Here is a 72089-nt window from a genome sequence, read left to right as displayed (position 1 = left end):
TCTCTCTCAGTGATCGATCTATAACTCATTGCAATCCAATGTCTCACTTCCAGTCATCTTGCAACAGTTAGGTATGGTATGACATCTCTTCCACAAGCTTCTTGTAATGCTGTAAAGCACTGGGTTGCATTCTTTCTTCTTGCAACTTGTATTTTTATGAAGGATATTTGTTCACACCTACTGAATATTTTTAGGGAGGTATTATTTATTACAAACCAGAAAGAGTCCCTGTATTCACAAAATATGGTTACTGAAAGACTTTTAATATTCCATACTAATTTATGCAATAATCGCTCCTCTATTACGTACTAAAAGATTTCGAAGCTCACCGCTAGGAGCACTGATTTACAGCACTGTTGCCATTACTTTCGAATGCCATATTAGGCCTATGTGTGATTTACAACAGCTCTTATAGGATGCCGTACTGATATTTTATAGAGAGATAGTCGCTTCAACTTTGTTATATAGATATGAAAACCTAGAAGGTAACAAAAATGATTGTAAACCGCTGTGGTCTCGTGTTAGTGTGTTCGCTCCCGTACCCAACGGGCCGGGGTTCGATGACCCGCTTGGTACGAGTTGCCTGGATGAGGTTTTTCGGAGTTTTTTTTTCCACACTCCTATGGACGAATATCAGGTAACTTTATCAGGCGTATGGAACCCCGCTCATTCTCGCCACTTCCTTCCCCCCCCCCCGATTATCCTTTTCTTATAATTCCGGTTGTCTTTCTTGGTTTTCAGATCGCGCCTGCGGCGGCCCTCCCAAGTTCCTGACGCTCTCGGCCGGCCTCCATAGATATGCCAAAGCATGGTAGTTGGTGACCCAGCAGCGGAACCCACTCCCCTCCCGACGGAAAGGGTGGCCTACACCTCAGACAGTTGGCCAAATGAGAGGGTTGGCGTACACCTCAGACCGTTTGAGGGAGGAATGTGGGGGGGGGCTGTTGGGGTGGAATTGTACACGGACTTAGAGGAATGGTGGAACTGGTCGTTAGGGTGTTGGAGGTTAGGTCGGTTCAGTGTGGGTGTGGTCGTTGGGCTACAACTCATCCCAGGGGCGCACAATAGACCTCAGGTCGCGGTGAATAGGGATGTTCCCCTCCCGGTCTCATAGAGAGAAAAAAAATCCAGACAGTGAAAATGATGATTTTCGATCATTGGGTGTGTATAGAAATATATATAGAGTTGCAAGTGAAGTTATCAGGAAGGAATTAATTAATATTTTCTCATTAAATAAAAATAACAATACAGAAGTAAATTAAAGGAAGATTTTAAATAAACAATTCGACAGTAATACCGCCGGAAAGATGTTATAAATTATAGCGAAGGAAATGAGACAAACTTAGAATATTAACTGGGAAACACACAAAGACATTGGTTTATTAAGGAAAAAAGACTACCAGATGAGATGGCAGGGTTACCAGATATTCCTCATTTTGGATACACCCATATTTCTCGACAGAGTATCATAGACGACCAACGAGTTTTTATTTTTATTTCAATCTTTTTTTTTTTTAATAGTTTTCGAGTTGTAGAAATATAGTAGCAAAACAATCATTTTATTATTAATGAAATGTGACAAGAAAGTAAATAAATTTAACAGGCGAAAGAAGATGGTTACAACAATCCTTTGAAGACGAAACAGGCGCAAGTGCTCTAAATCTTGTATGAAGATAATTAGATGATGATGATGATGAATGATGATATTTATAATGATGACAACGGTGGATTAAAACAGGATAAGAATTCAGTAATCTGAAAATTCTTATTTCACCTATTCCTTTGTATGCCAATGTACAATATGATCCATGCAGAACAGATATGTTAGAATGTACCTACATGAAAGCAATAAAGAAGTGGCGGTTTCATTTCTGTTGAAAAATCTCAATCTTTATACCTATCCGAACCGAAATAAAAGAAGATAATTAAAAAAATACACCTGGACACAGTTTAACTACATAAATGAAAAGCCAGTGACATTAAGATGTTTTGAGATTGAATAGGTCAAGGACTGGATTGGTTTATTGTTGGGTGAGATCAGGCAAACACTATGATATGATATGATATGATATGATATGATATGATATGATATGATATATGATATGATATGATATGATATGATATGATATGATATGATATGATATGATATGATATGATATGATATGATATGATATGAGATATGATATGATTGATATGATATATGATATATGATATGATATGATATGATATGATATGATATGATATGATATGATATGATATGATATGATATATGATATGATATGATATGATATGATATGATATGATATGATATGATATGATATGATATGATATGATATGATATATATTTCGTCACAATATTTCTTACATGTAATGGTGACCTCACATTTTCACGTATACGGTGCCACCATTAACGATCATCACAAATAACACTTCTTTCCAGAACACTTCATTAAAACTATCCTATTCCCACTAGATATCTCCCCTCGTGCTGTCTGTCCATCGTCTATTAAAGTTAATGCTTATCCTACCTTGTTTTTGCTATTCATTCACTAATTCACATATACCTTACTATTTATATCAGTTCACTTCTGTAGCCGATTCGTTATTCAGTTCACTATTTGTTATAACATATTTCCACCATCGAATAGTTCCTCTATTCACATCTTTGTTACTCTGATATCTTGATATAAATTTAATTCAGTCCCACTAGACGTTTCTACTACTAATTCCTTGATCTTTTACTAGTTCACTAATATTGGTCACGCGTTACTCTAAAAATACTATTCACTAGTCATTTCCTTTACCTTAGTAAACAGGTCGTTATGAGCACTATCTCTACATCCTTCACTGACCACTCTCCCCCCTTTAAACCGCTGTATAAGTCATCAGACTTAAGTCATTGTAATAAATAATACAATTAGTCAGAAATGAAGCAAAACAACTGTTGTACAGTAATGAAGCAGCAATTATTTTCACACTATACTAGTAACATGAACATTAGTTATCATTTTACCACCAGAACATATTACAATAGGCCTACTACTAAAAATATTTACATTGTGTGTGGAATTACTTCATTGCCACAGTAAGTTTGAGATTATATTCTAAGAGAAACCGAAATTAAAACCAACTTGAAATATGATAGTTGCGTAAACATCTTGCTTACTCAGATTTAAACTTCGTTATCTGGTTTATTTTATGCGACACGTTTCGATTTATTTCCTCTCCCTTCTTGGAAGGGAGTTTTGTGAGATAAGAAAGAAGAAATACGGCTCCCCATCAAAATTAGCTTCAGAGGAGAGGAATGTCGAGTTGCGCAGAACAAAAGCAAAGCATCGGATAAAATCATGAGAGATCGGAATATGAAAATAACGTGATTAAAATTCCATTTAGAGATGAGTATAAGGATGCTGCCGTTTTCACAATGGAGCCCGCATTCTGACTTGCATACCACAAAGCAATCTGCTTGGGATCGGTAAGGAGGGTCCCTTGCACAGCAATAATAAAATTCTAACGAAAGCGATAAAGATTGTCTAAAGTTTGTGAGTTCTAGCACTACAAAGAGACGGTACACAACTGTTACGCACTGCTTACAGCAATGCTTCAATTCAAGAAGTTAAGGTAGTGATCTTATTAACTTACAGTAACAATGGTGGTTGTGATACTGATAAATTTGGTGGTAATCATGACGTTGGTTATGATCGTGGTACAGTAGTGAGCAGACATAATGTCCATCGTAGAATGTCCAATGCACAAAAATGTCCACACCATATCGTCCAACCCATAAGGTCCATTGTTTAAAGATCCACAAGGCAACTAGTCCAGGTCTACATAGTAATGCAATTCCAGTAAGCTATTGTGACCAAGGAAACTGCTGAAACAGTAGACATAATAATGAGACTGAAAAGTAATTAACACAACATAATTACAGTAACTAGAATTCAGAAAAATTTTCAGTCATGGCTGAATTTGTAACATCACAAAAAGGGAAGCAAATTCTAGTGGTAGACGGTTATATGTATCATTTCCACTTAAAGAGTAAAAATGAAGAGACTTTTTATTGGAGATGTTGTGAAAGACGAACATGTAATCTCCGCAGACAGCAAATGCAGGATCTACAGGGTGTTTCCGGGCTAGTGTTACAAACTTTCAGGGATGATGGGGAAGGGCATATATATCAATTCGAGATAAGGAACCCTGGTCCGGAAATTACTGAGTCGAAAGTTATAAGCAAAAATAGTTGTGTAAAATGAAATAATTTTATTCCTCTGTACACCCTATTTATGTGTATTTATCTGTACATCTTACACATATTGTATTAATCTGACGTTGTTTACATTGTCTACTTACAGTATTCCATTCAGTGCACTGTCTGAGGGGTGAGCAAAGGAAACTACACTAAAGCAATGAAAAGAGCGTAATGTGTAACGGACATGATCGATCCTGATATGCACGTCTGTAGACAGCAGTGTATGTGTACAAGTTGCAGTGTCCAGTCGATCAGTCGTAGTGAAATGGAGGAGTACACGAGAGCGGAATACGCTGACCTGATTTTCGAATACGGATGAGCCAATGAGAACAGTAGGCAAGCTCACAGATTATATCGGGCCAAATACCCACTTAGGAGACATCCGGCCCATACCACCTTTCCACGACTGTTCCAAAGGTTAAGGGAAGGAGGGCACGAGGTGCCAAATTACATTTCCATTTCCACACAACTATTTTTGCTTATAACTTTCGACTCAGTCATTTCCGGACCAGGGTTCCTTATCTCAAATTGATACATGTTCCCTTCCCCACCATCTCTGAAAGTTAGTAACACCAACCCCGAAACACCCTGTATAAGCCTTCCTCTTCAAGACATACAAGCCACATTTGACATCCTCTATAAGGACATGCATGAGGATCTTTTCGAACTTGCGGATTACATGAAATATGTTTATGTAAGGATTAGACGAAGAGGTGTTGCTCCTAGATTACCACCAGAGGAATGGAATGTTTATGAATTAACTCTCCATGGCCAACATCGGACGAACAACAGTGTTGAAAGGTTTCATTCGAGGTTTCAGAGGATAGTATCAGAGTGCTACAAATAGTGCGATCTTATCAGCAATATAAAGACCACAGAAATGTGAAGTTTTACCTCAGAGCAATATCATACCGCCTAAAATTAAACATTACGGTTTCTCTTGAGCAGGTATTATGTAATTTTATTAACTTGACGAAATCTTGTAAATTCTGTTACTCCCCACTTACTTGTACACCTTTAATAACCATTTTCATTAATAAATTTGTGCCGCACCTGCTATTCAAATAATTTAATTTTCTAGTAAATTAATGTTAATATCTAATTGTTTCAACAGATGGACATTATTGCGTGAAAATTTTGATATAAGAAAACTGGACATATTTTTTGTGTGGACATTTTTGTTTTGGACCTACATCTAGTGTGGAATTTTTTATCATTGGATCTAATATCGACTGGACATTCATGTAATGGATATTCTACGACGGACATTATGACCTGTAAGCGGTAGGAATGATCATCAGTAATAGTGAGTGGTATTGATTATGATGGTATTAATGGTAATTATTTTACTTAAATGAAGTAACAGAGATTATCACGATTTTGACGAGTAATATAATTAAAGTTATTCTAAAGTAAGTTATAAGTTCCAAATGGCTGTATCATTGTACATATTAACAGTTTGGTTCCATATAGGTAGACCCACCATTACGCTTTGTAGTTTTTTTTTTTCGATATGCATTTCGTTGCTATGGTAACTGTGTCACACTTATACAAACTATTAATTGTTGTTAAGAATACAGAGAGCAATAATACAGTATTTACAGAACCAGCCTCATGATCTAGTGGTCAGAGCTTTTCGCCACAGTTCATGATGCCCCGTGTTCGATTTCCGGTGAAAGCACAGGTGTTTTAGATTTTTCCGTAAAGGGAACTCCTCTTGTATTCGTCAATGATCTGGAATATATGTTAAGTCTATATATATAAGACCTCTCCTGTCTTTACGTAACCATAATCATCCCTAGCACATCACCGCATCGGGACAACGTAAAGTGCCCGAACCACAGAAGTGCTACACTTATACGCCATTGGCAGGAGAGAAGACCAGAAATGTCTAAAGACAATCTGGTTGCACTGAAAAAAATAAATTGCAATGGTTTTGCTCCCTTGAGTGCTAACATTTGCAAAGCGAAGTGATACGAATATGTTTATTCTGTTTTTAGAGCCGAAACTGTCCTCTCAGGATTCGCCACAATGTTGATTAAATTATATCCAATTTCTTTGCAACTTAATTAGCACTACAAAATATTATATGAAGGGTTGAGAGCTATAGTGGGCCAAGCTTAATTTATTAAAAACGGAGATTGCAAGGGTTAAAGTCGAATGAATACCATAGTTTAATGCAGATTGACATATCATTTATTTTTAATGTGTATACTTTATATTACTTGCTATATGTTTCCATTTAATTATGGTAATAACTTCATTTTAATCCTTGTTTTCTACGGTTTTAGCAAATGGCGCTTGGCCCACTATGGTTCTGAACCCTTCATATGCAGGGTTTTCACGAACTTCCTGGACTTCTTGTAAACTAGAGCTTCACTCACCTACTTTTGTACTAATTTCGGTCTATCCGATCGCTTTGTATCGGTAATTGCATCTGTTTTCTCAAATTTCTTCACCACTTTACGAAATGATTTTATAAAGCAATGTCCATTTATCAATCCGCGTAACATTCGAAATCTTTTCAATGATTTGGGATAATGTCTACTGCAAACGTAAAAGCATTGAACGAGGTCAATACGAACTCGTAAATGGAAAACCATTGTAAAAATTATTGATGTCGGTATTCTTAGCCATGCGTGTTCACATAAGCGTGACACAGTTACCATAGCAATGAAATGCATATAGAAAAGAAAGAATATTTCTCTGGTGTCCCGTTTAGAGGGATCGAGAAATAAGTGCTAATTTAAAGTATAAATAATGGTTTTATAACATAACGTTTTGTACAACTTGATGTAAACTCTCTCTGAGTTTCGGTGAATGGTCAGTGCAACTCGATGTGTGCGTCTCGAGCTATCCTGAAGACATCTAAAATGTACTCAACCTTCTGCCAAGTGTTCCATAACATTTGTGGGGTGATGAGCTGCATTTAAAAAGCGTTGTCTCAGTTTTTCCAAAGACTCAACTATATCACGTTGGTACACAACACTTGTCATAAAGCCCCAGAGGAAGGTCAATGGGCGTCAAGTCAGTTGACCTAGGTGACCAGGCAAGGGTTCTCCTCTTCCGATCAACCTATTGGGAAAGTTTGCATTCAAGAAGCCACGCACTGCTCCCCATGCTGCTGAAAAATCGATTCTGGGAGGAGTTGATCAACAAAAAAAGTTCTGCAACATGTCCAGATACAAATTCCCTGTGACTAATTGCCTCGATGAAGAAGAATGGTCTAATGACGGAATGTTCTACTGAATGGCGCCAGGCTTGTTTTCAGGATAAATGCTAGTGCGTATGCGCATGAACATGCAACTGTTTTTAAACCAATGTTGTATAGACTTGGACAGTTTCTGCATCTTGTCAGATGTAAATCAAAACAATATTTCCTTCTGATTTTGAATGGTTAGCATTTGTTTCTCGATCCCTCTAAGCAGGACACGGTGTATTGTATCTCTATGGAACCAAACATTAATACAGGGTCCGGCATTTAATGTCTCCCATTTTAAGTTGGTAATTATGCATGCATCATTTAAGGGGGGAGGCTTTGATCATTGTGATTGGGTCTAAATGGCCTTGGATTTAGTTAGCCATGAAAATTCGGCCTTTGCAGCAGCGCATTTTCTGCGTAGAACATTATTTATCAAGAAAGTCAATTATGGCTGTACAGCGCAAGTTTCGATTGATATTTGGCGATAATCGACAACATAGAATTGCAACATTGAGAAAAATAATCAGTCGGTGGGTGAGTCAGTGGCGTGAAATCGGATCTGTTCGTACGAAAACAGCGCGGACAACTCAAAATATTGAACGTGTGAGAATGGATTTCCAGAGGAGTCCGTATCGTTCAGTGACAAGGCATTCCCGAATTCTGAATGTGTCGGATAGAAACATGCGAAGAATTCTGCACGTTGATTTGCATTTTCATCCATATAAACTGCAGATTACACAGAAATTAACAGCCGCAAACAAAACTGCGTGCTGCTTTCCCCGGGCGACTTCTCTCCAGGTTCGGTGACAGTCAATGGCCCTCCGTATCCCCAGATCTGACTGCACCAGACTTCTTTTTGTGGGCGTACCTGAAGGCTAAGATCTACGCTCGTAGATTACATGGTATCAACAGCTTCAAAAATTCAATTTCTGAGGAAATTGCTGGCGTCACGTCATACACTTTGCAGAGAGTAATGATTAGTGTACAAAGAAGATTACAGCAATGTATTGACGCTAATGGTGGGCATCTTAAGGATGTAGGTTTAATTAAATAAAAGACAATAATCTGTAAATCCAAGCCTAACAGTGTCCATTGTTTGTAATTTATTTAAACAAAAAATATGTTATGGTATTTTGAAAATGGGATACGTTAATTGCCGGACCCTGTATGTACAATAAAATGTACAGTCATTTTAAACTGAGAACTTACTTTAAAATAACTTTATAATACATTAATACGGATTGATATGGAACTGATGATGATGATGATTATTATTATTATTATTATTATTAAATTTTATTTCTCAAAGTCTTCTCGGGTGTAAAGAAAAACTACTATTAACATGTCAGAGACTGTCTGACATTACCTAGTTCCAAAAATAAACTAAAATCGCACTTTTTTCAATTCAGATTCCTTTCAATTGAATCGGTCATTGCAGAAAGGGGATAAGTCATGAAAAATGCGAAAATGAGTTAAGAGTGTCATTGCTTTCTCCAGACCTAGACACACATTTCTATACAGAAATGGGACAAATTTACACATTCTCAACGCAGAGCAGAGTACCATACGCAGCGCAGTCATTGCAGAAAGGGGACAAGTCAGCGACTTATCTTCTTTCTGCACTGACTGACTGGACGTGACGCAACTGAGTGCCGCGCGCCTAGTAAGTTACGCGCCCATCAGCTGATAAGGAAAATGACAGAAAAGCTGGAAGTAGTGAGTGACCCAGGGGAAGAAAACTGTGTTATTAGTGGTAAACGTAAACGCAATGAAATGAACTACCGCAGAAATGTAATTAAGAAAAATAAACTGAAGGGAGTGGAACATGTCAATTGGATTGGGAAGACTGTAGCAGCTCGTACGACAGGAGAACAGTGTGGGTAAGAAGCAACTCATTGTTTATTAGACACTATGTATTAGCTAACTCTGAACACATTTGATTGAGTAGATGGTATTACCGTTTCTATCGTATTGTTAGTCAGATGTTCAGATAAAATGTGGAAAGAAGGCTACGATTTCGATTATTTCACTTTCAGTCAAAGATTTTTTTAGCTATTAGATATGATGTAATACTTCTCCTGTGTTATGCGATTTTTATTGTCCAAGAAGGATAAATTAAAATATTTATTTAGCCTATACATGGATTGAAATTACTTTATGACTCTGATGTGAAACGGCATACTGAAATAATCACATTAATCACAGTAATACATTACGTAGTTACGTACTATCATGTTTCTTTTTATGTAAATTACAGATGCAAGAAAAAATGTTTTGAGAATCTTAGCAAGGAAGATTTTAATCATGCGATTACAACAATGAACTCCTTCGATACCAAAGATGAACAAGATCTTCATTTACAAAGATTGATAGAACTTCAAAAAATAAAATCAAGGCGTCTTAGGTCTGAGAATGGAATTCTAAGGAAAGGTTCATACAAATACTATTTTATTAAGAGTGATAGTAGTAAGACGGAAGTGTGTAAGAAAGCCTTTGTTAGTTTGTAAGGCATTGGAAAGAAGCAGGTGGAGCGACTATGTAATTTGCTTTATGAAGGGAAGTCTCCAAAAGACAGAAGGGGTTCAAACGAAAAAGCAAACACCATACCAGGAGAAATATTACATCTAATTCAGGAACACATTGAGTCATTTCCAACTAAAGAAACACATTATTGTGGCAAAGGGGAGAAATATTTGGATGCTCGTCTCAATGTCAAACTAATGTATGACCTGTTTATTACCAAACACCCTGACAGTGGGGTAAAATATAAATTTTACCTTCAATATTTTCATGAAAACTTTTCATTGCGCTTTGGGCGACCACAAGTAGACGTATGCAGTAAGTGTGAGGAGCTTGGAGTTAAGATAAAATCCTCAAACTTATGTGATTCTCTCAAGAGAGTAGCTGTTGTGGAAATGATGGTCCATAAACGACGTAGTAAGAAATTCTACAATAAAATCAAAGAAGTGGAGGAAATATGTAAAGAAAGAAATGATGTTCTTGGAATCTGCTTTGACTATATGCAGAACCTTCCTTTGCCCAACGTTCCGGTACAAGAAATGTTCTATTACAGACAACTTTGGGTCATCAATTTCAATATTCACAACTTGAAAGACCATACGGCGCACTTCTATTCCTATCATGAAGGTATAGGCCACAAATCTCCAAATGAAGTGTGTTCTCTTTTTCTGAACTACATTGAAAATTATGTCCCTTCTTCAGTCAAGGAATTTTATCTTTTCTCTGATAACTGTGGAGGGCAAAATAAAAACCATACCGTAATTCGATTGCTGCTTGCACTGACTCAAATGGGGAGATTCAACAAAATCATTCATTATTTTCCACAACGAGGCCATTCATTTCTTCCCTGTGACCGCGACTTTGGTGTAGTGAAGCGCAAACTAAGGAAGACAGACAGGGTATATGTGCCAGAACAGTACAATACCTTGATCCACCAGGAAAACACAAACAACAGATTTTCTGTAGAATCAGTTACTACTGATGATATTTTGAATTTTAAATGCTGGTGGCCAGAGCATTACAAGAAAACCACCTGCTCATTAGACACACTGGGGAAGAAAGGGAAAAATAAGAAAATGTTTTCTCCAACACAATTTAGTGAATTTGTTTACTCTAAAGATGATCCTGGATGTGTAACTGCCAGTGTGGTCATTGGTAGTGAAATGAGCAAACACAGATTCTGTATGACAAAAACAGGTACTGGACGCATGGTAATGCCTACACAAAAGGCATACAATGGGAAAATTCCCATTAATACGAAAAAACTTGGAGACATATCGAAAGTGAGGCAATACATTCCATTGGAACACTCTTTCTTTTACGAAGAGATCCTGAACTGGCCATCTTGTGACAAAGAATCTACAGAAGACGTGGCTTCCAACATCCAACAATACACTCTGTAAAAATTTAAACAAATGATTTTGTGTAGTAATTTGTTGTATTTTTAATTTGTGTATATATTATTGTGCTCTCCTATATGCAGTTTTTGAGTATTAGTTTAAAAGTACAGTTTTAATTTAAAAGTGTAATATAAAATCACGTATTGGTACATTTCTATAGTAGGATTAATGATTAAAATGCAAAAATAATTATTTAAATGGTGACAGTAATGTAGTAATTACACAAAAAAGCATTGTTATCATTGTAATTATTACCATTTAGTTTGTTTTCAAATATTACATTAGCCCAAATTTGCAAATTATTATTTTTTCCTTTATGTTGAACAATTCCTTGCAGAAAGGGGATAAGTCATGGTTCGATAAAACAATTTTAAACAAAAGTGTTTGAGATGTCAGATGTCTAACATGATGTATTATACTTCACTACTCATAAACAAGGTAAGAAAAAATATTTATGAGGATTGCTCCGGTATTGGAAGAGGAAAACAGTTTTTATTGATTATCTCAAAAGTAAGATTTTATGACTTATCCCCTTTCTGCAATGACCGATTCAATTGTAAGTCCTTTTCTCTGCCATAGTTTTATAATATATATTTCTGTCCACACCTGTGGAGTAGCGGTCAGCGCGTCTGGCCGCGAAACCAGGTGATCCGGATTCGAATCCCGGTTGAGGTTTACCTGGTTGAGGTTTTTCCGGGGTTTTCCCTCAACTCAATACGAGCAAATGTTGGGTAACTTTCGGTGCTGGACCCCGGACTCATTTCACCGGCATTATCACTTTCATTCATTCCGACGTTAAATAACCTAGATGTTGATACAGCGTTGTAAAATAACCCAATAAAATAAACAAAAATATATATTTCTTTTTCTCCCTTTTCCTTTTTTTATCACCAGATGAATTTATTATCATACCCCCTTTTATTGTGGATTTTATTTATATGTATTTTTAAATATTTTATTACATTCCATTTGTTGTATTATTCCTTACGTTTTCCCTGTTGACTATTAGTAGTAACTGAGTTGCTTTTATTATATACCTATCTTTAGATCTGTATTTTACTTTCTTTTTATATTATCGTATTATTTTCATATTGATTAGTATCGATTTTATTATGCTGTTATTTTTGTAATATATTAGTACTCTGTTCTTTAACCTTTTGTTAAATTTCGCTGTTTGTATAGTTTGTGACCTAGTAGAGTCTAAAAGAAGGCCTTATGGCCTTAACTCTGCCAGTAAACATAAATAAATTATTATTATTATTATTATTATTATTATTATTATTATTATTATTATTATTATTATTATTACTAATCTATAGTCATATTAGCTGTTATAGGCTAACTGGAGTTTGGACATTGCCATTTTTGCCTATTTTATTCCTGTGTAGGAAATTAAGGTACCGGTACTTAATTCAAAGGCTATGTTAGATCGCTGAAAAGCTTCTGTGCAAGTGTTATAATGTTTATAAATGTCTATTTTAATGAATAATAGACTATTTTATGAATAATAGACTATTTTATGAATAGGGGGCTAGTTTCACGTATTTTGAAACATTTTGTATGTTACTAATTTTGACATTTAGAATTTTCCTACATTACAGTGTTCGAAGTGAAATGTTTTATAACCAGCTATTATTTTTACCTCTAGTATTAATTCTCTATTATTGAGGCAGCACTCTTACAATATGCGCGCATGTGACGAAACAGCCTCTCTAATAATGTATCGAGATAAACATGACGTTACTTTGGCGTGATGGCTTTCTTCTCATTCTACAGTACGATTATTTAGTCCTGACACTCGCAGAAGATGTGCGTCTGGGTCAGGCGAGTTTTAGTTACGCCAAGGGATGTTTGGGTTAGTCACTCGCTTGCCTTCGGAGAGATCGGATGCCATGCGTGCAGTAGAGCAGTATGTTTCTAGTACAATTAAGCTGTACTGCATTCCTTTACCGACCACTCGCCCTTATCTCTACTCCAGAACTCTCCCTACCACTCCTATTACTTCCCCTCTTTCGCGTCGCTGAGCTGTCAGGACTAAACAATCGGTCTGTACATTTGTATATTGTAACTCGAAATAAATTGTCACGTGCAATGTGATTAGTCGCTCGGTATGCTAACAACTCCATAAAGCCAAAAGAAAAGTGTTCAATGTGCTAATGAAGAAATGGATTCGTAGAGACGAAAGTTTCACGACAGACGGAAGAATGATTTTCTGTTAGTACTGCGAAAAAGAGCAAAGTTTTACTACATATATTTCTGACATTTTTTAAAGTATGAAATAGCGAAATTACAGGTTCAAGCATGCATCAATCATTTGGAGGCAGCAGATTTTATTAATGCAATAATATTATTTAAATAAAATCAAGTTTCAAGTCTTCTTCATTTTTCATGTACCGGCAATATTAAGCATTTTATTCAGCTGAAATTCCTGAGCTGTAAATTGTATGATTTTATTTTGAAAATTGGAATTTCAGATTTTATATTTCTTTTTAAACGTGTAAGTAAAATTTGAGAAAGGAATTGAACTATTTTATTTTTAGGCTATTCTTTTGGCGTCAATCCATTTATTAACTCATTTATTTTATAAAGAATTAGATTAGTCGTTGGACTGAAGAGTGGCCTCATTTTTTCACAGATGAAATTTGGAAAGAAGTGGCATTTCAAGCGCCATAAAGAAGATGCTCATGTTAAAACTGCAGTGCAAAAAATAAGTGTATATTTTTATAATTTATATATCCATTATTCACATTTTAAGTAATAATTCGCATTTCTGTGCCTATTTGGCAAGTGTTTAGTGTATATTTTTTACTATTTTACCCTTTGAAGTGTCTATATGTCCGAGCTCAAGCTGTAACATTTTTAATTAGTTATTTTACGATACTTATCAAAAGCTGTGGTTATATAGCGTTTGAATGAGGTAGTGATAATGCCAGTGAAATGAGTCCAGGGTCCAGCGCCGAAAGTTACCCAGCATATGCTCTTAATGGGTTGATGGAAAACCCTGAAAAAACGTCAACTTGGTAATTTGTCCCGATCAGGATTTGAACTAGGGCCCGCTCATTTCATGGCCAGGATGGCTAACCGTTACTTCACAGCGATGGACAATTTCCTTTACTAGCATGGAGCATAACATGAACCATCTCCGAAGTTGTGCTCCGGTTTTGGTTTCAATCACGCTTGGACTCTTTATTCGAGTTCATTTTAAACTTAAATTTTTCCCAACTCTATAGGAAAATCCTAGACAATCCCAGACTTCCTCACACTTATATTGGCACACTATCATCTGCCGGCTGAAGCGCGAAGGATTTCTTGTATGTTTGTTTGTTTTGATCAATTTATTTTATGTATTGTAATAGTTGTCTAATTGTATGCTGTTCTGCATTCTGTTTCTTACTCGTATGTGTTACTTGGTTAAGTGGAAGAGAAGTTCTTTTGTTCTTAACTCTACTAGGCAAAATGAAGCTGTTACTTATCTTGCTTCTATTGTTATCACTTCTATTCTTTAGTCGGTCTTGTGGTATTTTACCATTTGGTTTATACCTTATAATTTATTTGGGTTGTCTTTCTTTTTCATTCGGTTAATATACTTGTTACAAGTTTTCATTCGTTCATCGACTTTTTGTTAAATTCGTATCTTTCTATTCTCTCTTTACAGTTTCATTTTTAATTTCGTTTAATAAAATGCATGCTTTTACACATCTGAGAAACATCATATCCAATGCTTTGATTCTTTGTTTTTCCTCTTTCTATATGTTCATATTTTTGCTCCATACATTAATTATGGAGTTACGATTACTTTGTAGGACTGCCTCCCCGTGTTTTTCCTTTCAGAGAGCTTTTAGTTTTGACACACATGGATTTATATCGATACAATTCATTATCTGAATTTTTATCTGCTATACAAGGTACGGCAGATGAATCGGACGATTTTCAAATGGAAATAACTCAGTAGTTACTGTATGTCTATTACAACAAATCTATTACTGCCAAAATAGCTGGGTATATCGATTGTCTAGTTTAAAAGTGCGACAACTCAAAAAAACAAGTTTTGAGATATCTTCAGTTGAAAGTTTCAAATAAATCACCTAGAAAGGAACAGATTTCCGGTTCATAACCACGACAATTAGAAATGAGTCAGTATTCAGGACGAGTATATCACAATCTTCCAGTTCATTATTAATAGATTTCAAAATGTACTAATAATGAATTAGTAAAGTCCATAGTTATAATTACTTCTAAAGCAGTTTATTTCGTTCTTTTTGGTTGTAAATATGACATCTCCATATTGAATCGGAAAGAGCTCCGAAAGGGGCTTTCAGTAGTATAAATAAATAAAAAATGGCAATTATTTAGCTGTCACACTTCTGAACTGGACGATCGATATATGCAAATTTGTTGACATACATTAAGATTGTCTTGAAAATTATGTCCTTCAAATGGTGTCCGTCTCTCTCTATGCACTCTTCAAGTCTTTTCCTGAAGTTGCGAGTCGCTCTTTCCAACATTTCGTCATCAATGTTGGCGATTTCCTGGCAATGGCAATCTTCAAGTCATCAGTTGTTTGGGGCCTGCTTAGGTACACTTCGGACTTCAAGTATCCCCACAGAATGTAGACGCAGACGGTAAAGTCAGGCGAGCTGGGAGGCCAGGGAATATTGCCACGCCGAGAAGTGATGTGCCCTGGAAACAGGCGCAGAACTGTCATTGAATTTTCTGCCGTATGAGCCGTGGCACCATCTTGCTGAAGACATACAATTTGTCCTTAGACAAATAGACGTCTATGCAGTTCTGGTTGAAGGAATGTCGTCAGCATTTCGACGTAGCGTTCACTATTCACTGTCACAGTGTTCCAATTCTCCTAAAAAATGTGGGCCTATGACTCAGTATATAGACACAGCACACCAAACTGTAACCTTTGCACAGTGAAGCGGACGCTCGTGTAGTTGGTTAGGATTTTCGGGGGCCCAATATCTAAAGTTCTGCTTATTAACATAACCATTTAAATGGAAATGTACCTCGTCACTCATGAACATAACTTCGTCAGTCAAAATTTCCACCATTCTCTCGGCAAATGTCCTTCGTTGGACATAGTCTCCCTCATTCAATTGCTGAACAATAATAAGTTTATATGGATGAAACTTAAGATCTGAATGCAATATTCAGCGCACAGAACGTTCCTAAAGTCGCAGTGCTATAGCCTGTCGTCTAGCTGATCGATGTGGACTCCTCGTAACAACCACTGTTACTCGCTCAGTGTTATCTGGCGTTCGTACACTTCGAACGTGTCCTGGTGGTTTCTTCGTGCAAGCTGATGCTGATAATCGAAAGTTTTATACCCATCAAATATGGTATTTCGAGCAGGAACGACTGCGTGGCGGCCAACATTAAATTGAAGATGAAAGGGTACGCTGGATTTTCACAACTGAATTCTTGAAAAATGTCTCGATAACGAAAGCACGATGCTCCGAGCTTCTTACTTCCATGATTACACAAAATGGCATCAAAAATTGTAACAAACGACTGTCGACCGATATCCATAACCTCTCATGTTGCTGAGTAAACGGCCTTCTAAAACCGTCCGATTCATGTGCTGAACCTTATATTTCATTATAATTACTCAAAATGGAACACTGTTCCAAATTGAAATCATCTATAATTATATTTGTTATAATGGAATGCTTGTCACAGAATGTCATAATCAGGGAACGGATTTATATGGACTAAAAATATATGAAATATGTAAATATATATGTAGTTATTTTTACCAAAATATGGAATTAAATATGGATTTTTACCAAAATATGGAATTAAATATGGACTTAAAATTATAAAAAAATGACTATGTACGTTAAATATTGGTACATTTTAATCAAACTAAACAAAAAATATAATGGACGTACCTTATCTTCCAATGTAGTTTCAACAAAACACAATTTTTATTGTCTGTTACCATAACAATAGGTTACAAACATTTCTTTCAAGTGCTGAAAAGTGAATCTTCTTCTATTGTCTCTGAGGATAGATTTATACTGACTAAAAGAGCGTTCGACGACACAAGAAGTAACTGGTACATAATTCAATTTCACAATGTCTGCTGGGGATAAGTCCAAGTTAATCTTCACTGTTGATTCACCACTCATCACAGCAACAACCTTTTGTAGTTCTTCATATCCAGGGTTTTTTGAAAGTACAGTGTCCACCTTAGCTCTTACTGCATCTGCAACTTTACCTCTACCACGATTCAGTTGTTCCACAGTACTATTTATAATTTCAAAACTTTCAGATAGTGAAAGGTGCCTATTTTGGAGACTTTTGAGCGTTTTTATGATGCATGAAAATGTATGCTGAATGTGAGTTAAGTCATTCTTCACACTTATGTCACAGGTAACTGTTTTCGCAGTATCAATTGAGACTGCATCTTCAGAGTCCAATGCAAGGAGAACATTGTTAATAGAGTCTATATGTTCGGCATAATATTCAACTGCTTCTAGCCATGTACCCCATCTAGTTAAAATTGGCTTTGGTGGCAATGGAATTTCAGGGTACATTTCTTTCAACACGTTAACTCTACTGGGAGCTTTGAGAAATACTTTTTTCACTGATGAAATCAACAAATCTACTTTAGGGAAATTGTCTCTGACCACTTCTGCCACACGATGAAATGCATGCGCCACACAAGTAAAATGAGTCAATTTAGGATATACAACAGATAATGCTTGTCCAGCTTTGACCATATAAGGGGCAGCATCGCTAATAAAGAATAACACATTATCGTACATAATACCCTTTGGCCACAGGATACCCATAGCTTCGTTGAACAGTTTAACTATAGTTTTGTTATTGCACTTTTCTAGAACATCACAATGTAAAAGAATTCGTTCAGAATATTGTTCACTTAACAAACCGATAACTACATTACCAACAAGTCTACCTTCTTTGTCGGGAGTCTCATCAATGGAAACCCAAATTGAACTATCTTTAATTTCATCTCTTATCTTCTGTATTGTCTCATCGTAGATGGATGGAGCATACGTCTTCCTAAGTGTTGACTCATCCGGGATTGTATGTTGAGTATATTTTTCAAGGAATTCCCTGAAGACCTTATTCTTTAGTTTGTAGAGAGGAATATCAGCAGAGATGAGAGAACGGCACAGGTCGATGTTAAACTCAGATCTTACATTCGATGTTGTTGGTTGTGTTAAAAACAATTGTCTCTGCTTGGAATTTAGTTGTTTGTTGGCCTGATGTTTACTAGTTGTAATGTGTTGTTGCACCAGGAACTTTTGTGTAGATGATACTGCACACTGACACAAATTACAAAATAATATTTTATTGTCAGTTGATAAACCATCTTCTTTAAATTCTGAAATGTAACTTGTTAGTTTTGATTTTAAATCGACTGAATGACGTACTTTTGGCATATTTACCGTCTTTATAGTATGATTTACAAAACTGAACCTATGTGTACTCTGACTGGCATTTAACTGTTGAGCTGCACAACTGAAGTCTGTTAAAAATTTTAAATTAAATTAATACAGTTTTGTAACTTACTTTCCCATTGTTGATAGGACTGCTAATTTTCAAATAACTCTGATGTTAAAGGGATTACTGAACATGTGTTTAAATCTCTATTGTTGAAATGTATTTTTAAAAGTTAATGGAATTTTGTTTTGTTTTATTGTTAAACCTAATATAATATGGACTGTTTTATATGAAATATGGAAAATATATGGAAATTAACGAAAATATGTACTAAACTCTAAAATATGGAAAAATATGGAAAATAAAAGTAGGATTTTTCAACCCTACACATTGTGAAACATAAAGATAATGCAAAATATAAATTATATTAGCTTTATAAGTAAATATGTATTTACATATAAATCCTTTCCCTGGTCATAATTCTAGTTATATTTAAAGATATTCTTACATTTAAATTTATACTAAATTCATGCTGTGAGTAAACAGCTCATTCGAGATATCTTCATTTTCTTGTATTATCATTATCACTTAATGGTCTACGAAGAATAAGAAGTTTAATCTTAGTTTTATCTGTATTTCCGTTTTAATTCTAATTTTAATACCTCTAATTAAGTCATCCAAATATAGGCTACATTGAAAATGATTGGGTATAAGCTACAGTCTTCTTTTACGGCTTCCTCAGTAAGTATTTAATTTTGTAGTCTGCTTCCTTGAGAATAGATTGTTATCAGTATGCACAACTCCATTTGATTAAATTTATTTCATTGTTATAACCAGTGAAGTATACAGAACTTAAGAAAAGCAGAAAACTTGGTATAAAAACTTGAATTATAGGATTCGTCTAAGCTTGAAAATATCCTGGATACATCATCTTTTCCTGCGTGAATAAGATGAGAGAATACGCTTTCATCTAGGACTGCAGTTTGGAACTGTAATAAAGGAACAAATATTCCAAGTCGTAACAAAGATAGCAACAAACAAGTACAGGAACAAAAAACTGCTTCACGAAAGAAGAATGAAATAAAGAAGAGAAGGAAAGAAAATAAGAATGGGGTCAAGGCATAACGCTCCTGGTTGTGTCAGAGAAGAAGAGAATGGGAAAGGAAAATGTACATCCAAAGCGAACATTAGTTCCATCCTAAGGGCATCACCATAACAATTATAATATTTTAAAAGTAGCACTCAACGGCTAACTTCCAAGCACAGTTCTTAGAAAACAAGGATGTTCCGACCTCCTATATATTTCGTCTTCGGAAATGATGATGATAATGATGATGATGATGATGATAAGATTTTTTTTTGCTAATGGCTGTTACTTGACTTTTCGTCAGTCACTCATATGAAGTCAGTTATGTAGACCAATTTACCAACACAGTCGTTGCCCAGGGTGCGCTACACCAGTGATAAGATGAGTGATGGAGATTTGTGAGAACGTCACAGGGGAACCAGAGCTCCCTGAGAAAACCCTGTGCTCAACACAAGTTACAAATCAGAGGTAGACTGGGGATCGAACCCGATCCACAGCATTATCAGTCCAGCGATCTAGCGACTAGACCACTTTAGCTGAATAATAATAATAATAATAATAATAATAATAATAATAATAATAATAATAATTTACTTATGGCTTTTAAAGAACCGGGAGGTTCAGTGCCGCCCTCACATAAGCCCGCCATCGTCCCTATCCTAAGCAAGTTCAATCCAGTTCTTTATAATCATATCCCACCTCCCTCAAATCCATTTTACAATTATCCTCCCATCTACGTCTCGGCCTCCCCAAATGTCTTTTTCCCTCCGGCCTCTCAACTAACATTCTACATGCATTTCTTGATTCGCACGTACTTGCTACATGTCCTGCTCATCTCAAACGTCTGGATTTAACGTTCCTAATTATGTCAGGTGAAGAATACAATGCGTGCAGTTCTGCGTTGTGTAAATAATAATTACCAACAATAATAACAAATATAATAACAATAAGTAATCCTGATAATAATAATAATAATAATAATAATAATAATAATAATAATAATAATAATAACTTATGGTTTTTAAGTAACCCGGAGGTTCATTGCCGCCCTCACATAAGCCCGCCATCGGTGCCTATCCTGAGCAAGATTAATCCAGTCTCTACAATCATATCCCACCTCCCTCAAATCCATTTTAATATTACCTTCCTATCTACGTCTCTACCTCCCCAAAGGTCTTTTTTCCCTCTAGTCTCCCAACTAACATTCTGCATGCATTTCTTGATTCGCCCATACTGCTACAAGTCCTGCCCATCTCAAACGTCTGGATTTAATGTTCTTAATTATGTCAGGTGAGGAATACAATCCGTGCAGTTCTGCGTTGTGTAAATAATAACCAACAACAACAACAATAATAATAATAATAATAATAATAATAATAATAATAATAATAATAATAATAATAATAACCAACAACAACAATAATAATAATAATAATAATAATAATAATAATAATAATAATAATAATAATATGCCTATAAAGTCAATTTTCGACTAGTTGCCAAACTTCAAATATTTAAAATTATACAGTTACCACCAACGCGACAAACACCACTATCCTACCGAAATGGTGTAAGATTTTTATATATCTTCACCCTAACTTACATATAAACTCAAATAGAGCCATCCAGCATTTCGGAGCACCAGGAGAGGTAAGGAAATTGGGAACCTGTCTGTCTACTGGATCTGTCATAAAGAGCTACCATTCAAGAAAGTACGTAAGAAAATTTTCACCTCGTTTTACATTTCAATGGTAGTTTCCTCCCTAATTATTTTCTTTCTTATTCCCTTTCCGTATTTGTTTCTTCTGTTCTTTATTCGTTCAGTTCCTGAAATGGACTGTGCGCTACATTTCTGAAAGACAGTAAGGGTGAATTTACTTCCGATATTCCTGTCCTTTCTCACCGCTAAATACACTCAGGGACAAAAAAACCGGACACTTCTATATTTGCTTGTATTTTGTTGCCAATTATTTCAAAATGAAACAAAACCCATTTAAACAAAATAATGTTTCATTTAGCACCTTATACGACAACATTTGAAAAAAAAATCTCTGATGAGAAAATTTACAAAAAATTACAAAGGGCGTATAACTATGACATCGTTTGGTCTGTTTTTTTTTTCATTTTATGGTGCCTTAAACATTAAAAACTCTTTTTAGGAACGGGTATTACCCCCTCTGGCTTGAATAACTGCATCCATACGTCTTGGCATGCTCTCAATTTGGTTAGTAATGTCTTCTTGAGGAATAAGTTCCCATTCTTCGCCAAGTGCTCGCCTTAACTCTTGTAACGATTCTGGTCTCGGTCGTCTATTCTTAACACACCGTCCCAGCACGTCCCACACGTGTTCAATTGGGTTCATGTCTGGACTCCTTGCTGGCCATGGAAGAACATGGGTTCCCACTTCTTGGAGATAATCTCCGACCACATGAGCAATATGCGGCCGTGCATTATCATGCATTAAAACAAAATTATCGCCTACAAATTGGCCAAATGGCACAACATGATCAGCCAAACATTCATTTATATACCTATCAGCTATTAGTCTTCCATTTTCAACAACAACCAACTCTGTACGAGCATCCGTACACACTCCTGCCCAAACCATCACTCCACCACCTCCATACGGCACATTTTCGGAAATGCAACACTGTGAAAATCGTTCTCCCCTCATTCTCCAAACTCTTTCACGTCCATGAGGTGAGGACAGATTGAAACGGGATTCATCGGTGAACAGAACACAGCTCCACTGTCCATTTCTCCAATCCCTGTGATCATTTGCAAAACGCAATCGTTCAACTCGATGCATCCTGAGAAGTCTGGGACCAGTTGCAGGTCTATTTGATATCAGTCCACTTGCTTTCAACCTCCTTCTAACTGTTTTGGCCGAAATTGGGCGTCCATGCATGTTAACAAATTGCTGGGCTACACTAGTAGCTGGCAGGTTGTGCTGCCTAAGAACTCTCAACACCATATACCTGTCTTCATTTGGATTTGTAGCTCTTGGACGATCCGAACCTGGTCTTCTGGTATATTCTAGGGTCTCTCTATACCGTTTTATGGTATCATGGGTTGTGCTTCTAGCCATATTCATAACATTTGCAATGTAACGTACACTGCGTCCATCATCGTAAAGGGCTACAGTTCGAGGCCACATCTTCAGGTCGCATCTTGTTTTAAGACAAATGTTACAACCCCACTTAAACTCAGAAAATGTAAAAATAAAGAAATAACGAAGATAACGATAATGAAGCACAAAATGGTTGAGACAAAATTGTTATAGCTGAGACTCCGAAAGCAAAATTGGAATATTTTATTGTAATGGCTTGTTTATAAAACAAAAAACAATCAACAATGTATATACGTCTCCATAACAACAGATGGCTACAATAATATTGTATGAGAAGATAATGTTTTGCAAAATACCAGCAAATATTAAAGTGTCCGGTTTTTTTTGTCCCTGAGTGTATAATAATAATAATAATAATAATAATAATAATAATAATAATAATAATAATAATAAGACCGAAACTTTGGCAGAATGCGTTTTTAATTGTGTTAAATCTATCTTCATTTTGAAAGTAAATCTGTACGAATTATACCTTTGTGACTGAAACGCCTGAGTTTTATATTGCCCTTTTCTGCCTTTTTTAATATAAATGCCTAATTTACAAAATAAATGTTTTTTGCCTTTATTTTATTATTTATCTATTATTTGTTAATGTATTATTAAAAACTGCCTACAGGTATATTTTAATTTATTTCTATAACCGCTACAATGAAAGTGATTTCACCGATTGTATATTATTATCTTTTAGTCAGTTCATATTCTCTTTGCAAAGAGTGCTGCCGTGCAAAAATATATAACAGTAAGCGTTTTAATTATCGCTTGTGTTTATTTGACAAGACAACAATGAGTGCGAATCTAACTGTTATTTTTAACGGTTATTTTTCTTTCTGTTTCCATTGCGACGTTGATGTAGCTATCATATTTCATATCGCAACATATCAATACAACTATAAACAAAAATGCACTTTCCAAGACTACTGGGAAGAAGATTTCTTTGTTTCCAACAGTAATTGCAAACATCGAGTCGAAAATCAAAATTTGCATTTGACTTAGCCTATGTAAAGCTTTTCTTGCTGCCGAAATCTCTTTGTGGAAAGTGCAAGTTTGTGAGACTAGTGCAAGGTTTTTGTAATTGCCTTTTATTGCGTATTTTAGCTATTTATAATGCTTTTTTGCTTTCCTATTTTAGCTATTTATGATGCCTTTCTGCCTACCCATTTTAATGATTCATAATGCTTAAACTTTCGGTTTCTGTTAATAATAATAATAATAATAATAATAATAATAATAATAATAATAATAATAATAAAATAATAATGGTTTATTTAACATGGCAGAATTAAAGCCATACGGCCTTCTTTAACATTCTGGAGTAAAACTGCGATACAAAAAACACTATTAATACTAATTTCACAATGTAGTTAGAATTCAATACTTGGAAAGTAGCATTCGGTAATTAATGTTTCCCCATTTCCGTGGCTTTCCTATTGATCTACCCGATTTGTAATTCCTAAACGCAGGTCTACATTAATTTATGACACGAATCAAATATCTGAAACTTCACTTCTGAACAAAATGGAAGTCTAAAATAATGTTTATGAGATGATCATCATCCTAATTCTTCTCTTCCTTCTCTTTTTTTTATTATCCAATTTAATAAATCCTATTTCACCCTGAGGTATATTAGGGTTATAGTTGGCATCAAAATACATATTTTATAACCAGTAAACAAAAGTAAAATTATAATATGAAATTGTGGTCACAGTTACAATTCACATGAATTATGTAGAAGAATGCACCTTAATGAAAAATGGATCCTGTTAAAGATTAATGAGATGTTTGAGGAATAATCAATGCAAAAGATATACAAGAATGTCTACCCGTTTCAGAGTAAATACGCGACCTTAAAAATATAATCAATAGTATACATTAATATAACAAAGTTTGACTTTCACTTTCAAATTAATACTTAATTCATGAACAATGGAACAGTTAAGAGTAATAAAAGGATATTACAAGCAATGATTTACGGTTACAAGTTACATATATGATTCAGGAACAAGTACAATAATTAAAATAATAACATAAGTAATGGACTTATAACTAACGAATAACTAGATTCTTGAAGGGCAATATATAATAGTAGGGGCAATACAAAAGATTTACGTTATCCTTCTCTTCCCTTCCTGCCATCAACACTGACCTCTCTATTCCCAAGGAGGGAATCATATACCAGTTACAAATTTAGATAATCTTCTTATAGGCCTATTTGTCTAGAACTTTCAACATCTCTCTTACCTATGCCGATATGTTTACATTCTTCAGCTTTTCGTGTAGTTCTAGAATGGCCCATTCATAAACTATGCTCTTACAGTTGAATATAAATAAAATAACTCAAATCCTTTATATTTTATTGCGCATTGCCAGATAACACACCGGTACCGTATTTATTCTCATTTTGCAACGCGTCTCATGGACTTCATTCTTTCGCTCTTATTTTTGTAATTTTAAGATTTAAGACAGCCAAAATTATTAAATGTTAAATGTTATGTTTTATTTAACGACGCTCGCAACTGCAGCGGTTATATCAGCGTCGCCGGATGTGCCGGAATTTTGTCCCGCAGGAGTTCTTTTACATGCCAGTAAATCTACTGACATGAGTCTGTCGCATTTAAGCACACTTAAAGCCAAAGTTATAAAATTATAGGGTAAACTAGGGTCTGTTGGACAGTTGGGCATGTTGGACACTCTGTACTTTAACGTGTTACCACGCCACTTGTGGGCACCACATTCTGCTAGAAGTCAATGACGAAAGTAGCCACGAGTGGGGCTACTTCCGTCATTGACTTCTAGCAGAATGTGGTGCCCACAAGTGGCCTGGTAACACGTTAAAGTACAGAGTGTCCAACATGCCCGACTGTCCAACAGACCCTAGTTTACCCTATTTCAAAACTCTACAATGTAGTATTTGCGAGGTAATTTGTAGTGTTTTCTAGGATATCTTACATTTCTTTGTCAGTTGCAAACATTAGTGAAATCAAAACATTTTTCTTAATTATAAAATTAGTTTTATATTAGAGACGGTATTAATATTTGTATGACAGTGGCGACGGTGTTGACGTGATAGTGGAGGCAGTGTACTAACATGATGGTTGAGACGGGTGTTGGCAAGATGGTCTGAACGGGTGTTGACAAGATGGCTGAGCCGGATGTTGTCATTATGGTTGAGACGGCGTTGACATGTTAGTTGAGGTTAGTTGAGAGGTGTTAACATGTTGGTTAAGAGGAATTGACATGTAGGTTGAAACGGTGCTGACATGATGGTTGAAGCGATATTAATAGTTGAAGCGATTTTGATATAGGCCTAATAGATGAGGCGGTGTTAGCATGAAGGTTTAAGCGGTTTTGACATAAAGATCGGTTTCGTCGTTAACAGTGATGATGAAATATTTAAGTAAGGTTAACTTGATTTATTATAGCGATTAAAATGTAACAATTTATTATCACGATGGTGATGGTTCTTATGCAGTAGGACCTAATGTCTGTAAGTTAATAATGCTGATACGAGAAGTTAGTTAATAGTTACATGCCACTTTTAGGGATGTTTACCTTGTTTCTGCATGTAATCATTGAATTCTAATACAAAGTATATTAAACAAATTCCATCTCACCATGTAACAGGTTGAGTATCATTCCTTAGATGTTAGCGACTTCGGATGTAGAAGAATAATTTTAAATTGGACCAGATTTTTTCAACGTCATTAAGAGCTTTATAACTCACGCGATACTTCTGCAACTTTTACAATTTGTGTTTAAATTACTTGCAGCTTTGTCCTTTACGTAACATTGGTAACAGAATTCACGCATGAGTGAATTATGTACTCATGTACCTCAGCTGAAAATCTACCCAGTATTGACTAGTTCATAAATTCGAAATGTTACATGTCCCTTATATATAATCTAATTTAACACATAACATGATGCAGTGTCAGTAACAATGATTAGGCACAAATAGCCTATTATAACAAACATGTCCTCCTTCCGATCCTCCGTTGTCACTTAACGAAAGCGAGTTAGAAAAGGTTAATCTAATAGCGAATACTGATGTACATAAATAATATCTATGTACATACTTATACAGAGCAGATTCTTAGGTATGCTATAGATACGGCGTTCGGAAAATACCGCCCAAGAAGCAAATGAGTGGATTAAACATGTAAGGAGCTTAAATCCTACCCCCTGTAATTCCTATGATGTGGCTGACGCACGCGGCTGACGTAGTGCGTCTGACGTTCACGGCTGATGCATTAGTAGGCGATTCCTATGAAACGTCAGACGCGTGCGGTCTTTTGGTAGTGAGAGGATACTTGCACAATGAGTGAAAGCGATTTATTGTTATATTTGAAGAACTAACATTCTAAATATGCGAAGTTCCAATTTTTCAAATTTCATTTTATTCAATCTAAGGAAGGAACATCCATAAGAGAATATGATACTAAATTGTCTTTGTCGTAGCTCAACTGTAAGAGATTCATTCGTGCGCCAAAAGACGGTGTTATAGGTATCTCAACATGCATTTCACAATGTGTTTTTCATCAATATCTCAGAAAGTTGTTTTTTGCACTTAGCACATTTAGAATGTTAGGACCTCATTTGCTATTGGAAGGAAATGAAGGGGAAGAAATTCTACTCCAAAAAATAAATGAGGAAAATGCTGAAGTATATCCCATATTTAGGACAAGGCGTGAGGAAGGTTTTTACAACACTAATTAATCGGCACATGTTACAAGATGACACGATATTTCTGGCTAAACATTGCTCAGTTCAACTGTGTTCTCGATCTGATCAAAGACGATCCCAAGAAAGATTCTTCAAGTAGATATCTGTACTCTATAACTCTTGACGAAAAGTTAGCCATAACACTGAAGTATGTAAAGTGAAAATACTTTATAGTAGTATTTTTGTAATATATTTAATCAATTTTTTCTTGCAAAAACTGTAAGTAAAAATATTTTATTAGTATAAACTGTAGTGTTTTAATCAATTTTTATTTTTTAACACTGAAAAACAATCACAGTGATTCAAAATTTTCCGGGTTTCAAATCCCGTGTAGTCATACGAGTCACGGACGGTTGAATGATTGAATAATTTCGAGGGAAAAATTGTTCCAGAGCCGGGTATCGAACCCGGGACCTTTGGTTTAACGTACCAACGCTCTACCACTGAGCTACTCGGGAACTCTAACCGACACCGATCCAATTTTTCCCTCTATATCCACAGACCTCAAAGTGGGCTGACAACCGTCAAGCAACCAACTTCGAGTGCACACTAACTCCGTGTGACTTAAATTGTGGTTTTCTGTTAACGAACAGTGACGTGTATTATGCAAATCAAGATTTCAGGTATAACTCCCTGTAAAGTTGATTTGAATAATTTCGAGGGAAAAATTGTTCCGGAGCCGGGTATCGAACCCGGGACCTTTGGTTTAACGTACCAACGCTCTACCACTGAGCTACTCGGGAACTCTAACCGACACCGATCCAATTTGAATGATTGCTGATATTTAACGTTGAAGGTAATGATCATGTCATCCAACTACTAGTGATTGTTGATGCTGAGGGTTCCGGTGGAAAAATGATAGGATTTGTGTAGCGACTTTCCAAATCAAAAACAATCTGCGGTGATCTCATTTTCATCTCATGAATCAAATTTGATCTCAGTTTTTTGAAGGACATCGCAATACTTTAATCAGTGTCATCATCGCGATTCTGATTCAAACTGTCAATTATATTTTTTTCTATCGATGCGCCTATCCTCCAGCAAGCCTATAATTTTTTCGTTGTTTCTTTGGCTTTTACTCGGTAGTCGAAGTGAATTCACCGTTATGTCCATATTCTGTGTTGAAGTATCATTTGTGATTTGAGAAGTTGATGGTGCACCAGCATCCTCCGTTGCAGTGTCTTCCATCATTAGTATGTCGTCTTCTTTGATGCTTGTATTGGCACAGTGAATATTGGATAATATTCTTCTGTGAAATTAAAAATAACAATTTAATTGTTAATTAAGTTTACATACTACACTACACAGTTTATCGTGGCTTAGACTTTATTATGAACTAGATCCTAATGAATCACCACCATCTAAAAATCTTATACCACTTGCTAGGGGAGATGGTTTTGCGAATATTGATGGGTTTTATGTGCGAGATTCATTTTCGAAATATTTCAGTAGTCACGCAGGGACAGTACCCTAGCAAAATAATCGAATTACTAGAACTCGCTATTTTTCTTACCTCTCTCGACAAATTCTCCTATTTCTTTCCAAGCATTGTCTTTAACAATTTGGTCTTTGTAGACTGAGCTTGCGACATGAAAGACGCATGGAAACTTCGACACCATTTCGACCAGTTTTTCATCTTCCAGAACGGTAAATAAATCTACTGCTTCAGGCATTATACAGCAAGGCAAGTGGAGACTCTTTTCTCCCAGACGCGCTGCTGCTGCGTCTGTACTGCTCTCGAAGGGGTACAGCCGCGCGGCTCAACTTGCACTGCGGTCGACGCAAGCGGCTGACGCAGCATAGGAATCACTTCCCTAACATTCCATTGTAGCAGTGTAGTGCGTCAGACGCTATCCGTCAGCCGCGTGCGTCAGCCGCATCATAGGAATTGCACCTTAGGCTTGCTGGAGGATAGGCGCATCGATAGAAAAAAATATAATTGACAGTTTGAATCAGAATCGCGATGATGACACTGATTAAAGTATTGCGATGTCCGTCAAAAAACTGAGATCAAATTTGATTCATGAGATGAAAATGAGATCATTGCAGATTGTTTTTGATTTGGAAAGTCGCTACACAAATCCTTTCATTTTTCCACCGGAACCCTCAGCATCAACAATCACTAGTAGTTGGATGACATGATCATCACCTTCAACGTTAAATATCAGCAATCATTCAACCGTCCGTGACTCGTATGACTACACGGGATTTGAAACCCGGAAAATTTTGAATCACTGTGATTGTTTTTCAGTGTTAAAAAATAAAAATTGATTAAAACACTACAGTTTATACTAATAAAATATTTTTACTTACAGTTTTGCAAGAAAAAAATTGATTAAATATATTACAAAAATACTACTATAAAGTATTTTCACTTTACATACTTCAGTGTTATGGCTAACTTTTCGTCAAGAGTTATAGAGTACAGATATCTACTTGAAGAATCTTTCTTGAGATCGTCTTTGATCAGATCGAGAACACAGTTGAACTGAGCAATGTTTAGCCTGAAAAACTCCCGAAATATCGTGTCATCTTATAACATGTGCCGATTAATTAGTGTTGTAAAAACCTTCCTCACGCCTTGTCCTAAATATGGGATATACTTCAGCATTTCCCTCATTTATTTTTTGGAGTAGAATTTCTTCCCCTTCATTTCCTTCCAATAGCAAATGAGGTCCTAACATTCTAAATGTGCTAAGTGCAAAAAACAACTTTCTGAGATATTGATGAAAAACACATTGTGAAATGCATGTTGAGATACCTATAACACCGTCTTTTGGCGCACGAATGAATCTCTTACAGTTGAGCTACGACAAAGACAATTTAGTATCATATTCTCTTATGGATGTTCCTTCCTTAGATTGAATAAAATGAAATTTGAAAAATTGGAACTTCGCATATTTAGAATGTTAGTTCTTCAAATATAACAATAAATCGCTTTCACTCATTGTGCAAGTGTCCGCTCACTACCAAAAGACCGCACGCGTCTGACGTTTCATAGGAATCGCCTACTAATGCATCAGCCGTGAACGTCAGATGCACTAAGTCAGCCGCATCATAGGAATTAAATTTCTACAACATAGGAAGAAAACATAGACAAAATGTAAGGCCTTTCGGATTAAAAAAAATACAAGACTATTCCCACCATTTACGCCAACGCTGGATGAAATGGACCATACATTACATTACGTTCAAGGTAGATATGCATAATATAGCTACCACAATTACAGTGAGGATCACGTAAGAGCAGTTACTAAAAGATTAATTTGGCTGTTTTTAATATCAGATCACAAAAGAGTGTAAAACCACAATGCCATATACTATAATAATAATAATAATAATAATAATAATAATAATAATAATAATAATAATATTAATAATAATAATAATAATAACAATAATAATAATAATAATAATAATAATAATAATAATAATAATAATAATAATAACAATAATAATAATAATAATAATAATAATAATAATAATAATAATAATAATAATGAGATTCAAGTAAATCAAATTAAAATAAATTAAAAAAATACACATTGAAAAAAAATGAATTTAAAATAACTTAAAATAAAATCAACTAAAATAATAGAAAATATAGTAAAATAAAATAAATTAAATTAAACTAAACTAAAATAAACTGAATTCAACTAAACTGATATAAATTAGATTAAATGAAATGAAAATAAATTAAATTGAATTAATATACATTAAAATAAATTAAATTTAAATAAAATCTTCTTCTGCAGTCTTCAATCTTGCGATTGGGTTGTGACAACTCTCCATGCGTCCCTATTCGTGGCAAGTCTATTCACTTCTTGATATGTGGAGCAGCTGGTATCTTCTTTAATATTTGAAAGGTAGTTTATCCGTGGGCGTCCCTTTTTGTTCTTTCCTTATTAATTTGACAACTGGGTGATGATTTCTAATCAGATGGCCTACAGTGAATGTCTTCTCTTTTGAATTGTATACATAATTTCTCTTGTATGTCCTATTCTCTTCAATGATTTTATCTATCCAATTTACTTTCAGCATTCTTCTATAACACCACATTTCGAAAGCCTTATTTTTCTTTTTTTCTTTTTTGGCAATTGTCCAAGCTTCACAGCCGTATAATGCTAAACTCCATACATACGACTTCAAAAAGTGGTTACGGACGTCTATTGATATTTTTTATATTAACAGTGTTTTTTTCTTGTTGAATGCCAATTTTGCTAAAGTAATTCTGTTTCTTATCTCTCTAACACTTCTTCCATCTTTTGTAATTTTGGAGCCTAGATAACTACTTTCTTTAACTTCTTCTAACATTTGATCTCCTGACTTAATTTGCGTTTTTGTTTGTTCCTTTTCTCCACATACCAAAATTTTGGTTTTTCTCTTATTTATTTTCATTCCATATAATTATAAAATTTGTTCCATTTTTTTTTCAACATCTTTTCAAGAGCCTGCTTATTTTCTGCCAGCAACGCGATATCATCCGCGTATCTTAACATACTCCATTTTCTCCTTGAATCTTCATCCCAGTGTGTTTGTTCTTTGATTTCTTTAATGGCTTATTCAATATTTAACTCGAGTTGACTTACACATAGGCTAATGTAGCTGTCAATACTTGGGATATTCCTTAGAATCTTTAATGCATTGGTTTCCCGTTGCCTTCTGCATTCTATGCCGTTGGCCTAACTGGCTCATCCGCCTTTAGAAGTGACTTCTCACTCCAAGGACAAAAGAGTCTCCTGTCCTTTACAGCTCATCCGCCCTCTAAAAGAGACCGTTGGCTCTTGATAAAGGAGGGTCCCCTTATCCAGGGGGAATTTCGGTCCCTGCATTCGTCAGCCGTTTGCTATTTGTAAACGTTGCCCCATCTCTACCACTGGGAGGTGAGTTTAGGACCAATAAATTATAATAAATTAAATGAAATAAACTAAATTGAATCATATATTAAATTATATAAAATAAAATAAATTAGAATAAATTTATTAAAAGTAAATTTAACAAAAGTGAAGTAAAATAAAATATATGGAATTAAACAAAATTAATTTAAAAAATCAAATTCAAATAAATTTCAATAAGTTCAAATAAATAAAGAGAAAAATAAATACAAACAAATTATATTATAATAAAATTATATGAAATGAAATAATATAATATAAATTGAAATGAAATAAATTAAAATAAAATAAATTATACAAAATAAATTAAAATAATAATAATAATAATAATAATAATAATAATAATAATAATAATATAGTATTAACAATAACCATGTCTTGCTTATTTACTTATTCATCACATCTCATCTTTATGCTGGGAGGTATTTTCTAAATCGTTCAATAATTTATATTTTTCTTCTAGACCTCTCACGCATTATGTTGGTAATTAGTAAATTAATATGATCTAATATAAGCGGGTCGGAAGGAAAGGGTTATTAGTGCACTTTAGTTACTTTCGGGAAAATGTGATTGAAAGTTATTAAGCTTTCGTAAATTCTGTGAAGTTTTCATTTTAAATGTTTAGATCTGATTAGGTTAAACGATATATCCATTTTCCACTGAAATTTTATATGCTTTAGTTCAGACCATTCCAAGTGGGCAGCCACCATGATGCCGCGTGGCTGCCCTGGGTTCGTAGGAACCGCCGAGTCCCGGAGAGAGACAGCGATTGAGGGAAAAAGAGACGGAATATCGATAGCTTAGACAGAGTGTTGCATGCGTGCAAGGGGTGGAGTGGGCCAGTGAGATATATGGATGACACATTTTATGACACAGAAAGAATTCAAGAAATACAACAATTGGTCTTTACAAAATAATACAACAAAATAAAATTGTCCTTTTTTCTGTAGTTAAGAAGATAAATGACATTTCTTTGATTTCATCAACTTAGCTAGGTATATCAGGGAAAATTGTTCGAGCAGAATGAATGCGTAACACTGATTCCAACACAACATCGGACAAGCAAGAATATAGCTTTCATGGACAACTCTTTCGGAACTTGGCTCAGTGTGCTGCGCAAGAAAGGCAACAATTAATTTTTAATGACTTCGTCACTATACAAAAAAATACATAGGGCCTACATAGTTAAACGGACAGAAAGTCCTTTTAACAGTTTAACAAACGTTTTTATAATAATTTCCATACATTGTTGACAACTGTTCAAAATAAACTTACTATAAACTAACCATTAATTTAATTATATTGCCCTTAGAATATAGTACTTAATTAGTTGAAATGGTATTTATCTCGTTGTAAAAAGACTGCATTTCGACCTTTAGTTTTGTTATTAACGCCTTCCTCTCTTCGCCGATAGTATGAAAGTGGGTATCAAAATGTTTAACTTCAAAGTGACGCTTAATTTTGTACGTTTTTGCCCTACATTGATATGGCATATTAAACATTGAACATTGTTGTCATCAGATTAGACAAGATACAAGCCCTCCCAAGAGGGGTTAAATCCTGAACTGACTGTCGACGCACTTCTCTTCATTCTTACTCAAAACAGTTAAGCACAAACGATAGTACACTATATGAATAGATGAATGACTGATGAAACGCATAATCGAGCAATGTCTGCAGAATATCATCGAACACACGAGAAGAGTTTGTGATCGCATGCATTCGTACACCAACATAGCCTCTGCAACAGAAAAGAGTGGGGGTCCGCCCTGGGCAGACACAGGGCAGCGTGCGGGCGCCCTAGCTCTCAAACGCTGTGTTAATAACAAAACTAAAGGTCGAAATGCAGTCTTTTTACAACGAGATAAATATCATTTCAACTAATTAAGTACTATATTCTAAGGGCAATATAATTAAATTAATGGTTAGTTTATAGTAAGTTTATTTTGAACACTAGTCAACAATGTATGGAAATTATCATAAAAACGTTTGTTAAACTGTTAAAAGGACTTTCTGTCCGTTTAACTATGTAGGCCCTATGTATTTTTTTTTTGTATAGTGACGAAGTCATTAAAAATTAATTGTTACCTTTCTTGCGCAGCACACTGAGCCAAGTCCTCCTTGGTGATATATGCTTTAGCTTATCCTGAATGCACTTAACTCATTTTTTTTTCAGAAATGTTCCTTGTACCTCTTTGCTTCTTTTTCCCCTCATATTAAATTGCATTTTATCTGAAACACTAAATTTATTGCTTTGACTAAATAGCTTACGATTCGCGAGACCTAACCTAAAATGTATTTTGTTTGATCACGTGAAATGATTAGTACAAACTCCGAAAACCGAATGCAACTTTGAATGAGCTTAAGAATACTTATTCCTAATAAGTTTGCTATTATAGTTATAATTGCTGTCTCATTGCGTATAATTTCTTTTTCATTATCTTCTTTCTTCAGTTCATTATACATATGAACCATACATTCCTGAAGCGTAGGCTACTCTGAATGGTACACGCTTTATTTCTTTGAGGAGTCACTGCCATGCTATTTCCTCTCTTTGACATTATTGTAACAATAATCTAAACACGAAAGAAATTAATTAAAATGTGAAATGACATTATTTCTATCGATCACCCAAGTGCATGTATGACATCGTATGTTACATTTATTTACACGTACTGTATTTGATTATAATCTTGAATTGCAACCACAATGCAACGCAACACATAAAATAACTATTATGTATTAATACCCCTATTATTAATTAATTATTATGTTCAAATTTCAGTAGCTTCCAGTAATCGGGTCAAAAATCTAGAACAATCACAATTTTTAGAATTTGAATTACCGACAATTGCTGTCACTGCTGCCAACATAACAGAAAATCACTACCAGCTTGTAGTATTTCTCAATACTGAAATTCGAAACGAAGTTTGTAAAAGAAAATTCAACCTACAAACTATAAAATTATCATAAATCCTTAGCATACGTAGTAATGAGGGAAAAATGGTTAGGTTTCACCCTTACGGTATTAAGTATGCTGATCCAGACTATACTAAGCTACTGTTGTTTAGAGTAACCGTCGTCAACGAAGTATATGGAGAGTCCAGCACTGTAACTAAGTTCACTAAACTTTTCAAGGTTTGATTTAAGTACATCAGTGTAGTATTTAAGTAGGGTAAACCATACAGTTATTGGCCACTTAAGGAAAATTTTATGTTTGAAAGTCGAGGATTTCAATGCATTATATTGTAAGGAGGAGCTGTTGGTGCATCTGTAATTGTCAATTATTTCTTTATTCAAATCACTGTTACAAAATGGGATCAATAATACTGTGTGATACTAGTGACCAATTAAAATTAATATGTGTGAAATTATAGTTATTGGCCACTTCTTGACAGTTATTGGCCACTGACTGCACAGTTATTGGCCGCTTAACAATTATCAACTATAACAGACATTTATTTTTGTTTTGGCTGCAAATATTATTTTGAACTCTTGCTATTATTTCCATTAGTTATTTACACATGCATTGCACTCCCCTAATACCAGTTTTATGTAAAATATAAATCCACATGTCTGTTTCCTGTATAGACCCTTATTTATATGTTGCTAGTTCATCAAGTTCTTCAAGGAAATCATCATCCTCCGAACTACCCTTAAGGTCCATACTGTTATGTGAATCTTCTCCTTTATAAAAATGAGTGACACAGGGAGATATCACCTTCTTTTTCAAGAATGTGTTGTTTGTGTTTACGTGAATTATAATTTACATAAAATACATTTTTACAATCTTCACATCAAATTTCACTGGAAGCTTCTTGCAAATGTCACAAATTGGACTTGATTAATTTTGCAATTCTCTGAAGAGTATTCGTTTTCTTTTTTCTGTCGCAACTTTACGTTTTCTCTTTATTTTTTCTTTTCTTGGACAACTTTCCGTTCGCGCTTCTTTCTGTGCATATCCTGGTAGCACTGTGATATTATCGAAAATGGCAATCTTTCTATATCATGTTTGCATTCTCTTTTAGGTGTCTCTGGCCACACCAGAAACTTGCCGAGTGATGTATTCTTGGCTCTTTTGAGCATGGACGATATTTTCTCACTTATGTTCTTTTTACTTGGTTATTTAACGACGCTCTATCAACTACGAGGTTATTTAGCGTCCATGGGATTGGTGATAGCGAGATGATATTTGGCGAGATGAGGCCGAGGATTCGCCATAGATTACCTGACATTTCCCTTACGGTTGGGGAAAACCTCGGAAAGAACCCAACCAGGAATCGAACCCACACCCGAATGCAACTTCAGATCGGCAGGCAAGCGTCTTAACTGACCGAGCTACGCCAGTGGCTCTCACTTACATATGTTACCACAACCAGAATGTTGACTACTGCAACTTGCATTCACGCTTGTTGAGCTATTGTCATGGAGAGTCGGCCACTGGCGTAGTTCAGTCGGCTGAGGCACTTGCCTGCCGATCCAGACTTGTGTCCTGGCATGGGTTCGTTCCCGCTTGAAATTATCATTTGGTTGAGTTTTTCCGAGGTTTTCCCCAACTGTAAGGAAAATGTGAGGTAAACTATGGCAAATCCTGGGCCTCATCTCATCAAATACCATCTCGCTATCACCAATCACATCGACGCTGAATAGCCTAGTTGTTAAAATAGCCAACAAAAATACAATATAAAAAATTGTCATGGAGAGTCACATTCCGGGGTTCATCTCTTGCATTTTATAATAGGTGTAACTGTCAATATTGTCAGCCAAAATTTCCTGTTGAGTACAGGGTTGTTTCCGATCTCTGATAACGAATTTGAATGACGTCATGTACGTCAGGAATCACACCGACAGCTAAATTGCAGCGAGAGGTGACAGACCAATAGTGAGTGATTTCATAATCAGAGTGCACAGTGTATCACAGTAGCAACGCCGAAGAAAATTTAACCTTTCTGGGAGATGTACATAACAACTCTTTCCGAGGTCAAGTACAGTTACATGAAAATCATAGGAGCCTGCAAAAGACCTGGTTTCATTATTTCCAAGAAAGACAGCTTACGTGTACTTAATAAGACTGGCAAAACTCGGATGGGATTAATTCCAGACTGAAAAAATCAAGCAAATCCACCCCGTCACAAGTCGCCGCACCCCACGAGATGATACAAATTAATTCCATTCGAGCTTCACCAATCTTATTAAGTATACAGAAGATGCCTTTCTTGGAAATAACGAAACCTCGTTTTTTTTTTTGCAGGCTTCTTTTACTTTCACTTAACTGTACTGGGCATTGGAAAGGGTCGTAATGTACCCCTCCCAAAAAAGGCTCGATTTTCTTGGGAATTTCTGCTGTGAGTCGCCGTGCACTCTGACTATGAGATCACTCACTACTGGTTTGTCATCTCGCGCCACAATTTAGCTGTCATGTGACTCCTGACGTACATGATGTCATTCATGATCGGAAACAACCCTGTAGACTTGTCTGCATCCAGTATTCGATAAGAAATGACATTTTCAGAACACTCATCAATTTCCTCCTAAGCTATAAGATTCAAATCCCTATCCTTTCTAGCATTCTTTATTTTGATTTTTAGGGTTGCCATAGGAACACCGTACTTTTTAGCAATGACCCTAAGTGAAGTCCTGAGAGTTTCTAATTCTTCCAATGTTACCTTCATCGCCTTTGGCTTATAGTCAGCCCATTTTGGAATCTTAAAAATAACCTAACCAGGGTATAAAATAAATAAGTATAGTTATTGGCCACCCATTAAGACAGTTATTGGCCACGTGGCTAATAACTATGTACACATTTAATTGACTCAAAATAAAAATACTAGTGAAATAGTGGCATCTAATAAGTTAAATGAAGAAAAATAATTGATATTTAAAATTACTTTAAAATTACAGTTATTGGCCGGGGTGGCCAATAACTGAAAAATGTGTTATAATTAAACAGTTATTAGCCAGCAAATTTTCAAAATTTAGGGATTGTATTTTATTACGTTTTATAGGTGTAAAGTCAAAATAGAGATGTACTTACCTCATAATTGGAATAGCAATGAATACCAGTTACAGGAAACAGTAATTATTACGACTCAACCACAACACAGTTCTTAAGAATTTCACAAGAAACCAAAGCCCGGGAACGTATGTTTTGCAGAAATATCTTTTCATCTCACAGTGGTATCTGTTGTTGAAAATTAAAGTAGCTACCAAATAAGAAAACATGCTGCTACCATCTGGCAAAATATCAATTAATTATTTGCACATCCTGTCTTATAATAAGACATCAAAGTTCAAGTGGCCAATAACTGCAGGGTGGCCAATAACTGTATGGTTTACCCTAATAAGTAATAAAAATATACTACACAGCAAATACTACACAGGGAGACAATAGGTTGGATGCACGAAAACTGTATCCTAATTATCTGAAATCATTAGTTCCGCAGTTACGTACATAGTTCTACTACACGACCCACGATTCATATTAGGCCCAAACTTGTATAAGTTTAGGTTCTTTGTATGTACGTATGAATGGCCACAGCTAGACTAACTGTCGTCTGCAAATTGTATCATCTTTACTACTTATTTGTATTAGATTACGTCTATGACATAAGTCTACATTAATCAGATATTGTATATCAATTTCAGTACCTGTGCTAATTTCTCTTCCAAACAAGATACGCAACTGAAGTAGCCGTGGTCAACAAAATATATACAGTCAACCACAAGGAATGTCATTAATAAAAGGGTGCTATTATTTCAGCTATTTCAAACAAAAGGATTTAATATATTTTTTTATCGTTTTTGTTTTCTTTTCGAGATAAAAATTGTATTATATCCATAAAAAAATTATGCATTTTTATTCTAGTCATACATTAGTGGTGGTGGTGGTGGTGGTGGTGGTGGTGGTGGTAGCAGTAGTAGTATAACAGAATTGAACGGGTTACATCAGCTGCTTGTCTAAGCGGAGGACGTCAATATGTTAGCAGAAAATCCACAAACGATTAGGGAAAACAAGGAAATTTTACTTGAAACAGGTAAAGAGATAGGATTGGAAGTAAATCCCGAAAAGACAAAGTATATGATTATGTCTCGTGACCAGAATATTATACGAAGTGGAAATATAAAATTGGGAAACTTATCCTTTGAAGAGATGGAAAAACTCATATATCTTGGAGCAACAGTAACAAATATAATAACACTGGGGAGAAAATTAAACGCAGAATAAATATAGGAAATGCGTGTTATTATTCGGTTCAGAAGCTCTTTTCATCCAGTCTGATCTCAAAAAAGCTGAAAGTTGGAATTTATAAAACAGGTTATATTAGCGGTTGTTCTGCATGGTTGTGAAATAACTTAACAGAGGTTAAGGGTATTTAAGAATAAGGTGCTTATGAAAATATTTAGAGCTAAAAGGTATGAAGTTACAGAAGAATGAAAAAGGTACATAACGCAGAACTACAAGCATTGTATTCTTCACTTGACATAATTAGGAACATTAAATCCAGACGTTTGAATATGATAGGACATGTACCACGTATTGGTGAATTCAGAAATACATATAGATTGTTAGTTTGGAGGCCGGAGGGAAAATATCTTTAGGGTGACCGAGACATAGATGGGAGGACAACATTAAAATTAATTTGATGGTGGATGGATTAATCTTGCTCAAGATAGGGACCGATGGCGGGCCAATGTGAGGGCGGCAATGAACGTCCGGGTTCCTTAAAAGCAGTAAGTAAGTAAATAAGTATTATGGGGCCTATATTATGTAGGTTTTAATTCGGCGAATTGCCGTGATTTCGGGGATGCAAGCAGAAGCAGCGGCGTTAGCGAGTGGGAGGGGGGGAATCTCCAAAAGCAACACGTTCATAACGATACATCGTTATTTGAGGTAATAGCGAAGTGTTTGGAAGTTAAATGAATCAATTATCATTGAAGAATATTAATAAATTAGTATGTAAAACATATCGCAGGTACTTCATGTTTCTTACAGTGTTTTCTTTCATAAAGAAATATCGAACTATGTCCTTTAAGATTTCATTTCCGACGATTAACTATTTCTTGCTTAAAAATGCGTAAATATTAAAATATACAATATACTGATATCGAAGCACCGGGACAGTCACTTAAAATAAAATGAAATTAATACGGACAGGGATAACAGACAGGGTTTGGAATTGAACGGGTTACATCAGCTTCTTGTCTATGCGGATGACGTCAATATGTTAGGAGAAAATTCACAAACGATAAGGGAAAACACGGAAAATCTACTTGAAGCAAGTAAAGTAATAGGTTTGCAAGTAAATCCCGAAAAGACCAAGTATATGATTATGTCTCGTGACCAGAATATTGTACGAAATAGAAACATAAGGAGATTTATCTTTCGAAGAGGTGGAAAAATTCATATATCTTGGAGCAACAGTAAGAAATATAAATGACACTCGGGAGGAAATTAAACGCAGAATAAATATGTGAAATGCCTGTTATTATTCGGTTGAGAAGCTTTTATCATCTAGTCTGCTGCCAAAAAATCTGAAATTTTAAATTACCGGTTGTTCTGTATGGTTGTGAAACTTGGGCTCTCACTTTGAGATAATAACAGAGATTATGTGTGTTTGAGAATAAGGTTCTTAGGAAAATATTTGGAGCTAAGGGGGATGAAGTTACAGGAAAATGGAGAAAGTTACACAACGCAGAACTGCACTCATTGTATTCTTCACCTGACATAATGAGGAACATTAAATCCAGACGTTTGAGATGGGCAGGGCATGTAGCACGTAAGGGCGAATCCAGAAATGCATATAGTGTGTTAGTTGGGAGATCAGAGGGAAAAAAACTTTTGGAGAGGCGGAGACGTAGATGGGAAGATAATATTAAAATGGATTTGAGGAAGGAGGGATATGATGATAGAGACTGAATTAATCTTGCACAGGATAGGGACGATGGCGGGCTTATGTGAGGGCGGCAATGAACACGCGGGTCCCGTAAAAGCCATTTGTACGGACTTGGTCGGTCCCTCCCTCCAGTCTACTTGTCTATTTTGTAGATATACAAGGCGGTAGTCGAGCTTGTAAAGCAAGAAGTTAATATGACATTATCAGGGATCGCGGGACGACACTCTCGTGTTGCGAGCAAGACAACTTGTCGCGTTTTCCCTCCCCAGTCAACTAAGATGATGGCAATTAAATTGTCAGGTCTATGTCAAACATTACACAAAAGATATAAACACCATTCGATATAGCTTCATTTCATGTAATAGAACAATTCTTCTTGAGAAACATTAGTAAAAATGTTACATTTATTCTAAAGGAAGTGAGAAATGAAAAAGAGTGTAAGGAGAAGCAGAGTGTGAAGATACGGAAGAATGAAAAGACAATTAGTTAAAGAAAATAAAGATGGGAAGAAGAAAGGGGTGGGTAAGGAAAAGGAAGAAGAAAAGGGACGAAGAACGAAAAGAGCAGGGGAAAAAACGGAGCGGATGCGAACTAGAAGCGAAAGAATACAGAAGCTTTAGAAGGAATGGAGAGGAAGAAGAAAAGTGGTGGGAAACACAGACAGTGAAGCAAGACTTACAGTGGAGGAGGACACGCTGTGAAAGGAGACAAACTGCAAGGGATAGCAGATAGCAAGGGAGGTCAAACTGCAAAGGAGAGACATATTGCAAAGGAAAGACATACTGCAAAGGAAAGACATACTTCAAAGGAAGGCAAAGGAAGACATACTGCAAAGGAAGACAAACTGCAAAGGAGGATATACTGGAAGGGAAAACATGCTGGAAAGGAGGACATACTGCAAAGGAAGTTATACTCCAAAGGAAGACAAACTACAAAGGAGGACAAACGGCAAAGGAAGACGTAATGGAAAGGAAGACAAACTGCAAAGGAGGACAAACTGCAAAGGAAAACATACTTGAAAGGAGGACATACTGCAAAGGAAGATAAACTGTAAGTACACACACATCGAAAGAAGATATCTATGAAAGAAGGCAAACTGTGGGAGAAAATCTGTGAAAGATAAAATGTTGAAAAAGACGAAGATTGAAAGAAGGTAAAAAGTGGTAGTAGACGAAAAGTGCAAGTAGACGTAGATTGCAATTAGAAGAAGAGCACAAGGAGACGAAGTGCGTAAGTAAACGAATGATGCAAGTAGACGAATGACGCAAGCAGATGAAGAAAGCAAGTAGACGAAGAGCGCAAATAGATGAAGGGCGCAAGCTGGCGAAAAGAGCACGTAGGCGAAAAGAGTAAATAGACGAAGAAAGCAAGTAGGCGAAGAGAGCAAGTAGACGACTGGCGCAAGTATGTGAAGAAAGCTATTAGACGAAGAGAGCAAGTGGACGAAGAAAGAAAGACGATTGCGGCAAGTAGACGAAGAGAGCAAATAGACAAGGAGAGCAAATAGACAGAGAGCAAATAGACGAAAAGAACAAATAGACGAACGGCATAAGTAAATGATGAAAGCAAGTAGACAAATGGCTCAAGTATATGAAAAAGCAATTAGACGAAGAGCGCAAATAGAAGATTAGGGCAAGTAGACGAAGCGAGCAAATAGACGAAGAGAGCAAGTAGATAAATGGCGTAAGTAAATGAAGAAAGCAAGTAGGTAAAGAAAGCAAGTAGATGAATGGTAGAAGTAAACGAATGACGCAAGTAGACCAATGAACCAAGTACGCAAGTAGACGAAGAGAGCATGTAGACGAAGAGAGCATGTAGACGAAGAGAGCAAGTAGACCAATGACGCAAGTAGACGAAAAGTGGAAGTAGACGAAGAGAGGAAGTAGACCAATGACACAAGTAGACGAAGAGTGGAAGTCTACTAAGTTTTCAGATATAGGAAGATACATTTTAAGAAGCATGAGTACCGTGTAAAGATGTCTAAATGCAATCAAATTGTACTCAGATTTAAGCTACGAAATTATCTATAGTAATGTCACAAAAGATGTCTGAGATTTCCCGATAAGACTTATTTTGGAAATAACAGACGTCGAGTGACATTTGTTAGGACTATTTCGTGAATAAAATAAAAATTAATGTAAATATAGCTCTAAAATCCGCTCACAAAATGTTAATAACTGTATATTTATGAATACTTAACTATTCAGACATTGTGAAGTTGAAATAAATGAATATAGATTACTTCAATAAAGAAATTCGATGTTATTGAGTAATGCTAATTGAGAAAAGCGAAATACAGATTTAACAATGTTAATTACATGTACTGCGCTTTTCTGTTATCATAAAATTATCTGCTGAAATCATAATTTAATTTAAACATTTTATAATATAATTAAAAATAACGGATTAATACATTAATTAAATTAACAATTGTTGAAAACGCAGTTATCAAATCTGAATGAAGTAGAGTCATTTTCTTTAGATGTAATATACATGTTGATGTGAAAGTAGGATTTCGCACTTTATTTAGTACTTCATCGTTACCGGTATATTAATGGATTCATGCTCATTGATTTACAGGGAAACATTTGGCGACATTGACCGAACAAAAGAACGACCATGCGATAAACTGATTGTGATAAATAGAGTTGAAAGAAATAATCGCAATGTATGACTGTTACTGGTTAAAATTTAAAACTTCATTACACTTCATTGGTCGAAACTGTAATGATGTTATATAAACAAAATAGTCTCAAGTAATCCACAGCGGAGATAATGAAATAAATTATATTTTAACTCTGCTTCAAATCCCAGCTTACACCCAGGTCACATACATAATCTGAAATGTTGCATTTTCTTCTTTTGGCTTAATTATAGCAGGTGAAATTTTTATGAGAAATGCTGATATTTATGTCACAGAAGAGACGTACATACCTATCGATATCTTTGCAGTGCATATTATAATATCTTGAATTGCATGTTCTTAGCCGAGATATGACATGGCTACTGTGAAACAAACGAAAAGCGTTCCCTTATATCCTTGTAGCACTCAAAACACTTTGTGTGTCGCTGGAGGGATACGGAACGGCATCGTCTTTGTGGAGAGTTTTCTTAACGTGAAATAAAAAATAGGTAAAGTAAGAAACAGAAGAGGAGACGTATAGGGAAAATAATAGAAAAAGAGAACAGGTAATCGAGGCTTGCAATTTATCATTTCGGACTTCGTCTCCACAAAGTAGCGTTTAGTAATCCTCTGCCCTCTCTGTTCTCCACTACTTCAACCCTGTCGTACACAGAGGTGCAAAGGGAGCTATCAACTTATCTTCGACAGAAAACTCTATCCTCTCCGGCAACTGTTAGTCTACTCGGATAATGAAATAATGAGAAATGGAAAACTTGTGAAAATGTTCACAATGATTTTATTATTGATGGAACTTCAATAATGATTATAGCCGTGAATATATTGCTTTATAGCTATGTAGTTATCATAATGTTTTTTATATTGACAGAACTACCAATAATGGTTGTAAATGTTTTGTTAGTGCTCATAATGATTTTAGATATTGATGGAACTGTCCATTATGATTGTAAATATGATGTTAGTGTTCATAAGGATTTTAATACTGATGGAATTGTCAATTTTATGTTGTTAATGCTCAAAATTATACCCCTGAACACGAGCTTGTTCTTTCTGAGATGTACTAGAAATATATTTGCAAATTTACGTAGATGTATCCATATTAGTCCAATCTAGAAATAAATATAATGATAATTTTATAATGACTTTGATTTTTATGAAAATGTGAATAATGATTGTAGATATGATGTTTGTGCTCATAATGATTATAACAATGAATGAAGAGATGAAGTGATATTAATATTATAATGATTGTAAATATATTAGGGTTCATTATGATTTATATATTTTTTATTTTATTGGGTTATTTTACGACGCTGTATCAACATCAAGGTTATTTAGCGTCTGAATGAAATGAAGGTGATAATGCCGGTGAAATGAGTCCAGGGTCCAGCACCGAAAGTTACCCGGCATTTGCTCGTATTGGGTTGAGAGAAATCCCGGAAAAAACCTCAAACAGGTAACTTGCCCCGATCGGGATTCGAACCCGGATCACCTGGTTTCGCGGCCATACGCGCTGACCGTTACTCCAAAAGTGTGGACATGATTTATATATTGATGAAATTGTTAATAATATTACTCTAAACATAATATTAATGCTCGCCATGTTTTAGTATTGACAGAACTATCAAAATGATTGTAGATACGATGTTAGTGCTCATAATGATTTTGATGTTGATGAAACTATGCATAATGACTTAAATGTCATTTTATTACACATAATGATTTTAATATTTATGGAAGTGTCAACAACGATTGGAAATTTAATTTTAGTGGACATAATATTTTTATTTATTTATTTATTTGTCCTCTCATTCATTCATTCATTCATTCATTCATTCATTCAATCATTCATTCATTCATTCTGGTAGAGTTAAGATCATCAGGCCTTCTCTTCCACACCACCATAAATGTAACAACTACAAGAAATAGTTTACATCATAATAATGAAATGTAATCTAATATTACAGTGTGTGACAAAATGAAAATAATACAAAAAATAACTGCACATGCAAGCAGAAATCTTAAATAAAATCAATTATTCCGATATATTAAAAAATGACATAAAATAAAACTGATACAACAAATACAGATACAAATAACAGTGACACTCACTTTCAGTATAATTAATCAATGAAAGATAGGCTGTTCTGATATTCTAGCATAAAGACAATAGAAAATTATTACTAAAATACTATATACAAAATCATTACCAGCATAAATTTAGCAACTTCTCAGCTACGGATTTCGACTTATAGTATTGATAGTGCTTATAATTAGTAGTACTGACGATAGTGTTAATAATGACTATTGTATTCATGTATTATTATGATTGCGGCGGTGATTAGAGTGCTTATAGTGATAGTGGTATTGATGCTGGTGTTGATAATAATTTTGGTTGCATGCTAGTGTTCATAAAGATTTTGGTGGTGGTGATAGACTTTATCGAGGGTATCATGCCAGAAGAGTGTATTAAAAAATGATTGAACGATTTTATTGAAACCTATTTATGTTTGAAAAAATAGGTTAGGATTTATAGTGGACATGAGATAGAATCAAGGAATGTACCATGTAGACAAGGGTAGGAAAACCATTCCATATTTATAAGGCTCTAATACAAAGTCATTATTTTGTTGATAGTCCTGGCATGATCCCTCGATACTTTTAAGGTGACCGTAATTTTATTTACTATAATAGTGCGTGATATAAGTCTAAAGGTCAATTCACAATGAAAATTAAACATGGCGTAAGCATTAACTTAACGTTACGGTAAAATCAAGAAGTCATACCATCATTCACGATGGGAACATAAACATAACCGCAAAGATAGCCTACTTGGTAACCATGGAAACATAACAACTACGTCATTTCCTCATATTCTGTTGTATACTTCAGCGCTCCACGATTGTGTACTGCTTGAAAATCACGTAAACATAAGCATGAAATTTTGGAGTTTGCAAACTTTTATGTTAACGTCTTACGGCAATGTTAATGTCAGTGTTTATGTGAATCATTATGAATGATCCCATTTGGTAACCTGTCCGCAAACTTCTGTGTTTATGTTACGTTACGTTTAATTTTCATTGTGAAAATTGTAGTAAATACTGTATACTAATGCTGTTGATATTAATAATTATTGTGATTTATGGTAGGGATATTGGTGATGAATTTTATTTTTTAGTCGGTTATTTAACGGCGCTGTATGAACTACTGGGTTATTTTAGCCTCGATGCGATTGGTGATAGCGAGATGGTATTTGACGAGATGAGAACAAGAATTCTCCGTAGATTATCTGACATTCGCCTTACGGTTGGAGAAAACCTCGGAAAAAATCCAACCAGGTAATCGGCCCAAGCGGTAATCGAACCCGCGCACGAGGGAACTTCAAATCGGCAGGCAAGCTTCTTAGCCGACTGAGCTACACCGGTAGCTTACTGGTGGTGATATTCGTATTGTTGATGGTAATTGAATTTAAGATGGTTTTCATAGTATTTTGAATATGAGAGCAGATAATAATGTTTATAGAATAGCGTTGGTGTTTGTGGTGATGTTGGTAGCTAATGTTCGTGTTTGTGTTCGTGAATATAAAATGTAATTAATGGTGCCTTTTTATAAGTAATGGTGAAGATGGTGCAAGTGGTGGTAATAATCCTTGCGATAATTATTACGATACAAATAGCATCATTCTATAATCCTTTATTTGTCGACGCTGTATCAACTGGGAATATAGACCTACTATATCTAGTGTCAGTGGTCATTTGTTATTAACGAAGAAAAATTCGTTCTGGCGCCGAAGATTGTACTCGAGTCTCCCAGTTGTAAGCAATGTTACTCCGTTAAAAACAAATGGTAACTATCACAGACAATTCTGTAGGACCAAGAAATTAATCTGTACATAGTGTTGGAGGGATTAGTGGTAGCGAGAGGAATCGAAGGATTGGGCATGAGATAACCTGATATTCATCTTACTATTGGAAATAGCAGGATCAATAAGGAATCGCACTATCGCTTGAGCTATTCTGGTGGATGATTTGTGTTGATAATGCTGTTAATTTTACGATTTTTAAATAATATTTATTGTCATTTTACATATGAAGAAGACGATGAAACATACACGTATATATGTTTATTTATTTTTCTACTTGCGTGAAACGTTGCTTTAAGTGTCATATTCACCACGTGACCGAGAATTGTCAGGTATTTCTGGATGTTCAGTGTTGGCTCAGAATTCTTTGTAATGACGTGAAGTGTCTAAGCCCACACCTTCATGATAGTGTGGATTTATATATTGTACGTTCTGTCGGACAAAAACCAGGGGATGGGGTTTGAATGCAGAAGGCCACACAAGTTACTGGTGTTTAAAATACATTAAAGGTGATATGTTACAGTTGTATGAACACTAATAAATACAATAAGATTGTTAAAGATATTAGTTATAATCAGACATGTTTCAGAGATGCTTCTCCATCTTCAGTGACTATTTACCACGACTGCAAAACGAAAACAATTGTAATTAATCTCATGTTTAATTATATTTCAAAATTAATAACAAATTGAAAAATATAAGATGTCTGAATTGTGATATTTTATAAAAGTCTTTCAATAACTAGAAAAGTTAAAAAGTGGTATAATAATTTATAACCAATATTATTATGTCTTCTATATATGCATATGGTAATTAAAAATAATATAAAAGATTATAAAAGAGTATAATGAAATTAAATAAAAATGTGTTAGTAGAACTGACATTTAAAAGAGTTAACATCTTATGATGTAGGCCTATGTACAGTTGTCAAAAAAAAAAAAAGTGGCTGCACTCGTGAACAGGGTCCACTTCGGGTCGCGACGGTGTTACACGATGCATGTGCTTGTACAAGCAGTTCCGGAACTATGAGAGTGTTCCATCTCTGCGCCTCGTAGACCAGCGGTAGAGTACTTGCTTAGTGATTCGAAGCTTGTGGGTTCGGGCCTTCGTCAAGTTTTCATTTTATTTTTTAATCGTTCTTTAGCGATGTAAATAATATTCAAATTATCATTTATATTGTGTTATCATTCTTTATCGATATCAAGTTATTTATATTTTGTTATCCTTCTTTAGAGATATGAATAAAATTCAAGTCATCATTTGTAATCTGTTATCGTTTTATAACGATATGAATAATATTCACGTTTTGTATATTCTGTTATTGTTCTTTAGCGACATAAATAATATTCAGGTTATCATTTATATTCTGTTTTCCTTCATTAGCATTATAAAATAATATTCAAGTTATTTATATTGTTGTTGTTCTTTCGCGATATAAATAATCTGTATTTTATGTAAGTAATTATTGTAACACAAATAACCACTTTCCTTTGTAAAATAGGTTATTTTATTTAGATAATTAAATAGGTATTATATAATATCTTATATTAATTAAACAAACCGATATTTATCATTTTTATTCTGTTATCGTTCTTTAGTGATACGGTATAAATAATATTCAAGTTATTTATATTGTAATCGTTCTTTAGCGACATAAATAATATTCAAGATATAATTTATATTCAGTTATCGTTCCTTAGCGATATAAATAACATAAATTTAATATTATGTTTGGAACAATACAGTTGCATAATACTGGTATTAGTTTTTCTTTTTGTATTATTACATTATACTATCTTGAACCACAATAAAATGAAAAGGAGTGACGAGGAATTTAACCTGAGACGTTGCATTTAAATTCCGACGTTCTTCCGCTGAGCTACGAGGGCAAAAGTGTGGAAACATTTTCGGAAAAATTGGCCCAATCCCACTCTAAGATTTTCTGATGATTCGTAGAAGCTAGTCCAGGATACGGGGGGCAAAGTCTAATTGGGATATCCCGGTCTCTGATCGGGTCAAACATCCTGATAGAACTAATAATTAACCCTTTCCGTGACTTTCGGTCAAGTCCGGAGGGCCCAATTAGTCAAATCCACTCTCCTCATCTCCACACTTGGGCCCCCTGGAATCTAATAAGATGCGAAAGAGATAGTGGTGTGCGGAAAGCAACGGGATGTTACCGCATTTAGGCCTATTCTTCCCAAGAAAAACTGCAAACATGAACAAAGGAAGCTTTTAATAGAAGAAGAAGGATCTTCTGCGGACCTCTGGAAAAAGAACTAAAGAAGAGACTAGTGAAGTGCTTTGTGTGGAGTGTGGCATTGTATGGGGAAGGAACATGGACATTACAACGAAATGAAGAGAAACGAATTGAAGCATTTGAAATGTGGATGTGGAGAAGAACGGTGCGTGTGAAGTGGACAGACAGAATAAGAAATAAAATTGTGTTTGAAAAACTGAGTGAAAAAAGAATGATGCTGAAACTGATTAGAAAGAGAAAAAGGAATTGGTTGGGTCTCTGGTTGAAAAGAATAATAGACGACATTAGGATATGTGGATCATATGCGGAGACTAAGAGGAAGGCAGAAAATAGGAAAGATTGGAGATTGCTGGGTTTGCAATGAAAGACCTGCCCATGGGCAGAACACTTATGTATGTATGTTCAGAATGCCTGGAATATCGTGTCTAAGAACAGTCGCTATTTGCAAAGACTAGTCGATTCCATGCCCACTCGACTGAAAGATGATCGAGATAAGAGGAAGGTAGACTACATATTGAATTGTGGCTTTTTGTTTTGTTTTTTGAACGCTTAATTGTTTGAATGTTTTAAGGCCGACACCAGTAAATTTGTTTTCTTTATGCCATGAAAGATATTTTTATTGAGAATAAAATCTTTTTTCTTTCCATTTGCAGCCACAATATCATAATGATAAAGTCATGGCATAATATACTAATGAACCTGATGTTAATTACTAAAATAATCGTAAAAGAGAAAGGAGCCATTATGTAATAGTTTGTCTCTCTCAAAAACAGAACAAAAAAGAACATAAAAAGCACGAGGTTGTAGTCGAACGCAGGACCTCAGGAATAAGAGGTCGGAACGCTACCATTACGCTATCGAATAACACACAAAATACTTCAATTATAACTGTAGATATCAGGCAACGTGGTCCAACAACATGGAACATCGCCTGTCTCCGAATTGTAGCGAAACTTTGTTTCAAGAGAGCGGCCACTTTTTCTTTTGACAACTTTACATTCTTATGATAAAAAGTTTACACAGATCATATTTAAAAAATAAATAAATAAAAGAAGTATGGACAAAATCATGACTTGGATGAAAGACCCACCGGGTGGTTCAGGTGATCGAACCGTGTTGTTGTTATGTGTTACGTAAACTATGAACTGCTACGATTTTGAGTTTGATCATTTTCGTTAGGTTTTTACTTAATCAAAGTACAGTACAGTATTAACAATGAGTGTTTTTACTCACTAACTGAACTATCCAGGCGGACGTATTCGTTATCCAATGTATAGTATACTGTCTACAGCAAAGTAGCATACAATATGGAGAGTGCATTTAAATTGAAAAAATCTGGATATTTAAACAAATTGTTGAAAATGATGTCACAAGCTTCACTTCTTTTGTTTACATATTATTGAAAACGTTTTGAAGCATATCTTCTGAAATTGAATATACTGTTTCTTGACTGTAATCCTTTAATTCTTCTATTGCGGTAGATGTTCAACAAACAACTGTTTTGCAGTAACCCCGAAAGAAATTATGCAAAACACTCAAATCACGCGACATGTGCCTCTTGAAATAATTCTGTACCTACTCTATAACACAGTATCTTACGTATTGTAAATTCAATCTTCACTTCTGCACGATTCGCACAGATAAATTTACTCAGATTGCTATCAGCTGTCCATCCATGTAGTTATGTCGCAGGGACGTAGAAGGGAAATCACGTGACAGTTACTTAATGAGGTACTTTTATTTAAATTCTTTTAAATAGTTGTATAATATTACGTAGACGTCCAATTCCTAACATCAAATGTTTTCAGAAAAGAGCTAAGACAGCCAGCTACTAGCCTTTACAGAGGTACCAGCAGAAACCGATGAGAGAACCCGGGATACGACGTAATCAAACGGACACACAGTACCTGTGCGAAAATGAGATTCAATAATGAATGCTCTTTCTTCACTGGAAAATGTGACCACATTGCTGGAACGTTACTATATTCAGTACTGCATACTGCGACCGTAAGGCGATTTTGGCTGCATACGCGGTCTTGATTCTGTGTTGAGGACGGGTAAGGTTTACTAGTAGAAGGGGTAGATGGGAAGTACTTTAAAAAACTCAGGTCTGAAAGACCCAATCCATGCAGTTAAGTAACTTTTCATGACCCGTTCACTGGCGGGTTAATAATAATAATAATAATAATAATAATAATAATAATAATAATAATAATAATAATAACAATAATAACAGTAGTAGTAGTAGTAGTAGTAGTAGTGGTAGTAGTAGTAGTAGTTGTGGTAGTAGTAGTAGTTGTGGTAGTAGTAGTAGTAGTAGTAGTAGTAGTAGTAGTAGTAGTAGTAGTAGTAGTAGTAGTAGTAGTAGGCTAACAAAAATGACAAATGTTATAAATTAGTGAAAATAAACATAGATCTAAGTCGGACGTTTAAGTGGCGTACTTCAGTAAATGTTGCAACGCTGCTTCCTGAGTCGCGTGTCGAGTTCTGTAACAACAACCACTGCTTCGGTAACTTACTCACTTATTGCACCCCTTCCCCTGGTTTTTCTTCGAGCGAACGTACAATAAATATATTCACTTCTGTGTGTTTCCCACAATAAGTGGTACATGTGGAAATAACTTTTTTCACATCTCCTCTGTGGAAGCACTTATCTCACTCATATCAGAATAGAATTATCTTACAGCTTGTGGTGAAAATCGATGGATCTACAGGAACCATTTCAGAGCAAAAAAGAAACTAATAATAGGAAGTCTAACTTCAAGGAGAGATCGCCTTTGATTTCTCATTGAATTCCCTTGTTGGTGCCGGGGCAGTTTCCTAGAATTGGCGAAGGATGGGTGGCCGATATTAGTACTTTTTTCTGCTGCACTTTCCTCCACACTACTCTCTTTCTTTCCATCTCTGTCTTATCTAAGTGTGTGTGTTTTACTCCCTATAGAATCTTTTCCCCTCAATAAAGGAAATGAGATTTTTTATAGATGGTGCTCGCATCAGAAACAATAAAATGTAACGTAAGATAGATATTAAGTTTCTCCTTCATCTTCAAAGTTGAAGTCGTTGGCAGATAAATGTAGCTAATTTTTGCTCTCCTATTTCATAATTTTTCTTACGTTAAAATACCAAGCAACGCGATAATGATCTTTGAAAAATAAATAACTAAAATACTATTTTGTTAGCGAATGACAGCATTCAAGTTAGTCTGGACCGCCTTTCGGACAAAAGCGTTCAATGGACATTATTTCTCTAATTCGCAACAACATACTGTGTATCTACCTTGCTGTGAGGTATCTACTATAGCATAGCTTACTCGAAACTTTCAGGAAGAAAATATTGATGATTTACATATTGTAAAACAAATAAAGTGAAACCTCTCTTATCGACTCTTTACTATTTAACGATCACTAATGCTGTTTAGTTATTTTTTATAGCTATTAAATAAATCCATTTCTATAAAATGAAATCTTGCTGTGTTCAAAATAGTTTGAGACTGTCTCAATCTTTCTGAACCGCACCACAGATGTACAGAAGTCCAACGTTTCGAAGCTACTTACTGGCTCCATTATCAGGAAGAATCGGAAAACAGGAAACCATTTATTGAATTCTAGAAACCACTTGGTGAAAGCTCTTGTTAAAGTAGTCAACAGATAGTCTTCTCTTTCCATGCCTTCCAAGATGATATTGTTTCGAACCCCAGAGATGAATAATTGAAATCCATTATAAATGCATGAAAACTCAATAAAAAATTAAATAGTACACAATTGACCAAAGTAGAAAAACGTAACAATTATATTATCATTTTCTTAATAAGTTCAGATAAATTAATTAAGTAACTTCTAAAATGTAATTTCAAATTTTATTTCTTTATTTAATTCTTTACATTTGTTTATTCTACAGGCAACTGCAGTTTATTTATACTGTACTTAAAATCGAGCTCCACACTGTTCGCCTGCATTTGCCGTGGTAGATGTGACACAATACTTCTCGATTAATGGATTACATTTTACAATACCTGAATAAATGAGAGAATAGTAAAAAAGTCAAAATCGCATGTCTATATTTTGTAATAGTTTGATGATGATTTTATGGAAATTTCGATACCAATCTCACTAATTTTTACAATATTTTAGTGAAATTTTACTGCTTCATAACTATATTAAACATTCAAACATTAAATTCTGATACATTAACAAGTAACATAGCAACCAAGTCATGTGTTACTTGAATTAATGAATGTATTGCAAAATTTAGAAGTGTAATTTCGATTTATTATTACTTTTCACATTTTTTCAAGTGTTGTAAAAAGTTATTCACTAACCGTAAGCGACTTAACTGATCTCGAATGCTTGGAAACCGAGGACCGACATCATTATAGGCTGTCTCGATCCTTTCTCTACGTATTTGGAATGTGTTACATTTAACCTAGCACTGTAAGTAAAATATATTAGTTTAGTTTAGATTAGTTTATTTTAGAAGTCGGTGAGTAATATAAAATTACAACAGTCTTTTATACTCCGAGGCACGACAGCCCATGAAGGACCATGACCGACCAGTCGGCTGCTGGCCTCATATGCCGAATCAGAGGTGGACGATCATCCAACCAGAATGGAGGTATCGTGTGGTTAGAACGATGATTCCCCAGCCGTTATAGCTGGCTTTCGTAACCAGATATCTCTACTTATAGTAGCTCGCCAAGTGCATCACGATGCTGGGTAGGCATCGGTCCCATACACTGGCCGAAATTTCATGAGAAAATTTCTACCCCCATGAGGACTCGAACCAGCGCGCATTCCGAAATGCGAGTCCTAGGCAGGATGCCTCAGACCACGACGCCCGGCGCGGGACTACAACAGTCTTAGTCACAGTTAAAAGTACTTACATAGAAATTAGTTAAAATTATATTCAATATAGTGCAAACTTATTCCTATACTATGTCAAAGTTTCTGCTAAAGAGAATGTATTTTAATAAATTTGTAAAACCTCTACTATTATTAACATTTCTAATATTAAGAGGAATTTTATTTAAAAGTTTCACACTCACAACGAAATGGGCATTACTAATCTTGGCTAATCTAGGCAGTGACACTGTTTCTTCACAATAAAATGCCGTAATTCAAATGAGAGTAAAAAGATCACGATAGACTTTCAATAAGGCAGTGACAGGAACCTATTTTATTGTTTTTATCTAGGAACCAAATTTTCAATCTGTTGCCATGGCAATTAGTAAATGAGTTGTTAGTTCCACTTATTGTAATACAAATTTGTTAATGATCTTATTTAACTGTGAGTAATTAAAACATAATGAAATGTTATGAAAGAAATTCTATACGGAGTGTTATGCAATGAAACAAAACATTTAGGAATAACAATCATTAATAACTTCTTTTTATATCATGATCCTCATTTGTTTTAACAATGTGTTGATTTACGGTCCACATCAATGAAAATGGATTACAGATATAAAAATCAATAAAAGTGGTAACCTTACTGTTTCCCCTAACATTCATTAAAAAATAAACTTCTTATTGTTGTATACTGATTCGGTTTTTAATTCTTAAATAATATACTACAATATTTTCCAATAAAATAAACAGGGAATGAAGTACTTCTGAAGTGAAGAACTTATCTCCTATGTCAAATGTATATATACAAGAGATGAACAGAACTAACTGCCGCTCTCGCTCGCTGTGTTCGTTGCATTTGTCTTTCGAGTCTCGTCTCGTCGTTCTCGTGCGCTTCGTGTCTCGCTCATTGTTCTCGAAATAGAATTTGAGTCATTCCACGTCAAATCGCACAACAATAAAACACGACCTTCTCGTAAATGGTCGAATTTTTGTCATGAATTTCAGACATCAAACAAGGAGACCCGTATTGTTTTATTTTCACAATTGAGGCGGTAGCCGGAAAAGGGGCCCATGGGTCTATAGGCCCTTTTTCGGGAGAATGTTTAAATCGATTCTCCGTGTTAAAATCTACTTGCTTACATAGTTTCGTTTCAGTATCTTGTACACAGAGGGCAGGGTAGCTAATTGAATGAACCCATCCACTCTTGCGTAGTTATGGAATGCAGCAAACATGAACAGAGTCAGTTTGAGGCAGGCACTGCAAGCAGTATAACTGTGTTGTGTGTAGCAGTTGTGATCTGTGTGCGATCTGAATTGTTTCAAAATGGAATGAAATGAACATAAACGAAAAAAGAGGAGACAGAAAAATGAACAAACAACATATCAACTTTACAGGGAGTTATACCTGAAATCTTGATTTGCAACATGATATCACGTATGTAACTTCGAAAGGTGTTATTGTTGAAGGTAAGTTTTTGCACCCACTACCTCCTAATGCCAGAAGGAATGCTTCTCCAAGTTCATTGCTGATGAACGGAAAGATCTCTTCGAAATATTTTACAGTGGGCAAACAAAGTTACTGCAGGATGCTACAGTGGCAGGCTTATTATATAAAAAAAAAAAACTTGTCATAAATGTAACATAAAATCCAAAAGTAAGTCGTGAAAATGTATGGACATATTCTCTGCGTCGAAGTGGTGTTCAGCTAGAGGTGTGTCGTCAAATGATTTTGGAAATCTTCAAAATGTTTGCCAAAAGACTGAGAGTAACACAAGGGAAAATATTAAAAAGTGAATGATTTGAGGGAAAAAGGAGTTCCCATGAAAACAGACTATATAACATTAACAACAATATAATGGGATTTACTGCAGTCTTACCTGCAATCGATTCCACATAGCAATATCCTTTATTTTCCACTAATCCAAACCTAAATATCAAGATTCTCTTTGTGTTATTCTGTGATTATTACAAAGAAAAGACTGGTGAAAAACTGAATGTGAAGTGCAAAACATATTGAAGAGAGAAGAGTTAGAGTGGGAGAAAACATCAATGTAGGCCTACTTAGATGATTCCCAAAGTGAGTGTGAGTCCATCAAGGATGTGCACTGAAGTGTAAACTGCACTGAGTGTGAATCCATTCTAGATTAATATTAAATGACTTGTAATCTGTATTCTGTACCCAGTAGATATTTTTGATTCTTACGTATTCGGTACAATTTATGACGTAACTATGAGATATATGTAAGAAATATAATTTTACTAAAATTATTAAGAAATCGTAAACCTCTGTAATGTGCGCCGTTCAATGATGATATCAAATTTTTCTAAAATATAATCATACTGAAAGTATTTTGATAAAATAAACTTGTTCTCTGGAAAAAGGGCCTATAAAATGTTTCAATAAAATATATTCTTTTATTAACACTATTAAATTCGGAATATATTATTTAACAACAACTTGTAGACAAATATTATCGTAACAGTATGAAAATTGTTATGTTGATAAAAGTGCATCCAAATCGCAATGACATACAAATAAATTTTTCAATCATTGTTTTCTCGAAACATGACTTTTGCTTATGGGCCCTTTTTCCGGCTACCGCCTCAATTATTAATTATTTGTGTAGTTATGACTATTTGAAACTACGCAAATTATGCGCGCACTGTTACAAAAATTCACTTGGAACTCTGTGTCTACATATAATTGAAATTTGCGGTTTGGCGCATTTGAAAGATTAAATACAACACTTTTTATTACTTTAGGCTTATCACAAATAAATTTAAAATTTGGCCTAATTTTCTAATCATTTATTTTTCAAAGCAAAATTACTATATTATATAGCCTAGTTAAAAATCTGAAAAAAATATAGACTTCTTCCCTGATGTATTATCTGTAAAATAATGCATTTAGAAATGTGGGATCTGCACATACACATTTCTAACAATTTATTTTCCGGAGGCATGCACGCGCTCGCAATCCCCAGCTAATGAACTGCTTGTGGCCGTGGGCTAGAAGGATGCATTCATTCATCAAATAATTAATACCTTAAGGAACAGTAAATATCTTATCTAAAGTTATTTTATTATTGTCAGCTCAGCTAAGAGGGGGAGCCCTTCACAATACTGTATGTTTATACTGTAATATAGTCAAGTGTTTAACGATAGCAAGGCTGGGTAAGGCAGTAAATTTTATGACAGTAAACAGCTGGCAGGAGACAAAATCTTCTTCTTCTTCTCTTCTTCTTCTTCTTCAACTTCAGGGTATAGGCCTTAAGGCCTGTTCCGACTTCAAAGGATGATGTCATCTATCCAGCGGGTTCTAGGTCTTCCAACGCTTCTCCTACCAGTAGGTTTGTAATTGAGAAGGATTTTAGGAAGTCTATAATATTCCATACGTTGGATGTGTTCGTACCAGTTTTGTTTTTGTGCTTGTACCCGCTCATAAAGATTATATATCTGTAATCTATTGCGTATATCTTCACTTTTTTGTTTATCTAATAATGTGAGGCCAGCAACACTTCGAAGAAATTTCATTTCGCTGCTTTCTAATTTTCTCTTGTTATTCTGTTTAGTGTCCAATTTTCGCAGTCATAGGTGAGTAATGGGACTGCAAGTGTTTTATAAAATTTTAGTTGTGTTTCAGGTAACGTTTCATTTTTTAGTGTTGTCATAATTGTTCCACACATTCTTTGAAATCTATTAATTTTTATATCCACATCTTGTTCTTTTAAGTATGTAATAGTGCAGCGTAAGTATTTAGAAGATGATACCTGTTCTATAATTTCTTTATATATGACGATTTTACATCTTAAATGATCTGGTCCCAAAAATGCCATAGTTTTAGTTTTTCTATTAGACATTTTTAGATTATAATTAATCATACATGCTTGTAGTTTGTAGACAGCACGTTGTAGGTCGCTTTCTGATATTGCAAAAATAATTTGATCGTCAGCAAACAACATGGTGTTAATAAACAGATTATTTATCTTTAGTCCAATTGTAAGATTTCTTTGCCATTCATCTATGGCTGCGTCGATATATAAGTTAAATAATGCTGGCGATAATGGGCAACCTTGTTTGACGCCCTGATTGACCTTAGCTTTCGTACTTGTTTCTGTAATGTTGTTAATGAGTATTTCTGTATTATTATACTTGCTCTGAATTACTCGTATCAGATGGATAGGATAGCTCTTATCATACATAATTTCCCATAATTTATCACGTTTTACCCTATCAAAAGCTTTTTTGTAGTCCACAAACATCATATATGTTGGCAGATTGAATTCCCTTCTTTTTTTAATAATCTGCTGTGCAACATATACACAGTCGGAGCATGAACGTCCTTTTCGGAAACCACATTGTTCTTCTCGTAGTTTATATTCACTTATTGTATTTAATCTTCTGCAAATTATTTTAGCATATACTTTGTAAGCTGCATTAAGTATACTTATACCTCTATAATTATTACAGTTCCATCGGTCGCCTTTCTTAAAAATTGGAGTCACCATGGCTTCTTTCCATTCGTCGCGTATCTGGAATGTTGTCCAACATAAATTTATTATGTGTAGGAGTCTATGTTTTATTTCCACTGGTGCATATTTAAAAATATAGAAGAGAAAAATAATCATTCAGGGTTTGAATTTCACGGAGTGGCGTGATTCTATACAACATCAGTGACAGCAAAGATCGCGTAATATATAACCTACCTTTACCTTCCTAATCACGCTTTTAAAAGGAAAAGTATACTAAGACGCGTAAATCGCGATTTATTGATAAAGCTCAATTTAAAGGAGTCTTTGAATATGCGAATATGTGATTCGTTCCGTAAAAAATCTATCAACTTCCGGATAGGTAAGGTGAAATTATATGTGAAGCCGGTAGTTCTTGTGGTAAATAAACATGAATGAAATGAAAGTGCGGACAGAGAAAGTGATTATCCCAGTTCTTCTTCTAGCAGTAAAAATCAGTAATATTGAGGAATTAAACAAGAGTTTGATGCCAATAGAATCCCTTATCAAGAAAAGAAAACTACAACAAAAAAGGATACCCCCGTGAAAAGTTTCACGTAGAAAAGTTTTTCTCGTAGAAGTTGCATCGTCATCCCTTCAAAAGTCGGCCATATTTTATTTTTGACAGAATGCAAAGAAAATGTACCACCTGAAAATTACATGGTTATTGCAGACTTTTCTGAAAATTATTCATTTGTAATACAAGATTCAGTACAAGGTGTGCATTGGAACAAATGCCAAGCCAGAATACATCCTTTCGTAGTATATTTCAAAGAAGATACAGAAATTCGGCGCAAAAGTATTGTTGTCATCTCAGAAAGCATGAAACATGACACCGATTCCTTTCACTTTTTTCAATCCGAAGCAATCAATTTCTTAAACCAAGAATTCAACGATATGAACATATAAAAAAAATCATCTACTTTTCCGATGGATCAAGTTAACAATACAAAAACAAAAAGAATTTTAAAAATAATTGCTTACATGAAGACGATTGCGGAATTAGCGCCGAATGACACTTCTTTGCAACGTCGCATGGTAAAGGTCCATGTGATGGCATTGGAGGAACTGTTAAAAGACTTGCCACGAAAGCCAGTCTATACATTATACAAGATCCTATAACACCATTAAAAAACTGTTTTGATTGGTCACAAAAAACATTTCTAACGTGTCATTTATATTTTGTCCATTGAACAAGCACAAAAACCACACTGAAAATTTGCAAGCCAGATACCACAATCTAAAACCAATAACTGGTACATTAAAATTATATTCTTTCATTTCGTTGTCAAAAACTGAAGATTTAGTAAAACAATTTTCTTTCAAGAAAGAAAGTAGGCGAATGAAAATTTAAAGTGTAGTGTGAATGAAAACAAACGTTTAAAAAGCATAATGTACAAATATTTGAAGATATCATAATAAGTAAATTAGCAGTGTTTCCTCGAGTGACTTGATCCGTATTGGGTGTAATGTTGCAACGTTTACTCGATCATCCAGCGCCGATAAACCTCCCAGCGCGCTTCAACGCTTCCCGTTAGTGCTGCTCATGATTAGGTTTTCTCCGGAGCGGTTGTTTACCCGCTTTCAATCGGAGACCTCCGGTTACCTCCGATTGATGCAGCGCAGGTTGTCTATGTGCAGTGGGGCAGACATATACTTTCCGCTGAACATTCCTTTAATCGGATCAGGTAGTGATTCGAGTCCGCTGACGTCCGCGTATCTTTTAAAATAAGTTCTAATTTGTTGTTGTTTAATTTCTCTTTTATGTTAATCTCTCTCTCTTTCTTCGGCCCTTTTTTGTGTTGCTTAAAGTGCTACGTTAGCCGAGAGATTTTTTTTTCTAGTTTTGAAATTCATAGTATATGTGGAAAGTCGTATTAGTTTTATGTCATTGATCAGATTAATAACATTCAAACTAACTGCAAAACTAACGCAGAAGTAAAGCTTTTCAGTAGCTAATGTAAACATTTATACTTTAATTCTCCTAGAAACTCTCGTTTAATCGCAAACATGGTTTGTCAATTATTATTCTAATCGGTTTAGGCTAGCGTAAAATATATAAAGGGAGCTTCAGAATGAAACAAAAGAAACGTGGGCTATCAATGGGATAAAGTTTACTGTCCAACATAATTTATCGAGATTCTTCACCGGACAGGAATGTGATTATTGTGTTGAAGGGTGTCAGTATTTGAACTGCCTCTTCTAAAACGCGCCACTCTTGCTCTGTAATAAAAATATAAGTGAATATCAACTTAAGGATAATTGTAATTATATTATTACCAGATGTTTCTTTAGTTTCATTCAGAAATATTTTAATCCAAACAGTAAAATATAACTCAAGTTGTCTAAACAGTAAAATATAACTCAAGTCGTCTTGTAAATATTTCATTTGTTTTTTATTGCCTCGAAAGTTACGTTTTAGAGAAATTTCAAGACTTTTTCATAGACTGTGAGCCTTTGGGAACAATAGCACTAAAACAATTTAAAAAGAAATCGTATCAAATGTTTTGCGTAATTGTTTTCATCAAGTTCGCGATTGTGCGATCGCTTCAAATGGTCTAACAAATTCGAAGTTCCACCACCCTTAGAGTAAATTCGCCCACAAAGTTTACAGTGAGCGACTTTATTATTACCTTCAACTAAATTAAAGAATTTCCATGCGACGGATATCCGATTTGGTGCCATTTTATTCCATTCACAACTACCGTCAGTCCGTACGCGCCGGACGTCCTTGAGCTAACTGTCGCTTCGCTCCGAACCCCCGTATCCCTCTGTATGTCCCCTGTTCCACCTACCGTAGTATTTTTTTTTTTTTTATTAAACAATAAATTTAATATAACAGTATACAATACTAATAATGGTGCACATGTACATTCCAAGTTATACAGTAAGCTAATATATCAGTATGCAGTACTGAAATAATTTCGTATGTACACTTCAAACTAAGGAAATTAATGATTTTACCATTATACAAAACTGAAGCCAAAACACATATACATTTCAATCTGAACAGATAAGCTGATTTAATCAGTATACAGTACTGAGAACAAATTTCCATTACACTTTTAGGCTAAACAATTTAACTGATATTACCAGTATGCAGTACTAAAACCAAATCACATATACATTTCAAACTGGACAAATAATCTGTTATAGCCAGTATGCAGTACTGACACAATTACACATATACACTTCAATCGAATCAATAAACTGATAGAAAATGTATGCTGTAGTGACAACAAATTCCATGCATACTTTTTCCCCCGTACATACTTTAAATAACCTTGTAAATACGTATTAACCATTATAAAATAACATAAAAATCTGACTTGCACTATTTAAGTAATTCCTTCACTCTATAATAAGCAAACAGTGCATGTTCATTCATCCAATAACAAAAGTCATTCATTCCGGGAGAAACCACCCACTCTATACTCAGAAGGAACTTTATTTCATTAAGACAAATTAAAATAAAGACATGTATTTAAATTAGGCTTATATGTCCTATTTAAAGTGTTTGTACTATCAAATTTAATTAATCTAAGTGCCCGAGATAATTCCCAAACAAAAGGTCCCATTTTCGATAGAGAATTCTGTTCCTTCTAGCCTGATTAATATAAGCTACATATTGTGTTTTAAAGGTATTCTCTTGGTTCTGAATGAGGAAAGTTACTGTATGACCTATCAACCACAGTGCAGCATTTTGTCTTTGCTGTGGCTTGAGATTAAAGTCTGGTAATTGAAACATTGTAGGATGAAGAGTGTCTTTTCCAAATATATTATTGTCCTTCACATATTTCCCAAATTGTTCTCGTATGGATAGATTCCTTGAACAAGTATTAAGACGATGATGCAAGGAGTCTTTTTGTTGACAATACTGACACACATCGTTGTTTACTCTGTTTATTTTAAATAAACGTTCTTTTGTTGCGATTATGTCATGAATTACTGTATACCACACAGAACGCACTGTCACCGGTAGTACCCGAGAATTTATATTCTTCCAAAGTTGAGTGAACTTGGTATTCTCTGGTACAATACGCTGAATACGTAGAGGAGCAACAGGAACAGTTGGTACTAATGTATTGTAAATTGCCTTTGATAAACTTTTGTTTACGATAAACTGAGCGGGGTCTAGATAACTCCATTCTTGTATATAAGTCCAAAGGGACTTGAGATATCGTGGCACAACACGTAAATCAGGAGGATTTCGCAAATCCCCTGCTGTCGTCCAAAACTGTAGCCAGAAAGCGGAAAAACACGATAGAGTATGCTGTATCTTCCGTCCGCGACTTAAAAATAAGGCCACACACTTCAGACGAATATTTAGTAATCCTATCCCCCCTTCAGTGGGTTGGAGACACAGAGTTGACAGGGGCACACGAAAGGTGCTTCCTTTCCATAAGAACCAGCATATTGCACTCGTTATTGCCTTGCAAAGGTAATTGTTATTGGAAGCACCTGGGCCAGGTACCAACATTTCGATAGCAGAAATGTGTGCACTATCCAACTTCTCTGATGTAAAGTGAGATCACGATAATAAAGCTGTTGAGCGGTAATTTTAATTGTCTGGGAGACAATTTTCCAATTTTGTTGTTGCATTTCAATAATGGATGGTGCAAATAAAATACCTAGAATTTTTAAGGATGTAATTGTTGTGAAAGGAGCAACTTGAGGTTGAATATCCCAGGGCCCAAGAGGTAGTATATGTGATTTGTGATAGTTTAGCTTTAGTCCAGACATCGCAGAATATTGATGTAGAGAATCCGTCATGTGTTGAATATCCTCTTCATTTGCAAGGATTACGTTGACATCATCAGCATACGCCGCCACAGACAGATGATAATTATTAAAAGATACACCAGTGATATTTTCATTTAACTTCAGTAGCAGAGGATGTAGGGCTAAGATAAATAATGTCATAGATGCTGGACAGCCTTGACGAACTGATTTAGAAACAGGAATCTCTGGTGTTTGAAAACCATTAATTTGAATAACTGATACAATATTAGTACATAAGGTCTGTATATAAGATATAAACTTCACACTAAACCCATACCAAGACAAGCAGTGAAACAGGTAGGGGAGAGTGGGGGAATACCGCGCACTTAACAAAAATTTCTAAGTTTTCGACAAAAATTTAAAGTAAAATTTAAAAAAATATGTATGGCTATTCTCTATCCATTAGGCATCAAATATACATAGACAGAATTCCTCAAAACTGAATGAAACGCGAATAAATTAAATGTAAGGAGAAATGTGTAAATGCGCGGTATTCCCCACCCAGTGGGGTAATTTCGCGCATGGTGCTGAGTGAATGCGGGCAGTGTATTTAATAAATTTAAACTAGAAACAAAACACAATATATTGAGCAAATGAACAGAAACATTATTTACTAAATATAAATACAAAATTCACTATTAATACCCCATTATAATTGCATATTTAGTCTCATTAGAAGTTCATGTTATTTTTTCATACACGAGTCACACTGATATCCGTCAGGAAAATCCCACCCACTGTAGACTGCATGAGACCAATATCCACAGGAAGTACACCTGTACCAAAGTTCCCCTTCTTGTCCAAACTCGTCACAAACTAGACATTTGTCACCATTTTCTCCATCCAAACTGTGCATTGCATCATCATCACATAAGTCCATAACTTCATAGTCAGATTCATCGGTTTCTTCAGGCACAATTCTTCGTCATTTCTTTGGCTTTGTTCCCTTCCCAGGCTTCTTTGTATCTCCATTCATGTTCAGTTTCTTTTTTGCGTTCATCATTTCCTTTTTCTTCAACATAGCTTCTCTCTTTTCCTTTTTTTTTCCTCTAATCTTTTCTTTACTGGTGTGCTGGTTAAAATTTCTGAATGCTGCTTCCTGTGTTTAGCTCTTTCTACTCGATTCTTCACACTGTGACTCGGAACTGGTGCAATATCAGCCACACTCACATGAGTTGAAGTTGAGGGTGTAGGCTCTCCCTCGGGATCTTTCTCCACAACATGAGACGAATTTGGAGATAAGCCAGAAGTCAATCTTCCGTCAGTAGAAGCATTAGCTTGTTTTGAAGACTCTGAAGTTGGAGGTGTAGTCTCTGCTTCTTGATCTTCTTCCACAATTAGATTACGGAACTCTTGAGCAGGTGCAAAGTCCTCAGCAGAAAATTTCTCAGGATTTAGCGGTACAATTCCTGCAGATCTGAAGCCAGAGACTGCCTTTTCCATTGTTGCCACTTTAACATAGGCCTTGTTCAAGAGTCCTGCGATATCAGACATGGTGATTCGTTCATGAGCATGATTAATCATAAACAAATCATACTCTCTGAACAGAGCATTCTTCAGAGTCCCGAAGAAAGTGAGATCGAGCGGTTGAAGACGATGGCATGTATGAGGTGGTAGAGTCACCATGGTGATGTGATTGTCTCTACAGAAATTGAAGACTTCCAGTGAAATGTGGCTGGCGTGATTATCACACACGAGGAGCATTGAATCGTCTTCTGTTGCCTTCACGTGCTGTTGGAAGTGCTTCAACCACACAAGAAATAACGTCTCGTTAATCCAGCCATTATCGGAGCAACTATAAACAGCTCTGATTGGACCATCCTTCTGAAGATGGGCTGCCATTCTCTTCCGAGGATAAATTATCATAGGAGGAACATATCCTCCTGCTGCATTCTTACAACAAACTACTGTGTTGTTTTTTCCTCGCTCAGCAGAAATGGCAACATCTACTTTCTTCTCACCTTTCGCAGCATAGACTTTTCCAGATTTCTTTTGTACAGTGGAAATTCCTGTCTCGTCTTGGTTGAAGACTCTTTCAGGAGGGAAGACATGCTTGGAAAAGATTGTCTCCAGATTGGAAAAGAATAGTTTCACTTCCACTTCATTGAAAGAACTTATCCTGTTAATGCTGGTTCCCTCTGGCTGCCGTAAACTAATGTCTGGATTCCGTTTCAAGTACAAATAAAGCCAGTCTTTACCAGCTAACTTTGTTTCGCTGTTGAACGTATGAGGAATATTGTTCTTTGAAGCAAATTCAAAAGCTATTCGCCTCAGCTGAAGTGGCGTTACTCCATAGAACAATTTCGCCAATTTAATAATGTGTTGGCTAAGCTCTCTTTCTTGATCCCTATTAAATACTGGGTTTCTTCCGAGGGAGGATTCTCCACCACTCTTCTTTCTTTGGTCTCTAAGTGTCGACTCCGGAATTCCATACCGCCTGGCTGCTTCTCTTATTTTCAAACCTTCTTTAATAGCTTTTAAAGCTGTTTCTACGTGTTCTTGGGTCCAATTCTTACGCTCCGTTACTCTTTTGTAATGTCTTGGCATCTACAAGGGCAGAGTAAATATGACATTGCTGTCATTAAGAAGAATAGGGGGTAATACCGCGCAGTGTGCGCGCCATTACCCCGCTCATACGTGCACAAATATATTCATTTCCTGAGCTACCAGATTATGAGTGAAAGTGATAACAACTTCAGTAAACGAATTATCAAATACGATTTACATACCTAATAAAGATGAAATCAGTCACAGTTGTCGAACAGCTCGCTTAATACCTCCTTCCTCGGCACTTCAGCTTATAAGCAAGATCCACTATACACAACTTTCCACGATAGTTTCTCAATACAGACTGACTGGCGGTTTTCAAACGACTACAGAACTTTGCTTTCTGATCACTATGTGGCAGCAGTAGACGGAAAACGTATTAAGGTTTTCTTTTAGTAAAAACTGGTGTGCGCGGTATTACCCCCTGCGCGGCTTTCCCCCACTCACCCCTATTCATGACTAAGATTATCAAATGCCCTATGAAAATCCAAGGAGGCTATAAGGTATTTGTTTCGGGAGTGATTGGCATGAGCAATGACATCTCTTAAAGAACATATGACATTAAATATATTACGTCCTATTATTCCGCAATGCTGTTCTGAATGTAAGAGCTGGCTAAGAAGTGGTCGTATCCTGTTGGTCAATACCTTCGCTAACAGTTTATAGTCATAATTTAGGAGACTGATTGGTCTATAATCATTCACATGGTCGTGCCCGTTTTTCTTTTTAATTAGGACTACTATCCCACGTCTTTGGGATGTACAAAGTCTCTGTCTAGTAATAATAACATTGAGAACTTCAGTAAAATCGGTGCCTATTAGGTCCCAAAATTTAAGGTAGAATTCCTATGGGATTCCGTCGCTGCCAGGAGTTTTTGATTTTTTCCCTTGCAAAAGAGCTGCATAAACTTCTTCCTTACTGATATGTTGTTCCAAATTCTCATTTTCCATTTCCGAGATTCGATATGGTGCAGGTCCATAAAAATTGTCTAGATTAGTGTGCCGAACTGTTTCGTTACTGAATAAATGACTATAATGTTCGTAAAACACACGACTAATTGAATGTTGTGTAGTATATTCTTGTCCATCGTTATTATTAATTTTCAGGATCATACTTTTATTACGACGTTTTTGATCAGCTAATAGGTGATATAGATTCGTCTTTTCGTCTAACACATTTAGTGCCACCCGACTACGTATTTTGATTCCTTCAAGTCTCCTCCGGTATATATTTGTAATTTTTGCTTTAATACAACTCATATCAGATCGACTTTTCGCTGTAGGCACATAAAGCTTCTGTATGTCCGATAAACATCGGAAGTAAAAGTTTAATTTATTTTCTTCTGCGTGATGTTTATTATACGAATATTGTTTGAAAAGGTATTTGATTTTGGGTTTTACTAGTTTTTCCCACCATTCAGCTATATCAGAATATCGTGTTTTTTGTAAAGTCCACACTTCCCAAGATTGTTGTACGAGATTTTTAAGTTCTATATCTTCCAAATAACTTATATTCATTTTCCAATATGTTCGACCCATAGGAATAAAGGAGGCATTCAATGCTATACGAAGTATAACAGCAGCATGGTCAGAGAAGGGGACGGCTGAGGTTTCTACCCGACTAATTTTCTTTTTAATATTCTTCAATACATAAAATCGATCCAATCTTGCAGCAGAATTGTGTGAAAAATATGTATATTCCATATTGCGGGCTGTGTGTATCCATGCGTCTTCCATTTGCAGTTGATTAATTAGCTGTTGTAAAGCAACACTAGGCTGGTAAGCACCGGTACAGTCCTGGGGCCTGAGAACACAATTGAAGTTCCCTCCAAGTATGTAGGATGGGGGTAGGTCACGCATCAAATAAGGAACATCATTTTGAAAAAAGTCATTCCTTGCTAATCTTTTGTTACTCCCAGAAGGTGCATAAATATTTATAAAAACATGTCCCCGATAAGTACCACTGATACCTCTACCAGAGGGGAGTTTTTCAATATTCTCCAAATTTAACCCGGATTTAGTTAAGAACCCTGTACCCAAATATTCCGATCCAATATTGATATATGAATTATAACCATAAATTGAGCAAAAACTGTCACATACGATTTCTTGTAAAAAAACAATGTCTATATCATTTACATTTAAAAAAGACTGTAACATTTTCATTTTTGTAGGTGATGAACTGCTATTAAAATTCACCGTTGCAATAGTCAGAGTCAGTGCCATAATAACACTATAAATTAGCGGCGAAGCCATGAAGACTAATATTGATCTGCTTTCCGTAAGTGTAAAGTGCCTGACTTGCTTTCGTCGGACTTGTAGGGATGTACACGTTGTTTCGTAATCACTTTCGTTAGTTTTTTTGAACCATGCGTTTCAGTTCGTGAATCAATCATGTCTACTTCACTTTCCATTGTCTTCCCTTCCATTTCTATTTCGTCACTCCAGTTATCACCTTCCATCCGCGTCAGAGACTCCTGTATACTGGTTATTGCATTAGACTGGTTACTGCTCCCCTTTGTTAATTTAACTTGATTTCCATCATCTTTTATATGGGAATCCAGTTGTGATGAGTTTCCAAGTATTTTGTTTTTTTTTCTATGTTCGTAGATTGACCATCATTTTTGACTTGATCAAGTTCAGGATTTTTCTTACGGCGTTTCTTCCCAGGCTCTTTAGCTTCAATATATATTTTAGAAATTTGTCCATTACTTGTGTCACTTTCATCCTCATCAGCCGTTATAGTATCAGAATCTTCAATTTCAACGAGATTGTTCTCTATATCGTCTTGTATGGGGTCTTGTCCTAATAACGTGGTCGGTCTGGTAGTAGTTTCAGTAGAAGTTCCATCTTCTCTTGTGAACTCTTGTCCACCTTGTCCATCTTCTCTAGTATTCTGCTCAATCGTACGCGAGCTAGCACTGGTGGTTGCCTCCTCTGAGATCGGAAGAACGGTCGAAGGATGATTTTCATCAGGCAAATCTCGTATCGGTTTTAGAAGATCACTCATCAGAAAGGGTCTGTTATTATTATTCCCAATTTGACGCGAACCTTTACCAGGACAATAACGGCGAATATGAGATGCACTGCCACAAAGGAAGCAAGTTTGTTCTTGACCTGGATAGACAACATAAGCCTCATAGCCAGCAATATATAATGTAGATGGAATTTGCTTGTTAATTTGCATATTCACTAGTCTAATACCAGTATCCACCTGAAATCTATATTTTTTGGACCACTTTTCATTTATTATTTCTTGCACTTTCCCGTAAGTTTGCAAAACATGCATAATTCTGTCATTTGGCACTTCTGGTGGCACGTTTAAGATTCTAACTGTAGTAGTATCAAACTCACCTGCTGTTATGTTTACAGTTGTTGTTGCACCATTCATTAGCTGGATTGTTGAAGTTCCGGTATGTAGTTGAAGATGTTTCTCGTAGCTAAGTTGATTATTGAATTTTATGTACACTGCATTCTGTTTACTCACTAGTTGTAATGTGTCCAATTCATCTTCTCGAACGTTGATATTTTCTTCTAACCATTGGTGTATTTCGTATGCAGTAGAACGTTGTTGATATTTATTAAACACTGCTTTAATAGTATTCTTCCTACAGATTTTACTTGCCATTGCTAATCAAAATAATTCAAACAAAACGAGAACAACAAACCGCGAGCACACTAGTCGGAACACCGCTGCTCAACAAGATTGAGAGACGAGACGTCCGTCCACCTCAAGGGTTGGAACGTAACTGCAACCGTAGTATTGGAGATCACCGGTGGAGAGCTTTATTCGTAATCTTCGATTCCTCCGCGGTAGTAGTCACTCCGATGAGCAGCACTGCTTCCCGGCCACTGCTGCTACACCGACCGCTACACATCGTTTCGTAAGTAATTAAATTTCCATTAAACTATTGGAGATCCCATTGTGATTTTTTATGGAATTATTAAGAATACTTCAGTGCACCTATTAGGCAATTTTTTTAGATTTTTAATGCGGCTATTTCACATTGATATCTAACTTTTAAAAATTGAATCATAAAAAATATTTGTAATAATTATATTAAAATTAGTTAGTAAATATTTAACACAAGACAGCACTTTAAGCTTTTAAATGCACTTTTCAAAAAAATTTTAACATCAATATGCTCAGAAATATGACGCTTTAAATGTTGCATTGTGCGACATTTTTAACGAATTTTAACATGCAATATTTTAAAAACATGTGGACTTAGGAGGAAAAGAAAACACATTTGTTGGTTTATTAGACCCATAGGGTTGATAAAAAAATATAAACGCAATCAGAAATATGAAGGTCAAAATTTGTACAATTTTGTGCGATTTGACGTGGAATGACTCATTTGGTCGGAGTGGAAAGATTTCGTTACTTTGAATAACATTATAAATGTTTAAATGAGACAAAAATACAAAACAGAACAGTATGTTAGTTATGAAAATGTTCTGGTTCTATTATATATTATTACCTATGGTTACATAAATAGAAAAAAAAAACAATTCTAAAATAAATTTGCATTTCTAAGAAACATAAAACATAACATTAATATCTTTTTACTTGAGATTGTACGCTTGATCTTAAATATATGAAAAGAAAATTCCTAGCCTTTTAATAAGGATCTAGTAATTAAGTAAAGACTGGGGAACGTATTATTATACACGGAAAGGTAGAGATGATATTTCAAATAGGCTACTTGATTGTTTATACATTTGTAACAGTTGTCAAAGTAGATGAAAGTTCGGTCAGGTATAAACAACTGTGGGGATTCAAGGCTGCTTGACTTCGGGACTTCGGGAGTGATGAAACTCGAATCTCGGAATATTCACAACTATTATTTACGTCAAGGACGCGACGTAATACAGCATTCGTGCGGTCTTGGATCTGTGCGTTGTTAGTCTCGCTTTCTACGTCGTTGTTCATCTCTAATATATACAGCACTTCGAATTACATTATACATACAATAATGTCATATTCAATTCAATTCAATTTATTAGGCCATTAGACATACAGGTTCACACCTGTGGAGTAACGGTCAGCTCGTCTGGCCGGGATACCAGGTGGCCCGAGTTCAAATCCCGGTCGGGGCAAGTTACCTGGTTGAGGTTTTTTCTGGGG

General features: G+C 35.3%; 1 non-coding gene across 1 annotated transcript; it reads right to left on the bottom strand.

Annotated features, from left to right (window-relative positions):
• Positions 1 to 28115: 28115 nt before the first annotated feature.
• Positions 28116 to 28187, bottom strand: TRNAN-GUU (transfer RNA asparagine (anticodon GUU)). Its single transcript has one exon. It is a non-coding gene; the product is annotated as a tRNA-Asn (tRNA).
• Between the last annotated feature and the right edge of the window lie 43902 nt (positions 28188 to 72089).

The sequence above is a fragment of the Periplaneta americana genome, chromosome 4 (genome assembly GCF_040183065.1).
Source record: "Periplaneta americana isolate PAMFEO1 chromosome 4, P.americana_PAMFEO1_priV1, whole genome shotgun sequence".
Lineage (NCBI taxonomy): Eukaryota > Metazoa > Arthropoda > Insecta > Blattodea > Blattidae > Periplaneta > Periplaneta americana.
Note: the sequence above shows the minus strand (reverse complement) of the source record. Positions and strands in the feature narration are given on the sequence as shown.